The sequence below is a fragment of the Balaenoptera physalus genome (genome assembly GCF_965194825.1).
Source record: "Balaenoptera physalus genome assembly, chromosome: 16".
Taxonomy (NCBI): Eukaryota; Metazoa; Chordata; class Mammalia; order Artiodactyla; family Balaenopteridae; genus Balaenoptera; species Balaenoptera physalus.
In genome coordinates this window covers 22,168,311-22,239,549 of record NC_138898.1, presented here as the reverse complement: position 1 = coordinate 22,239,549, position 71,239 = coordinate 22,168,311, and the positions used below count along the sequence as shown (strand labels likewise).

Here is a 71,239-nt window from a genome sequence, read left to right as displayed (position 1 = left end):
AAACTCAATTTGTATGGATTCTTAAACACCAAGGATATTAACCCTCGGCGTGACATCTTTAAAAGTTGCTTTCAGTGTTCGTATACTTAAGTCTAAAATTTCAAACCTGTTTTCTCTTTCTTTTCTTTGTGAATGCTTCCCTTGCTTTTAAACCTAGAAGGTAGCACTTATCCAGAGTTTTGGATGAATATTCACTTCTACTTTATTCAAGTGTGATTTTTAATTTAAATCTTTAATCCATCTGAACTTGATATTGATGTATGACATGAAGTGGAGAATAAGGTGGATTTGCTTTTCCAAACAGCTTAGTGATCATTCCAGCACCTTTTATTGACTAAGCCTTTCTTTGTTTACTGCTTCAGGGTGCCCGTTTTTAACTGTGTGGTGTATGGTAATACTTTTCTCTTGTACTGTGTGTGCGTAGAATTCCCTCTACCTCACCACCCACCCCACTGTCCAAGCTTCCTGGGTGCATTGCTTGTGGGGGTCCTGGGTGACATTATATAGAGTCTCTGACTTGGCTTTTAGCTTCTGTGCTGTGGGTTTTTGTAAGCCCACAGCACAGAAAATGGTTGTGCAGACTTTTGTCTACAAGGGAGCCTACAGAACCAGAGCCATAGCTTTTCAGGGTGAGAGCTGAGGCTTGAGAAAGGAAAGACTCTGGATTCCACACAGCATAGAGGATTTGGAGTCAAAGCTAATGCAAGAGGCATCCTGGGATAAATCATAATGGAAAAGAATATAAAAAAGAATGTATATATAGGTATAACTGAGTCACTTTGCTGTACAGCAGAAATTAACACATTGTAAATCAGCTATACTTCAATAAAAAAAGAAAACGGCTAATGGAAGAGGCAAAAGTTTATGCATAGATGGTAGATTGAAAAGACAATTCACAAGGTTGTGCTTGGGCCCCATGAGGGGGGCGAAGGGTTCAACCTGTGGGCAGGAGAGAAATCCAAGGGGATTGACCAGAACTTTGGCCCCAGGAGAGGCTCAGCCCCTAAGCTGAGTCCCAAGGAGGAAGAAGATGGGGTCCCAGACAAGTCTGGGGGATCCCAGAGCAGAAGTCTTAAGCCCAACATGGTGCTTACGTCACAGAGAACACTGGCAGAGCGCCTGGTGCAGCCTCGTGGGGGGCATCTGAGAGTGTCTGGGGTGCCCACAAAGGAACTAGAGGGGCCGAGTGAGCTGGTGGGCCGGGGAAGTTAGGGAAAGCTGGGGAAGATGCAGAACTCGTGGAGACAATGGCCTGTGGCTGCCAGCATGTGAGGACGGGCCCAGGAGAGGTGAGGTCCTGCCGCGTAAAGCTGCGCTGCCTATTTGGCTGGCCTGCGATCACGTGACATTCCCTGAGTCTAGGGCCTGGACCCACACTTGGCCACCGCAGCCTCACTGATGTGGTTTTGAGTTATGTTTTGATGTCCAAGAGGGCTGGTCAAACCTCAAGCTTCAGGAAGCCTTCTGCTAAATGTCTTCTCTTGATGATCCACAAACTCTCTGTTCATCTTTCGTAACTTTTCCTTCTGATTCTGGACTTGATTTCTGCTAGCAGTCAGCTTTTGAACAGCAGCTCCTGTCGGAGCTCATCCTGGGATGGAGAGAGGCTGGGATGCTGGAATCAGAGGCAGGGACAGCCGGCCAACAACACATTCTGAGGTTTTCCACAGCAAATGTCCCATGCTGGTCTCAGCTTCCTTCTCTGTAATATGTGCGGCGACCCATCCCTATCTGCCTCACAGCGTCTGTAGCAACCACATGGGATGATGGCTACGACCCCACTGTGTAAACTGTAAAGACCTGTGCCAGCCATCTCATCCATTCCTCCCCCGCCCCCTGCCAAAATCCCTCTCCTAACCTCTCATTCACTCTCCCATGTGGAACTCAGCACACACACACAAATGTTTTTCTGATTGTTCCATTGATCACCAACTCTTTTTGGCTAAAAGGTTTTGATCCTCCATTTCAGATGTTTTATTTCAAGTCAGAAAATAATTTATTCAGCAGCCCCCAGCCCCCAGGCTGGGGGTGATTCCAAAATGAATGAGACAGAGTCTCGGCCATGGGCAGGATGAAAAATTCCTGCTAATGTGAGACACTGTTAAGTCACAAAGGTCACATACAAATTCCCTGAAAGAAAGTGGGATGCAGGTAAAAGGCTGAGTATTGAATTCTCTCCCGGGGGTTGGATGCACATTATTGCTCAGGATGGATCCCTCTTGTCCACGTGGCCTCATTTCCTCGGAGGCCTCATTTAGCTAATTGCCCTGTTCTGCAATGGCTCACATCCCACAGGTGCCTTCCTCTGGGAAAATTAATAGGCGGATATTGCTCTTCTATTAAAACCAAAGCCAAATGAAAAATCCTACGCACTTTATCTACCCTTCCTCCTTCACAGGTAGACCCTGGATCACCCTCACCCCTGACGCCCCCAAAGGAAACTGGCCAAGGGCCCCAAAGGCCAAGTCCAGAGTAGCCAATCAGCCTTTACCTCCCCTGACCCTCTGTCCGTGGCCCACGAGCAGCCACTCTGTCCTTCCGGAAACTCTTCTCCCTGGGCTTCTGGGGACTCCCCCCATCTTGCTTTTCCCCCTCAGTCCCTCCTTCTCAGCCTCTTTTTTCTATATCCAACCCCCTAAATGCTGATTCCCCCCCGGGGCTCAGCCTCTGTCCTCTGCTCATTCCCTCCATACTCTATAGTCTTTAATTTCACCCATTGCCCGAGCTGCTTCAGTACCCCTGCATCCCCCATGCCGGAAGCCCCCTGCCAGTCCTCATCTCCAGCCCAATCTCCAGAATCCAGAAGTTCAAAGGCACCTCATACTCCACATACTCAACAGACAACTCTGTTTGTCCAAAATCTGGTCCTTCACTAGAGTCCCACGTCTCATGGAAAGACACCAACCAGACACCTGGGCTCTTCCTCCCCCGCTTACTTGCACTTGTCCCCCATCTACAGGCTGGCCTTGTGCCTTGGAGACTTGACCTCCCAATGGCTCCTGAATCCTTCCTGCTCTCTTCAAGTCTACTGCCAACGTGTTAGTCCAAGCCACAGCCCTGGTCTGGATCATGGACGGGAAGTTGCCCTCTACCAGGTTTCCCTTCACCCCTGCAATCCTTTCCTCACTAGAAGCCAGAGTGATATCTTCAACATGCAAGTGGGAACATGTCACCACTATTTTAAAGCTCCTCCATCCAGTGGTTAGGACACCACGCTCTCACTGCTAAGGGCCGAGTTCTATCCCTGGTCGGGGAACTAAAATCCTACAAGCTGCATGGCGTTGCCAAAAAAAAAAAAAAGAAAAGAACCCCTCCAAAACCCCCTCCATCACTCTTGGGATCAAGCCTCAAACCTTCCCAGCCTGCTGAATTCTCCAGCTGATTTCTCACCGTCTTCACCATCACTCACCCGCCTTCTTTCCCTTCCCTTCGCCCGAGTCCTGCCCCTCCCACTGCAGAGCCTTCACCTGGAACACTCATTCTGATTCCCCTTAGTGGTCGATACCTGTTCATCTTTCAGATCTCTCTAGGAAGCATCAGCAGACCCTCCCATCCCTGACTTGGGGCCCCCGGGCTGCTCTCGGCACCAGGCACCTCCCCTTTGTAATTATCAATTTTGTTATTATCCACTTACTCCTAGGACTGCTTGATTCATGTCTGTTTCCTCGTTTAGACGATCAGCTCCACGTGGGCAGGCATGTGTCTGCCCTGTTCACACTGTCTCCCCAACAGCCAGCCAGCACATAGGAAGGAGATACTCAGAAAATATTTGTTGACCTGAGTTGAAAACCTTCCCCTGAGTCCACACTTCACTTTCTAGCTCCCAAACAATCCTTGAAACTTTTCTAATTATCTAAACTTAATTATCTAAACTTCGGCAAGAGGGGCGTCTTCGCCAACTATCTATTATCCTCAGGCGCTGCAGTCAGGGCTCTGCTCCATCTCACCCCTGAAACCACTCTTGCTGAGGGCTCCGATAACCTCCTAATTACCAACTTCAGTGGGTGTTTTTCCATCCTTGTCTTATTGGAATTCTCTGCAGGGTCTGATATTGTTGATCACCCTCGCCTTCTTGAAACGCTCGGCTCTCTTGGTTTCCATGACAACACCCTCTCCTTGTTTTTAACCCGTCTCTATGACGCCTTTTCCTTCCCAGTCTCATTAATCAGAGCCTCTGACTCAACCACCCTTGAAATGTTAGGGTCCTGAAGACTCGATATTGTGAAGATGTCAATTTTCTCCAAATTAATGTACAAATTCAATGCCTTCCTAATCAAAATCCCACCAGGGTTTTCTAATGGGAACTTAATAAGCTGATTCTAAAGGTCATAAGGGAGAGGAGATGGGCAAGAATAGCCAAGATAATTTTGAGAAAGAAAAACAAGTGGTGGGAACACAGTAGGAGGAAAAGGATTGAGTTTGCCCTACTAGGTAGCATAGGATAAAGCAGCAGTGATTAAACAATGTGGCCAGGAACAGACACATTGATCTATAGAACTGAAGAGTTCTTACCATATTCTAGGACGGGCATTTCAAATGATGGGCATTGGTTGTCAGGAGCACGAAGCCCCTATTCCTCGACTCTTTGACAGGGGCCCTCCCAAGCAGCCTCCCTCACGCTGGACCATTTTCTTTCCTTTTCTGATCATCCCTCCTCCCTACCTTCAAAACTTGTCTGATGCAGGTACCATTCCCTTAAGACTTGTTTTTTTTCTTGGTTTTTGTTTTCTTTTTTCTTGGTTTTCCTGTTATAAAAGTAATATATGATCTTGGAGGGTGAGTATATTGTATACTGTGTTCATTACGCTATTCTTATTCTCGTCTGTATTTTTGAAATCTGTTATCATAAGAACAGTGATACCTGATCATTGCAGAAAATGTGTGCAGTGACTAAAGCATGAAGAACAGAAACATCTCGAATCCCAGCACCCACAGTCATGTTCTGTGAAAATGCATCTGAAAAACACATCTTTTCTTAGCCTTTTTACGCGTTTGTTTACAATAAATACTTTTATTATATATATAATTTTGCGCCATCCTCTTATACTGATTATATGCTAAGCACTTCTCTGTTAGTCAACATTCTTTGTAATTATTATGTTTAATGGCTGCCTAATAATCTATTTAATGAATGAAACATAATTTGGTTAACCATTCCCCTGGGGTTGGAGATTTTGATAGCTTCTTTTTTTTTTTCCTTTTTATTTTTTTCCCTCTCATAAATAAAGCCACAGTGCAAATCTTTCTGCACTAATCTTTCTTTCCTTTAGATCATTTTCTTGGGATGAGCTTCCTGTAAATGGAATTCCTGAACCAAACAGTATGAACCTTTTTGAGGCTCTTCACACGTCTTAAGCAAATTGCCTTCTAGAAAGGTTTTGCCACTTCACAGTCCTGCCAGCTGTGCATAAGAGGTCCCATGCCACTAGGACCGAGCCAGCACTGCCAGCCTCTTGTTTTGTAGTGCCTCCTTCAATGGGCCCAAAGTGGTATCTCTCCATCCTAATTTACATTTATTTTATTATGACTAAGTTCAACATTTTCAACTGAATTTGCCTTTTGAACTTCATCTTTCATAAATGGACTCTTGCTGCCTTTCATTGCCCCAACATTTCATTATGAAAATTCTTACTGCTCTGTGAATGTTTTATTTATGAGAATTTTCAACACACAGAACCTAACATTTCCTATAGTCAATTATATTTGTATTTTCCTTTATAATTCTCTCTATGGCTGTGAAGGCTACAATGGCCTCCCTCAATCACAGTTTAGATAATGAATCATTTCTACTTTTTTTTCTAGTTAGTAGTATAATTTTTCCTTTTTTTTTTTTTTTTTGCATTGAACTCTTTAAATCACCTGACATTGATTTTGATCGTTAGGACAGAGGGAGGGTAAAAATTGCTCTGGGTTTCCTAAATAGAATAAAGATCATTTTGCTGCCCCACTTAGTGACAAATCCTTCCATTCTCCATTAATTTGTGATGCCTCTGCTCTTCTCAGAAGGCACAGTGATATTCTAGGGATCTCCATCTGGGTTTTCTATTCTATTCCACTGAGATGTTTTTCTATTTTTGAAAAAAATATTATTTTGTTTTATACTGCAATATCTGTTAGGGTTAGAACCCTTGAAATCTCTGTTTATTATCAGATCAGTTGCCCAAGCATCCAACCCCCACGTCCAACTTCCTTTTGGGTATCTCATCTTGGGTTTCCCACAACACCACTTGTCTACACATATACACGTTTTTCTAGCTACTTCTTCTCCCTGGAAGTCAAATTGTATCATTGTGCTCCATAGGGGCAGGCCAGTGGCGGGTATGGCCCTGAAATCTGGAGGCGGGGTCAGGAGATCTGGATTTAGCACTGCCCCTGCCAGTTAGGCACTGTGACTCTGTATGCCTCAGTTTCCTTTTCTGTAAAATGGGCTTGCCATAACCAAATGAGGTGGAGAACATCAACATAGCTTCATTCTCCACTCAACAAATGTGTGTGAGGAGCAGGAACACCAGAACGGGCAGGGAAGAAATGGTCTCTGAAGAAATGGCCTTCAGGGAGCTTTTAGGAGAATAAGTAAGAGTAAGGACTGTTTCAGGGGAGAGCCTTTCAAAACAGAGGAAAAAGGCCACTACTGAAGAAATGGTTACCAGGCCCATGAGGGAAATGAATGGAACGTTGAGGGAGGAAGTGGGGCGGGGATCCTGCTCTGGTGGCCAGAGAGGGCCTCCTCTGAGGGGACATTTAAGCCCAAAAGGCTGAGAGGAGGTAGGGGAGAGCTTTCCTGGGGCGAGGGACAAAGTGAGCAAAGCCTGCAAGAGAGGAACTGGAGTAATTCGCTGTAGCCTGAGGATAGTGAGTTGGAGCAGCCAAGGGGATTGAAGAGATGGATGGGCAGATCGGGCCTTGCTGGCCTCGAGAAAGAGCCCGGGTTTTGTTCTAAGGGCGCAGGAAGTCACTGCGGGCTGCTGATGGGGAGGAAAATGACGTGATCTCTTTTACTTTTTAAGCGTCTGCTTTTACTTCTGTGTGATAAGTGGATAGGTGAGGAGCAAGAAACAAGGCTGTTTTCCTCTTTCTGACTTACTTCACTCTGTATGACAGACTCTAACAGAAAAACAAATACCGTATGCTAACACATATATATGGAATCTAAGGGGAAAAAAAAGTGGTTCTGAAGAACCTAGGGGCAGGACAGGAAAAAACACACAGACGTAGAGAATGGACTTGAGGACACGGGGAGGGGGAAGGGTAAGCTGGGACGAAGTGAGAGAGTGGCATGGACATATATAAACTACCAAACGTAAAATAGCTAGCTAGTGGGAAGCAGCCGCATAGCACAGAGAGATCAGCTCGGTGCTTTGTGACCACCTAGACGGGTGGGATAGGGAGGGTGGGAGGGAGGGAGATGCAAGAGGGAAGAGATATGGGAACATATGTATATGTATAACTGATCCACTTTGTTATAAAGCAGAAACTAACAGACCACTGTAAAGCAACTATACTCCAATAAAGATGTTAAAAAAAAAAAAAAAGAAACAAGGCTGTGAGGCCCTTGCGGCAAGGAGATGGCAGGCGGGGGGAGGCGGGAAGCAGGTGGGGGGCACGGGCGGAGGTAAGGGTCAGACTGGGGATGATTCTGGAGACGGAACGGCCAGGATTTCCTGGGACTCCATGGGAGGCGTGAGGGCAGGGGAGACTCAAGGCTGACTCGAAGGGCCGGGTTTGGGGAACTGAGTCGAAGCCCGGGCCTTTGGCAGAGAAGGGGAAGGCAAGCGGGGAGAGAAAGTTTTGGGGAGAAGAAGTTAGCATCCTGATTGGCTGTGGCAAGTTTGGGGTGTTGGTGAAGGACATCTGAGTAGAGATGTCAGCCAGGTAGTTGGGCAGGCCAGTCTTAAAAGGGCAGCGCTGAGGTCATTAGTGCCCACCCAGGGTGAGAAGATAGAGGAAGATGGAAAGGGCCTAGATGTGAGTCTTGAGGGAACCCAAAACTTAGGTGGTGGGTGGACGAAGCCAAAGAATAGACAGTGAGGGGGTAAGTTAACTGGGAGGTCTTGGTGTCATGAAGGCCAGGGAAAGGTGTTTTCAGGAGGGGTTATCAGCTGGGTCAGTTGCTGCCACGAGGCCGAGTGATGTAAGGAGAGAAAAGCTGGATCGGGCAATGGGAGTTGTTGAAAAGAGCGGGTGGGGACGACACGTGGCCAGTGGGCAATGCCATCACCTGTGAAGAGCTGGGTCCACGTTGGGAGGAGAAGTCCCAGTCCTTCCTCTTGTGCACATCCTCTGAGAGCCCCTCCCAGCGTCCAGCCATGGAACTAACCTGGTGACATTTCCAACCCCCAACCCTTCCACCCCAACCTACACTAACAGCTTCTTTTGCCTCTAATCTCACTTCCTCAGAAGTTCTCCCAATGTCTTTTTGGTAGAAAGAAAAAATTCGGAACCTCCACTTCAGACACTTGATTTCAAGCAGAAAATAATTATCCTGCCTCTACCTAGCTCGCTGCCTGTTGCTATGTACCAAAAGGCACAAAAAAAAAGAATAAAGACGTGGCCCCAGACACGAGGCAGGATGAAACCACTGCTAATTACAGCTGTAGTACTACTCAGAGGGCAGAGACAAAGCCTCCAGAAAAACATGGAGATCAGGTTACTTGGTAATATGTACATTATTTAATTTGCCCCTTTCCACAAACACAACTAATCCCTTCACCTATACACTTAATCCCACTGCTCTGGGACCCCTTTTACCTGTCCCTGCTTTTCAAACTCAGGCTCATACAGCCCTCCGCTCTCCAAATGTCAACTTGAAAGAAACAGCACCTTCTAGAACCTTCTTTCCCCCCCCCAGGTCCCCCTTTTCCCTCCTGCTTTCTCAGCCAGTCTCCAGGTCATCCTCCACCTAGCTGGGCTTTGCCTCCTCCCCCAGAGTTGCAGTGGCAGAGGTCCCCAAAGTCCAGGTCCAGGGCGTGCCCTCACCTCCCCCGATGTCTGTGCACTTGGCCCACCAGTGGCTACTCTGTCCTAGAAACTCTCCTTCATTGGCTTCTGAGGCCCGTCTTTCCTTATCTTCTCTTTCTTACACTCCACTTCCATGTCCAGACCAGCCCCGTCCAATGTCAGTGTTGGCCAGGGCTTAGTCTTCTCTTTCACTGAGTACCTTTCCCCTCAATCTTATGCATCCCTAATGCTTTGCAGACCTCCTGGGAGCTGATTCTCCGAACTGACTGTCCAGTCCAAGCCTCCTTTGAGCTCTAGACCAACGCATCCATCCTTCTCTTTAATGACCACCCTCCCATGTGCAGTGCAGAGCTCTACCTTGAGCTCCAGAACCCGAGAGCCAAACATCTACCAACATCTCAGACATCTCAACCCTGTGACCGAAACGAAACTCCTGGTCTGTTTTGAATCACTTGATTACCCTTTTTGAGTTCAAATTCCTAATCCTTCTTCCCCCCAGTGATCCTCATTTGCTGTTTCCTACTTTTTAAAAAATTAATTAATTAATTATTAATTTAAAAAAGATTTTTTTTGGGCTTCCCTGGTGGCGCAGTGGTTGAGAATCTGCCTGCCAATGCAGGGGACATGGGGTCGAGCCCTGGTCTGGGAAGATCCCACATGCCGCGGAGCAACTAGGCCCGTGACCCACAACTACTGAGCCTGCGCGTCTGGAGCCTGTGCTCCGCAACAAGAGAGGCCGCGATAGTGAGAGGCCCGCGCACCACGATGAAGAGTGGCCCCCGCTTGCAGCAACTGGAGAAAGCCCTCGCACAGAAACGAAGACCCAACACAGCCATAAATAAATAAATAAATAAACCCAAAGTTTAAAAAAAAAAAAGAACTTACCTGATAAAAGTAGAGCAATAATTTAAAGCAAATCTGATTATTTGTGAATGTATTTTAAAAAATAAATAAATAAATAAATAAAAATAAAATAAAAAAGATTTTTTTGGTGGTGTTGGGTCTTTGTTGCTGCGTGCGGGCTTTCTCTAGTTGCGGCGAGCGGGGGTCACTCTTCGTTGTGGCGCAGGGGCTTCTCACTGCAGTGGCCTCTCTTGTTGTGGAGCACAGGCTCCAGGCATGCAGGCTTCAGTAGTTGCGGCTCCCGGGCTTTAGAGCACAGGCTCGGTAGTTGCCGCACACGGGCTTAGTTGCTCCGCGGCATGTGGGATCTTCCCGGAGCAGGGATCGAACCGGTGTGCCCTGCATTGGCAGGCGGATTCCCAACCCCTGTGCCACCAGGGAAGTCCACCTATTTTGGAGAATGACAATGCCACTATGGTAGGAGACACTTGGCAGTCACCTAGAATCTCCTCCTACTTCACCTGAGACATCCCATTGTGAGGCTGGTGTATCTTACCTCCTAACTGTTTCCATCATCATCACCAGTAGCTTAGTCCAAGCCATCATCTCTCATTTGGTCCACTGCAGTTGCCTGCTAATTGGTCTCCTCAAATCCACCCTTCCTTCCAATGATCCAATCTTCACAGAGCAGCCAGAGTGGTCTTTTAAGAATACACACCTTTTTCATGCCCACCTCCTACTTGAAATCATTCAATGGCTCTTAGAGAAAGATCGACTTTGATTTCTCCAGCTTCACCATACACCACGGTCCCTCGCTCTCTGACATTGTTCCTACCTGAGAGTCATTTCTCTTTGGTTCTTGCTAACAGAAACCACTCCAGGTGATATGGACTGATCTATGAGAGTCATGAAGGGCAGGCCTATTTCTCTCGTCAGTGACTGCCTTCTGAGTGGGCATGTGGTGCAAATCTAATCAATATGAGTTGGTGGTGGTAGAGTCTTCTGGGAAGGGTTTCTTAGTCCTCAAAAAGAAGTATCAATTTAAGGAAGAACCACTTTCTTTCATCCATCTCTGGATGTTGGTATCGTGGATACAATGCCTGGAGTGGCTGCAGCCATCTTGTGACCATGGGGACAGGAGCCCATAAGCAGAGGATGGGAGAACTGAAAGATGGACAGAAACTGGGTCCTTGATGACATTAGAGCTGCCTCCCTTGGGATTCCTCATTATGTGTGATAATAAATCTCTTACTGTTTAACCATTTTTGAGTTGGGTTTTCTGTCACTTGTGTCAAAATCGTTCTTCCTGATAAGTGCTGCAGCCATGATGGCCTCTGGTTTCTGGAACGTACCACCCTCCTAGCACAGGGCTTCACACATGCTGTATCCTTATATGCAAAGCTCTTCTCATTTCTAGTTAACGTCCACTCCTCTGATCAAATATTACTTCTCTGATCTAGGAAGATTTCTCCATGGCATCTATCAGAGTTTAAAATTAGGGATTTCTTTATTGTCTTGATTAATATCTGGCTTCCTCGCTGGACTGGCAGTTCTATGTGGGGAGAGACAAGGTCTGTCTTTGCTCAGCATTGTGTACCTTCCCACGCATCTGTCCCAGTGCTTAGATGAACCACTGATTCAGTCAAGATTCTGGTAGGGTGGTGCACCCAAAGGATTTAACTGAAATTATTTTAATGAAAGGACTATTCACAAAGTGTGGCAGGGTTAAGGGTTCCAAGAGATGACCAAGGACCCAGAGATGAGCAACAGTTGGAAGCCATCAGTACCTCTAGGCCTAAAGAGATGAGAGGAGGGTGTGGGATTTCAGAACCTGGAGAGAAAGCTGTGGCTTTAAGAAAGGGACCCCACCTGTGGCCATGAGTAAAGGATGGTAGTCACTGCCAACCCACAGACCGTAGGAAGGCAGCCAGGAGAACCTCACTCTCCTTCCCCCTCAACTCTCCCACTGGTTCCTCCATTGGTCAAACTCAACTAGAAACCAGAGGGCAGAAAGCATGGGTGATATAAAGGTTGGCCATCCAGGGCACGGAACAGGATGCGAAAAGAGAATGGCTCTGGAGGGGCCAGTGAAGAATATCCAGAACAGTCACCAAATGACCCTCTAGCTACTCAGTTCAATGCACCTTTCCCCTTTCTTATCAGTCTTAACCACCCTGCAGAATTTGACAGTGTAGACAACCCTGCCATCAAGTTTTTCAGGATCGGAAAGGGCATCAGAGGGAGTCTTCTCCATGGCTTGCTCTCCTCCCTCGAGACATCTCCAATCATACCCACTTGTTCCCTTTCAGCTGGGTTCAGAAGATGGATCCCAGCTCACAAATCATTCCTCTTTTCATCCTCTCCCTCTCTGCTGATGCCCTTTTTCAAGAAGAGAAAATTCTAGGGTCTCTCATTTTCAAAACTCCTCCATTGATCACTCGCATTTTTCTTGCTGCCACCCAACTCCTCCCCTAGTCATCCAGCCTCAGGAGAGGTCTGCATCTCCTCCACCCATTCACTCCATTGCCCCTGTAAACTAGCTTTTACCCCTTCACCCCCCAAAACAGTACTTGCTGAGGTTCATAATAGCCCCCTGATTGCTAAATTCAAAGGGCTTTGCTTCTTATTTTTCTGAGATTTGGGCCATATCAGAGTGTGGATTACTTTCTCCTTGAAACTCTTCACTACCTTGGTTGCCTTGGCAACCCCCTCTCCTAGTTGTTTATCTCATCCCTCAGGTCCTTCCTTCTCTCTCTCCTTTGTCGACCACCCACACCTCAGTCAGCCCCTCAGATGTCACCATAACTCACGATTCTGCCCTGGGTCCTCTCCCATTCTCTCCCTGGCGATCTTACTCACTCCTAGAGTCCCTGTTATCCTCTGTCCCTGGGTCAGCCCCTCCAGTCAAATCTCTTCCTGGACTGGGATCCAGCTGCCTGCTGGGCCCCACCTGGCTGTGCCCCCAGCCCAGCTCTACCCGAGACTGAGCCCATTGTTGCCCCCTTCAAACTACCCCCCATGCTGTGCTTCCCCTCCCAAGCACCTCCCCACCATCCACTGAGGGCCCCACCCAAGAAACATGGGAATCACCCTTGGTCCTTTCATCCCAACAGCCAACCATCACCATGCATTTCTGACTTTATTTTCTAAAGTTTTTGGGTTCTGTCCATCCCTCTTGCCATTGCTCCAGGTCAGGTCTCATCCTATCTTATGCGGACCATAACCAGAGTCTCTTAATTGATCTCCCTACCCAGAGACTGTCACTTTCCAAATCTAGCCTTCACACTGGCTCCCACAGTGATTTTCCCACACCACAAATCCGAACACATCGCTGGTGTAAAAATAGCACCCACTGGCTGCAGGATGGTGTCCAAACTCCTTGATGCGGAGGGCATCCAAGGCTCTGAAGGGTCTGATCTCTATCCACTTCTGCAATCCACTCTTCTCATTCCATCTTTCTTCTCTAGTATTCCAGGAACACCAAATGCCCTGAAACTTACTCTTGCTACTCCTCACTTCTGGGGCTTTGCTTGTGCTGCTTCCTTTGCTTGGAATGTCCTTCCAGTCCCTTCTACCTTGCTTATTCCTACTCATCTTTAAGAAATCAGACCAGTGGTCACCTGCTCTGGAAAGTTCTGTACATATCTATGTTTCATTATTGCACTTACCATACTGTATTATATTGGTCCACTTACATGCTGTGTAGTAGGACACTATTCTGTACGTTTCTCAATGTGTTTCCCACCCCCCACACACTTCCTTGCCTGTCACTGTTTTAATGCATAACAAACAGGTCCAAACTTTAGTGACTTAAAAACACAATTTATTATTTCTCATGGTTCTGGGTGTTGACAGGGCTCAGCTGGGTGGTTCTTGCTTAAAGTTACTGATGCAGTTGCGGTCAGAAGGCAGCTGGGGCTTGAGTCATTGAAGGCTCAACTGGGCGTACTGTGCAAGATGGCTCATTCACACAGCTGGCAGCCGGGGCTGTTGATCGGAGCGCTTACATGTGGATTCACCATAGGGGTTGGACTTCTCACAACATGGCAGCTGGATGGCAAGAGGGAATGTCCCAAGACCAAGTGTTTCAAGAGGGCTGTGCAGAAGCTACAAAGCTCCCAATGATCTAGTCTCCCAAGTCCCAGAATGTCTTTTTTGTTATTGGCTCTATGTTCTAATGGCCAAGTAAACACTAAGGGCAGCCCAGATCCACAGGGAGGGAAAGTATATAGACTCTACCTCTTGATGTGAGTAGTAGTATGTGCATACAGGGAGGGCAGGAATTGATGGTGGCCATCTTTGGAGACTAGCTACCATGGTCACTCTCTCCCCATTCAGTCAGAGCTTTGGGGGAGGATTTGGGTTGTTAACAGCATGAAGGCAATAAGAAAGACAGTCAGTGGTTTCAGATAGTCTCTTGAAACCTACAACAGAGACACGGTGTTTGGTTGTGGTCACTGGTCTTTTGTAAAAAGAACCCAAGAGACTCAGAACTTGAAACTGATGCCATGAACAGGAAATAGGGAAGAATGCAGAAGCTGTCTTTCTGCCTGTAAGGGATAAAAGTTTGACCACCTAGAGGGAGGAGGGGAATCACATGGAGACAGAACTAACAGTAGATGCTAGATCTCCCAAAAGAAATTTGGGGGTATCCCAGAGTAGAAGGGGATATTGCCTGGTTCCTCATGGGGTTTCCCAGGAGACCAACACCTCCCAGCAAGGGCTGGAGAGGTTCAGAGCCCTGATGGGAGCAGGTGTTTGACAGATGGGCCTGGGGGTGTCCTCCACAGTCCTCTGTGTCCCTGTAGCAAGGTGATCATGATGAGGGTATAGGGTAGCACGTGAGTGTAGCTGGTGGACTTGGAAATGCTTTGTGGTCAGGGCAAGGATTCGGTGGGGACGTCTTGGTTCAGTGGATGGCAGTAGATAGAGCCTGGTGATCCAGAATCAGACGTACACCATGGGACCAGGGCAAAATAGGAGAGCCCAGAACATGGACCACCCTCAAGGAGAAGGGAAGCAGCGGTGGAAAGCGGAGAAGCTGGAAGTGGACCAAGAATCTACTTAAGAGAGACTCAGGGAACGTTCAGATGCGACTGCATTTACCTCAAACCGACTAAGTTTGTGCTACTGAACAGAAAAGGAGGGGGTGGGGTAAGAGTGACCTTGAGTCATGGAGAAATAAAGAACTGTATTTTGGCAATACAGCTGTATCTGTTTGTGGCAGTTTCTGGGCCAGCAAACTGGGGCTATCTTCAACTTTTCATCTTCTCTCATCTCTTGTGCTTGGTTGGCCCCGGGGCTCCTATTTCTACTTCTAATCGTCTCTTCAATCCACCTCCTCGCCACCTGCCGCGTTGTTTAGCTCAGCACTGCATCCCTTCTCACCTGGACAGCTGTGGCGGCCTCTTAGATATTCTCCCTGCCTCCAGGCTTGTGGGGGGCCCCTTCAAACCCTTTTCTGCAGGCAGCCAGAGGAGTGACAGGACATATTTATTGTTTTCTTTACCTAGACCAGTGCAAACTCTCCTGGAAAATCATTTTGCTGTCCCGTTTTGAATGAAGTTCACCTTCTTATTACATTACCCACCTTATTGACCATCACTGATTGATTGACTCTTAACCAAATTCCTGCACTCTCACCTCGGGATCTTTTGGTCACGAACTTGAGGGATGCAAAACATCGGTAGCCATGAATGCCAGCATGTGGAGAAGCAGGTCTGGGTGGGTGGGGCTGGCATGCGGCGAGACATGGAGACATGGAGATGGGAGAGGAAGGGTCTGACAGTCAAGTCTCTGGCTTCAGAGGACCTGGATGCCCAACTAGCCTGCCTATGGTTTGGCTACAGAAGCCAATCAAGTTCTGTTTCTGTCTGAGCTGGTGTGAGTTTTTTTTCACTGGCAAAGAAACATGACTAAATGAAAACGTGATCACATCGGTCTCTCTGCTTAAGCACGTTCACTGGTTCCTCACTACCCTTGGGATAAAAGCCCAAATTCCTCAGCATGATGCACAGGTCACTGCTCTCCCTCCTGTTGCATCCAGGCCCCAAACCTGTGTGCCCCACACATGCTGGACTCATTTCTGTCCTTGGTGTATCCCATGGAGGTTGCTGGCCTCATGGGGACCAGGTGAGAGATGAGATCCACGCCTATTCTGCCTGCTCCCCTCACCGCCCCCCAATCACGCAGCTCTCAAGTCTTTTGAATCCAAGTCTTTACCTAGGATTTCACCTTGGCAGTCTCTTCTAAACTCTGGGCCCTTCCTTTTCCTATATCAAAACTTACCTCTCTCGGGCTTCCCTGGTGGCGCAGTGGTTGAGAGCCCGCCTGCCAATGCAGGGGATGTGGGATCGAGCCCTGGTCCAGGAAGATCCCACGTGCTGCGGAGCAGCTGGGCCCGTGCGCCACAGCTGCTGAGCCTGTGCTCTGGAGCCCCTGAGCCGCAACTACCGAGCCTGCGTGCTACAATTACTGAAGCTCTCGTGCCTAGAGCCCGTGCTCCGCAACAAGAGAAGCCACCTCAATGAGAGGCTCGCCCACTGCAACGAAAAGTAGCCCCCGCTCGCTGTAACTAGAGAAAGGCCGTGAGCAGCAACGAAGACCAAATGCAGCCAAAAATAAATAAAATAAATAAATTTATTTAAAAAAAACACAAAAAAACCCCAAAAAACTTACCTCTCTCATGTTTTATCTCCTAAGAACTTGGGTCTTTGCATTTTTTTAATTGCAAAAATAATTTGTGGACATCTTAGAAAATTGCTAAGTACCAAAAGTACCCAGAGGCAACCACTGTTCACATCTTGATACACTTCTTATCAGAACTGTTTTAAAACAAGTCTTCTGTTTCTTTCCATGTAATACATACACATTGTTAAAAAAAAAAACAAAAAACCAAGAGGATAGAAGAGCAGCCTTCTCTGCCTTCTCCCCATCCCCAAACTCTCACCCCAGAGTATGTGATCTGTTCCTTGAGGTCACCTCTCAGCTCTAAGAAACAATTAGATCCCTTGCATTAGGAAGGATGCTTTCACCAGCATCTAACAAAACACCCGAGAGTGGCTTAAACAGTAAGACCATTTTATTTATTTCAAAGAAAGTCCAGAAGTCAGTGGTGCCAGGTGTCCGAACTGAGTCAGCACAGAGTTGCGTCTCCTGGCCTTCCCCTCCTGGTCACAAGATGGCTGTCAGAGCTCCAAGTATCACGTTTTCACCCAACAGCACCTAGGCAGAAAGGAAGGGGCAGGACCAATAAAGCTCTCCAGATGCATCTCTTTAACCAGGGAGGAAAGTGCTTCCTTGAAGCTGCCTGACAACGTCCACAAGATCCTAGTCAAAATCGGGTCATGAGAGTTTTCTGACCAGCATCTAGGATACCCTATTTCTAAATAGTTCATAAGACCCACTGATATCCCATGTGGCAGATTAGGCTTTGGGTCACTTGGAAACTACTCCCCTCCATCCCTGCTTCTCCCACCACAGTTGTCAAGTACCTCTGTTGGTTATCTTTTTAATTTTAAGAAACCTATTTGCCCCTTCACTCCTGACTCCACTGTGTGTCCACAGACGCTCCTGTGCCTCCCATTACCGTCCCTGTCAGTCCTCCGACCCCTTCCCTCCACTGCTATCTCCCAGCTTCTACATCTTTACTTTCACATCTGCCTATGGTTTGGCTACAGAAGGCCACTGGTCATCACATCGTGATGGATGATAATACTGACATTCCGTTCTGTAACCATAATAAAATCCAGGTCAATACAAAAATTGAGTATCAATGAAAAGTGAAAAGGAAAAGATAAAATTCTCGTTACTTGAGACAACTATACCATGTAACTTCCTGTGGGTACCTACCTATGCATTTACAAATTTTTTGAAAGTCTAGAAAAGTGTACATTGGGCCCATTACAGTAGCAGCCTCTGGGTAAGAAGGAAATGGGATGGCAGTGGGTGGCCAAAAGGGACTTTAGATTCATCTGCAATGTTCTATTTCTTAAAAAGGAGAATATATTCATGTTGCGCTTGTGTCATTAAACTTTAATTTGAAAAAATTCCCATTCATTTTCAGCCAATTATGCCAGCTCTGTGTGTTTGGCAGTGCTGGCACGTCTGTGTCCAGGAAGGAAGAACGTTTACTTTGTGTGTGTCTATGAATGAAGTACAGTGATTAGTGGATTAAAAAAAAAAATGTAGCAAGCAAAAGAAAAACAAAACAGGGGGTGCAGAGAGAACTCATTCACAACAACAATAAAAACTATAGGAATAAACCCATCAGGAAATTGGTAGGTTCGTTACGGAGAAGACCATAAAATGGGACTAAAGGGTAGACAAGATGATCAGAATGAGTGTAGGGCTATACTGTGTTCATGGATTGAAAGACTCAGGATTGTATTGATGTTGATTTTCCCCAAATTAATCTTTAAATTCACAGAACTTGACAAGCGGGTTTTAAAATTCATGTGGAGGAGTTAACGTGCAGTAATAGTTAGCTGAGTTAACTGAACAGGAAGCACAATGAAATGGAGCATTTTACTTAACAGATATCAAAAGGTGGTCTCAAGCTAGAGCGGATAAAACAGTCTGATGAAGACAGAAATATATAGACCGGTGAAAGAGAACCAGCGCCTCAGACCTACCTAGACATGGCAATTCAGTATATGAGGGAGTTTCACTTCAGATCAGTGGAGAGAGAAGGAACTAGACAGTCCGTCATGTTGCAATAATCAGCTGTATGTTTGCAGAAAGGTTAGATCATATCTCATTTCAATCATAAACATACATTCCAGCTGCATTCAAGACCCAAATAAAAACAAAATTACTAGAAAGGAATACAGAGTATACTTAAACCTTAGGAGTAAGAAAGGCCTAAACATGATATATAAATACAAGGAATAAAGGAAAAGATGGATAAATTGGATTACGTCAAAATTGATAACTTCTGTCTAACAAAAGCCCCTACAAAATTTGAAGGCAACAGACAAGCTGGAAGAAAACATTTGCCATATATATATATATATATATATATATATATATATATATATACACACACACACACACACACACGCACACACACAAAAGATTAATATCCAGATTATATTAGGAAACTCAAAAATCAATAAGATAAAGACAAACAACCTAATTTTTTCAATGAGCAAAAATAAACAGATCATTCAGAAAAGAGAAAATACAAATGCCTAAAACACATATGAAAATCTCACTAGCAAACAGGTATGTATAAACTTTAAAAAATGATTCAATTTTTCACCCAGCAAATTGGCAAACATTTAAAACAATCGCTTATGGTGTGGGGAGTCCTCCCATACCCTCTGGCTAGAAGTTTAAATGGTACAGAAGTTATGGAGGACACTTTGGTAACGTCTAAAACTAAAAATGTGGAAACGCTGAGAACACACATTCCACTTCTCAATCACTACCCTAGAGAAACATTACAGAAGAGGCACGTGTAAGGCTGTTTTCTGTGGCGCTGCTTATGATGGAGGAAAGAAAAGGATGCAACTAGATGTCCATGGATCTTAGGAAGGAAAAATGTAGCACATTCATGGGAATGAATATAACACAGCTACTAAAAGGAACTGGCAAGAGCTATTTGTATCAGTATATCTTAGAAATATAAGATGGAATGAAAAAACACAGCTTACAGTAAAATCTTTTATAGAGTGGGATGATTCATTCAAAATACCTCCATCGATACTTACCTTTCTATGGAAGGAGACACATAAAACTGTGAGGGAGGGAGGGAAACTAGGATTTCAGAGGGTGGCGAAAGGAAACTTTAGTTACGTTCATATTGTCCTACTTTCAAAAGGAAAATGTATTCATGCTTTACTTCATTAATTAAAGTATAATCTGAAAAGATTCTAATTTGTTTCCAGGCAATTATGCCGGCTCTGTGTGTTTGGTGGTGCTTGCATATTTGTGCCCCCGGAGGAAGAATGTTCACTTTGCGTGTGTGTCTGCAAGTCAAACCCACTGATGGGTAAACAGGTTGAAATGAAATATGGAAAAACAAGGGCCAAACAAATAAAGGGAGAGGAGACCCTATTCACAGTTGACAACAAAGCCTGTAATAAACCTAGGAATAAATTTATCAAGAAATATGCAAGACTTTAGAGAAAACCATAAAACTTCCCTGAAAGACATGAGAGTGACCGGAACTGAGAGATAATAGCAACGAGCATTGGCAGAAGACTCAAATATGATAAAGGTGCCAATTTTCTTCAAACTTACCTAAAACTCAATGTGATCCCAATTAAAATCCCAGCAGAATTTTTCCTGAAACTTGACAGGCTATTTTAAAATTCATGTGGTGGGACAAATATGCAAGGATGATCAAGGCAATTTTACAAAAACAACAAAGAGGGTGGGATTTGTCCTGCCAGTTAGCAAAGCATATTATCAAGCTCAGGAGTAGACAAATAGATCAGTGGACCAGAAAGAGCTCTGACATAGACCCGCATTGGAATTTAGTGTCAGGCAGAGGCAGCAGTTTTAAATCAGTGGAGAAATGATATATTATTCCATAAATGGTGTTGGGACAATTACCTATCCATTTGGGGGGAATGAGGAGGAATTAAAGTTAGATCCTAAGATTCGTGCATATGGAATTTATTGTTTGTATATAGTATAAGGGCTTAAATATTATGTATACAGAAACTATAAATTTTAGAGAAGGAAATACAGAAAATACTTATGACCTTGATACAGGGAACACTTTCTTAAATAAGACTGTAAAAATGGCCTAAAAGTAAGATTAGCAAATTTGATCGTATCAAAGTTAAAATTTCTCTAAGACAAAAAGATACTACACAATTAAATGACACAAATCACAATGTAGAAAACATCTGCAATATACATGACAAAGTATTAATATTCAAATAAAGAACTCTTAAAAATCAATAGCAAAAAGACAAGAAAAACCTTAAAAAAAAAAAAAAAAAGAAACAGGCAAAGGATATACACAAGCAATCCAGAGGAGGAAATGAAAACGGACAGCAAACACATGAAGACTTCAGTCTTGCAGGTAATTCAGAAAAATGCCAACTAAAGCAAGATACTATTTCTCACTCATCAGACTGGTTAAAAATGGAAAACTTGGACATGGTCTGGGGAAATGGACACACACGCTGCTAGCAGGAGATTACATTAGAAGGCAATTTGGAGAACACTTTAGAAATTTCTATTAGAATTTAAGATATGAATACCCTATGACCCATCAGTTCCATTTCTAAGTATCTATCCCGGAGAAATACTTGTATATGTGCAAAATGAACAATTATAAGATGCTCTTACAGGTTTGTCTTAATGGAACGACACTGGAAACATTTTAATAGTCAATCAATAGGAAACAAGAAAATCAAACATGGTGTAATCGTAAGGCCGCCAGTCGCCAGCTGCAAGGAACACTGCGGCAGAGCACGTCGGCTACACCAGGAGTCCCACAGGGCGCACTAAGCTGAGAGCAACACCTCCAGCTTGTACACATCATGTCTGTGCAAACAAACACACGAAAAGAGAACAGAAGATGTGTTTCAATGGGCATTGGAAAACATTTTGGATGAACAGCAAAAGCCTAAGAGCAGCTACCTCGGGAGGGGGAGAGGGATCTAAGGGTGGGGGGGTGTTCAGTAGAGACTTCTTTATCTGTAATACTCTAATTTTATTGAAAGGAAAATGTATTCATGTATTACTTGCATAATTAAATTTTAATTCAAAAATTCTAATTCATTTCCAGCCAATTAGTTCTACTTTATATGTGTGCTGTGCTCTCATTTGTGTGCCCAGGGACAAAGCACATTTACTCTGAGTGTGTGTCTGTGAATGAAGCATCGTGATTAGTAAATTGATTAAAATTTGGAAAGAAAAAAGAAAAAAGAAAAAAGAAAAACCTTTTACACTCACAAAAGGAGCAAAACTGATAAGGTGCTCAGGAATAAACCTAATAAGAAATGTGAAAAACCTTCATGACAAAAGCGACCAACCTTTATTAAAAGGCATTAAAAATCAAACCAAACAAATAAGACTTTGATTAAATGGAGGCAGATACCATGTTCACGGATGGGAAGAACTGATATCCTAAAGATGTTATTTCTCCCTTCAATGAAATCCCACACAAAATTCCCACAGGATTTTTTTCATGGAACTTTGACAAGCTGATTCTAAAGCGTATATGAAAAAGTAAATGTGCAATACGACCAAGGTAATTTTAAAAAAGAATAAAGGACAAGGAAGGGAGGGGTGCTTAACTTACTGGGTAGTAAGATAAAGCTTTTGCTCATTAAAATCTGGTATTGGCCCAGAAGTAGACAAACAGATCAACAAACCTGAACAGAGTGTAGACATAGGGAACTGGGAGAAAAGATAGTGTTGGGACAATAAATGGTGCTTAGCCAACTGGTTATCCATTTGGAAAAAGATCAAATTAGATCTCTGTGCCACACCATACATGGAAATCCGTTTCAGATGGGTTAAAGAAAAACATTAAAAAAAAATACAGAGGGCTTCAATGTAAATACAGAATGTATGTATCATTCACGTGGGGGGGAGGTTTCTTAGACAAGAGTGCTACCTGCTCTAGTGCTAGCACTGCAGATGTTATCACCACAGTTTGATATGATGCTTTAATATCCTGTTTCCAGTCGGACCGTACCTCCAACCTCCCGCATGTGCCTGTGGAGCGTCTCCACCTGGACCTCACAGACCCCTCTTCCTCTTCCTCTCAGCTCAGCCTGGTCCTGGGAAGAAGGACTGTGATCCTGGATGGGCTGAGGTTGAATCCAGCTCCTGCTACTTGGGCTCTATGTCAGAAAGGCACTTGCTTCTCCAGTTTCTGTTCCCTCCTCTATGATGTAGGGTGACGCTCTGTTGCTTGTGGGGGAAGGTGAAGTTCACATGAGATGATGAATGTGAACATGCATAAATGGCACAGAGCTTATAAGGATGAGGAGAGCCGACTTCTCTACTTTTTCTCCACTTACCCACCCGCGCAAACCCCTGCCACCATGACTTAATACCCCAATTCTTTCCTGCATCATAATTCCGGAGAATCGTCACAGATTCTTTCTGGTCAAAAAGTGTGAATGTTGACTTCAGATTTTTTCATTCCAAGGCAGATAATATTGATTCAGCACCCAAAGAGCTTACTGCCTGTTGCTAGGTGCTGAGAAACACAAAAAATAAGAAGACAGGATCCCAGCCATGAGACAGGATAAAAATGGTGCTAATTAGAGCTGTAGTTGGTACATAGGTCAGATAAAAGCTCCCAAAAGAACATGGAGATCAAGTTACTCTCTAAAAGGTAAATAATTAAATTTTGCCCCATTCAGTCAAATACACATTATTGCCCCAAACTAATTTATCCATCACCACACTTGAACCCAACCCCTGTGGGAACTCATTTCACTAATTGTCTCCATCCTTAATCACTCCATTACTCAGGCTCCCTTCCCTCAGAATATTCATATGCCAGCACTGCTCTTTCCTTGAAGACTGAAATTTAATTTAAAGGGCCTAGACTTTGCTGCCTCTCTCCTTCCTCTCCTTAATCACCCCCCCAGCACAAGCTGCCTCCGTTAAGGTCCCCAGAGGTCTCCCATGGGCCCTGGGGGTGGCAATCAGCAGGGACACCAGGCTGCCCAATTCCAGGGGCACTATGGTGATTGTGCAGTTGCACATCGGAGGGGCTTGTGGATGTGCCCTTGACCCCTGACCTTTCTGCACATACCCACTGATGACCACTCCATCTTTCTGCTGAAAGACCTCTCTGGCCCTTTCTTTTATGTACCTTAGGAGGATCGTTCTTTCCTTTTACAGGCCCCACTTGTTGGTGCCTGGCCTCTTCTTCCTCAGCCTCCCTCATCCCCTCAGAATGCTCCAGAAACCTGATACCACTTCAATTCACATTTCCACTCAGGATCCCTCAGGAACTCTGAACCGGTCTCATTCAGTGTTCCAGGTCCATGCATTTCATTCAACCACCTCCTCCCCATCTCCCAGCTTGGATGCCTCAGCTGTCTACCACCAGACTTGGGGGCTGCCTCACAGGCCTAGCTTCTTTGTAGAAAAGCACTGCCACGCCACCAGTAAGGCAAGCCAGAAACTCAGGGGACTTCTGGAATACCTCCTCCTCTCCCTCCCCCTCTTCAATCCATCCAGCACCAAGACTGACCAGAATGTGTTGTGTACAAACAGACAGAAGCTTCCTAACCGGTCTCCCTAAGTCTACCCGTGATTCCTCTAATGACTTCTCCATGGACCAGCCAGAGTCTCAGATGACAGGAAATACTAGGGCAGGCCTCAGGCACGCGTCCCTCACTCTCAGGATGGACACAGGAGCTCAGCCCTGGCCTCTAAAGCTCTGCCCAGCCAGCACTGCCTGCCTCTCTGGTCTCACAGCACCTCGCTTTGCACACACTGTTCCCTCTGCCCCGAATGCTCTTCTCCAATTTATTCTGTCCAGTTAACTCTGTCTCCTTAGCTTGGTTCAAGTGTCACCTCCTCAGGGAAGCCTCCTGGAGTTGGCCTAGGGCAGGTCCCCTTGTTGTGCACCCTCCAGCACTTGGTACCTTTCTTTTGGAGTGCCTGTCAAAAGTTATACATTTATGTGTGTGATTATCTGATTCACGTCTTTCTCCCCTACTACCATACAAGCTCCATGAGAACAGGAAATCTGCCTATTTTAACTCATTCACCACAGAATCCACAGTGCTAGGCACAATGCCAGGCACAAAATAGGTGGTAAACTAGACTATGCAGAATGAATAAACTTTTGTCGTCACTAAACAACACGTCACATTTGAGCGTTGACATCTGCCTATGAACTTGCTCCTGTCTTTCCTACGCTCAACTTTCCCACCCCTGTCCTTCACATCTCCAAGTCTTCTTTCCAGATTCCTCAAAGGACTCTTGGCGACAGATTCACCTCTTCCTCACATCTCAACATTATTTAAGCTTATGCCCCATCACTCCTCCAAAATGCTCTTATTAAGGTCATCAAAAGCTTACTCATCATCAAATCTAAAGAAAAAAATCCTGTCTTTATCTTATTGGAATTCTCTGCTGCATTTGACAGTGTTGATTACTTTCTCCTTGAAACTCTTCACTACCTTGGTTTCCATGGCAACCCACTCTTCTGGTTGGTTGTCGCATGTCTCAGGCCTTTCCTTTTCTTTCTCCTTTGTCGCCTACCCACACCTTGATTGGTTCTTCAAATGTCACTGTAACTCATGATTCTGCCCTGGGCCCTGCCCCATTCTCTGGTGATCTCACTCATTCTCCGGGTTCCCATTACTCAAGTGGTCATGGCCCTGGGCCAGTACTTCCAGTAGAATCTCTTCCTGAGCCCCAGACCCTTGATCCAAGTGCCTGCTGCGCTCCACTTGGCTATGACCCTGACCCCTTGGCTGTATCTGAGACCACTGTCTTGCTCCTCAAACTGGCTCCCCATGCTGCGGTCCCCTTCCCAGAGGTCTCTCCACCGTCCACCCAAGACACATGGGAGTCTTTGTCTTCAGGCTCTCTCTCCCCCTAACAGCTGATGATCCATCATTTCTGGTTTTTATCTTCTACAAGTTTTGGATCTATTGCCATCTCCACTGGTCTAGTTCAGGCCTCTCCCTCTCTTATCTGGACCCTGGCCTCCTAACAGGCCTCTGCCTGGTTACTTCCTATAATGGATGCCTGGGGGGGTTGGGCTTTCTAGCATCCCTTATTCCACCCTAACAACGCTTGTTACATTTAGGGAGATTTCCTGTTCCCTATTTTACGTGGCTGTGGTGGGACATGGGATGCTCTCTCACACAGAAGCCACAGAGGCCTCTCCTTCAGGTCTTGCCTCTCACCACCCCAGTCCTGTCAGAGGATGGCATGAGGCCCGAGCTCAGCCAGTTAGACCAAGGCTCCCTCTTGACTTTGGAAGAAATAGAATTACTCGATGTCCAGGAGACACCACCAGGTAGTGGTGGTGAAGACCCTGAATGAAGCATTCAAGACTGTGCCCTATCCCCACCGACTTCAATGCCCATCATTCCTTCCCTCTATCCTGCCTCTCTGGGTCTCAGCTTCCTAACCTGCGAAATGGGACTAACGGTAGCTGTCTGCCTCACTAGGGGAAGGAGAGTGGGTTTGCCATGACCAGATGAGACAATGGTCACACCTCACCATAAAAACTATAAAGAGCTGTGCCCACACCAGAGTGCAGAGCGCATTTCCTGAGACCCAGACAGCCTCACATACAGACAGCTTGACTTTTATTTCCCTGTTTGTTAATTCCTTGGTATTTGTCACAAAATCTTTGCGGTTAAAAAATTCTGAACCTCCATTTCAGACATTTGATTTCAAGCAGAAAATAATTATTCTGTCTCTACCTAGCTCGCTGCCTGTTGCTAGGTACCGAAAGGTACAAAAATGAATAAGACACAGCCCCAGACATCAGGCAGGATGAAACTACTGCTAATTAGAGCTGTAGTCAGTACTCGGAGGGCAGAAAAACAACCTCCAGAAAAACACAGAGATCAGGTTACTTGGTAAAATGTACATGATTTAATTTTTCCCCTTTCCGTGAACACAACTAATCCCTTCACCTATACACTTAATCCCACTGCTCCGGGGGCCCCTTTCATTACCTGTCCCTGCTCTTCTGTCCTCGCATAGCCCTCCTCCCTCCAAATGTCAGTGTGTAAGAAACAGCACCTTCTAGAAACTTCTGTCCTCTCAGGTCCCCCTTTTCCCTCCTGCTTTCTCAGCCAGTCTCCAGATCACCCCCACCCAGTTGGGCTTTGCCCCCTCCCCCAAAGCTGCTATGGCAGGGGTCCCCAAAGACCAGGTCCACGGGATGCTCTCACCTCCCCCGACTTCTGTGCATCTGGCACATGAATGGCTGCCCTGACCCCTGGAAACGCTCTCCTCCCTGGGCTTCTAGGGCCCCCACGTCTTCGGTCCTCTCCTCCGGCCACTCCTGCTCAGTCTCCTCGGCAGCATCCTCTTCCTGCATCCGTCCCTGAAGTGTCAGTCACAGCTCAGAGTCTGGCCCCGCCCCATGAACTCTGCACCTTCCCCTAGTTCTCCATCTACCCCCTAGGCAGATGTCCACACTTCCTCTGTGAGCTCCAAACTGGCATGTAGACTTTCTTGACAACAGCTCTAGTCAAGGTCACCAATAGCCATTTTTCCTCCTTACCACCCATGCCCTTTGATCTTGCCTCTGATTTATACAGACAAGAGGACTTTAGGTGACAGCCCTTTCAACCTCTTTTCCATCACGTCTATCCTTGTTTCCTCTCAGCCCAGCCCAGAATTTCGTCCTGACCCAAATCATAACCCTAGCAGCTTCTCCCCCATATTCCAAACTCCCCAGGACAGGTGCCATGCTGCCTGCTTTCCCTCCTTCACTTTCCTCTGCCCACCTTGTGGGGGCTTCTGACCCACCTCTCACAGGAACTGCTCCTGTGAGGATCTAGGGGGCCCCTAATTGCTCCATCCAGGGGGCCCTCAGTCCCTACCCAACTGGCTTTTCTCTTTTGTTGGCTGATTATTCTCTCTTGGAAATGCTCCACATCCCTGGGTTTCCATGCCAACACAGGCTCCAGGTGCTTTTTCCATCTCTTTCTGCTTTCTCTTTTGCCTTTGTGGGCTTTTCTTTCTCTCTGCCCACCCTTAAATGGGGGAGAGGTTCTCTGTCTTAGACCCCCTTTCTCTTCTCAGCTGCCACATTCTCCTAGGGCAGCTCACAAAAGTCCATGGCTACAACTGCCATCAGTCACAACCCAAATCTTTCATTCAAATCTCTGCTGGGATCCAAGCTCTCTCCTAGTTCCTCACAGGCCATCTCCACCTGGATGCCCACCTTTCATTCAACTTGTCCAAAATTGAGCTCAACGATCCTCTTCTAGCCCCCAAGCCTGCTCTTTCTCCTGGGTATTCTCCTATCCGCCCAAGACACAAACAGGGAAGGCATCCTTGACTCTCTTTGTTTGACCCCAGCAACAGTCAGTCAGCAGCTTCTCCTAACTTTACCTTCTCTTCATCCTCTTGGCCCCCACCCTAATTCAGGCCTTGCCCTCTCTACCTGGACCAAAGCAATCATCTCCTCACTGGTTCTCACACCTCCAAATGTCTCCAAGTAACCAGAGTCATCATCTTAAAACAGAAATCTAACCATGGCGCCTGCCCACTCAAAATGCTTCAGTGACTCCCTGTTGTCAAGAGGAAAAAGACCAAACTCTTCAATTAGACAGTCATGGCACTAGGTGATCTGGTCCCGCCTTCTCCATCCCCTGCCTCTTATTTCACACTTTGGCAACCCTGTCTATGAGTTTATCCGTGATGCCTCTCACTTCTGTCTCTGCCCTCTACCTGAATAACTCCTACTCATCCAGGCACCTCGTCTAGGAACCTCCCTGGATACTCCCATAAAGCTTCACACTTGTACCACCCACCCCAGCTGCTCCATGCTTTGCATGTGTCCCAAGCATATCTCTGGCCTTCTTACTACATATCATTTTAGAATCTGTGTATTTTTCTACCTCTTTGACTGTGTGCCCAAGAGCAGACAATATATCTTATTTATCTTCACATTTTAACACCCAGCACCATGCCTGACACAAAGTAGACACTCAATAAATGTTGTATAAATATATAGGCCATTTGCCCTTTCTTGAAACTTTCATCTCTCTCCTCTCTTTGACTATCATATTACTTTCCAAAAAGTTACACCAATTCACATTCCCCTTCGCACTTAGTGCCTCTTCCACTGTATCCTCACCAGCATTGAGTATTCTTAAATTTTTTTCCCCTAATTTGTTGGTGAAAACTAGTGCTTCTTTTTCGTTTTTTATCATTGATCTTCTGATATTAGTGAAATTGAATATTTTTTCAAAAACTTTTGTCAGTTCTATTTCCTCTTCTGTAAACTGTTTACATGAATTACATACCTGTCTGTTGCATTTTTACTGTTAAGGTTTTGTGTGTGATCTTTTACACAGTATGGATCTGCAAATAGTTTACCCATTCTGCCTTTTGGTTCTGTTTGTGACATTGTTTGACTTTGGAAATACTTAGTTTTGATGTATTCAAATTGGTTGGTCTTTGCCTTCTTGCATTTTGTTGCTTTTTAGCTTAGAGGGGCTCCCCCTTTCAGACACGTTAAATATCCAATTCCTTTTCTCTCTGGTTTTTAATGGGTTTATGTCTCCTTTCTGATCAAAAGTTTTTGAATTTGGGGGTGTGCTCTGAGGTGAGGTTGAAAATGGATTATTATTTTTCAATAGTCAGAGTTCCAACTTTGGACAAGTCTTCCCCTTGTGGCTCTGACACTGAGCTAAGTTATTCCTGGCTGATTATGGCATCAGGACCACAACATCCTCAGAGAATATGCCACCTGGACAGGGAACCAAAAGGCTATGGGAAGGTATGATTCTAGACACAATAACAATGAAATGCAGGGAAGCATTTAAGGGGTGGCAGCAGAAAGCCTTTCTGCAAGCCCTGCCAGGACAGTGTGTGGAAAGATAGTTCACCCACTTTGCCTATATGAGTGGCTGAATCTAGCTGGCACCCAACAAACAGTCCTGGAAGCTTCTGACTCTGCAAGGAAATGTTACTCGGGGACCACAAGGGAGGGAGAGCCCAACCCCTCCCCTCACCTGCATCAACCTACCTGCATAGACTCTGCCAGGACATTTCACCATCAGCAAAAAAATCTCTCAGCCAGTTCCTGCCACGTTCAGCTTCCAGGGGGCTGCAGCCATCACCACGATTCCGCCATGCTCCAAGATGTGGACTGACCCAGATCCTGGGGTCACCATGCCCCTTGTCCAATTACTGTTCTGGGTACCAGGGCATCTGAGGGTGATGCTAGAGCTAGAAAGGAACTCAAGGATTATCTAGTCCAACTGCTTCATTTTACACATGGGGAAAAACTGAGGCCCAGTGAGGGGAGGTGACTCACAGCCACCTGTTGCCACAGGAAGGGTACCAGGCTATAGAGCCTTTTGCAAGGTTCTTCTCACATATCTTTTGTGACATATTAGTGCCTGCGATATCTGTGTGTAAAATATTAGTCTAGAGGCTGGAAAATACTGCCACTTCAGAGTCGCCAAGAGGAGACTTGGGAGGCAAACTGAATTCCCTCACTTCTAGGAGAGTGAGGGCCACTTAATTCCTTAGGGAGTCTAGAGATTGACTGACTGAGCCTTCCACCCATCCACCCCCTTGGCCAGCCAACCAGCAGGTTCTATGCCAGGCCTGGCCAGGCAGGTACCGTGCCTGGTCAAGGGACAGAGATCAAGCCCCCACCCTCAAGGGTGGTGCAGGGCTCTGACAGCCAAGCAGGACCACAAGCAACAGGGAACCACGGAAGGGCTGTGTTTGTCTTCCCCCCTCAGAGACCCTCCCAAGTCTGCTTTGACTCTAAGATTCTTGACACTTCTGCACCCCAGAGATGTAAAGTTTATTCTTTAATGCAAAAAACCCTTTGATTAAATGCTTGCTTAACATACTTTCAACCAATACCTTTAAGACTGAAGTAACAAGGATAAAGTTCACTGATATTTCAGAGAAGATGGCTTTGGAAACGTTAAAGACTTCCTGGGCCAGCCCCTCCTAGGTGAACAGATGTGGAAACGGGGCGGGCGTGGGGGGCGGTGCCTGGAGAAGAATGAGCAGAGGAGAGCAAGGTCACATGGAAAGGGGGTGGGGATCAGGCCCAGGGCCTCAGCTCCCCGCCCTGCCCTAGAGGGCGGCCACTAGCAGTGTGGGGCGGGGATTGGAAGAATTTAGCTTTGGAAGAAGCAGTGAGGCGTACCCCTGTAGACTCTCCACAAGTTGTCCAGGAAAAGAGGTGAGAGGCCAGAACCGCTCAAAGGGTTAGTCTGTGGAGAAGGTTCGTGCTTCCCCCGTACCTGACGGGGCACTCTCAAACATCCCCGCACCAGTTCCTCATGAGGAGGAGGCCCAATAGGCAGTGATTTCTTTCCAAGAGGGAAAAATCCATGGACGGTCCTAGGCGAGCTGGTGGCCAAGCAGGGGTGCAAAGCCAGGGTTCTGGCCTCTCAGGAAAGAGCACCATCTAGGTGTTCCTCTCCCTTTTAGGATCTTGTCATTTCGGGGCTTGTAAAAAATAATTAAGGGAACTCATGTTGAGGTGCTGACATACGGCCTCGCAAATGAGGTCTCTCCCTAACTCCACACAGCCCCGATGACACAGCACGGTCATCATGCGCCTGCAGGACTGCCTCGATGCTCTCCGCCCTGCCGCAGGAGCTCCTCACGGAGGGCATGGTCTTATCAGGTTCTGGGCTGGGCACAGGGCCTGGCAATGCTCCCTGCAGGAATGAATGAGTGGGAGAGCTGGATGATCAGACCGCATCCCTATGAAGCCTGAGCCCAATAAGGCTCGGTGGAGGGTGGTAGGGCACAGAAGAGAGGCAGTAACATTTGTGAAGACCTGGCCTTGAGCCAGGCTACAGGGGGTGTTACCATCTCTGTTTTGCCAGTGAGGAAACTGAGGCTCAGGGATGTGTGGTCAAAGAGGCAGGGGCGTAGGGCCCGGGCTCCCCGAAACCTCGTCTCTCAAGGTTTGCCGGTCCTAAACTATTCCCCAAGCCCACACCCACTGAGTCCCGAGAGGGAGACCCAGGGCTTCTGTCTAAAGCCTCCAGCTGCTGCTCAGCCAGCTCCTCCCCTTCATCTTGAGCCCGCTCTATAATCAAAGTTTTTCTCGCGATATGGAATTCTCTCCCTGAAGCCTGGCAGACCAAACTCTGCCCTTCTTCTGGCTTTTAGTCAGGATCACCTTCCCTGGCTTGCTGAGAGCACTGCTTAGTTCCTCCCTCTTTTCAGAGCAGTGACCCTTTCTCCCTTTAGGGGGCTGGGGGATGAGGGGTGAGCTTTGCAACAGACGCCAGGAGACTGGGTTCTGGCTCCGGCAGTCAACTGAACACAAGGGACGACCCCTCCCTGACCTCACTTCCTGCAGCTATTCAACGGGAGTCTCTCATCTTTCTCTGTCCTCCCTCCCCAGCCTGCTCTTGCTCCTGCCTTCCCCTCCTCACCCACCATGGCTCCTTGGATCTACTTCTCCCCATTCCCAATGATCTAGACAGGCCAGTGGCCTTCTTGACAGTCCTGCTGCTGTTACTGCTCAAATGCTATCCCGTTCCCTACTGAAAAAAATCCCACCTTAAATTAAGTGCTGCTCTGATTGGGCCACCCCTACTCCCATCAGATCCTTGTCTATGATGGTTCCAGTCAGTTGGAAACTGAAGACTGCTCACTCAGGACTGAGTTTGGGGGCCCGCCACCAACACGTCAACCTTAAACCCCCTGACTATCTCCCAGTACAGCCCTCCAGGGCAGCCAGATACTGGTGGTCCTTCATTTTACTTTCAGCCCAGTCTCTTTCGCTGTAAGCAGAGATGCTTGATTAGATGGTGAGAAATAACATCTCATTTATTATTTCACTGCTCCAGCATTTACACTTGTCCTCAGGTCTCAGCCTGAACATCAATCCTCCCCAGCCCACACCAGGTCCCCCTAGACTCCCCTAGACTCCTCTTAGGGCACCTGCCACAGTCCATATTCTGTCTATCTGTGGGATTACCTGCCCAAGGTCACCCCCTTTCCCATTAGCTTGGATGACTCCCTGAAGGCAGAGACGCTCCACCCTGTCCACTGTGTGACCCCAAGGCCTGGTCCTGTACAGGATTCTGACAAGCACCTCAGGTTAAACAACAATGCAAACCCCCTAGGGAGGTGGGGGGAGCCCAATCACTGCGGAAGAGAAAGTCTGCATGACCACTAGCACTAGCACTCAACAGAGGGCTGAGTGAAGTCATCTAGGCAACTGGATCTCTAGGGAGAGGGAAGAGTCCAGGAAGGCTTCCTGACAGAGGCATATCCAGGCTAATGTGGTACAATCATTAAAGCATAAAGCATACGCAGGCTGCCCTGCAAGGGCAGTGCCACCTTCCCAGAGCTCAATCACCCTCCTCAAATGTATCCAGGAGGACCCGAAGATCCTCGGAGAAAGGATTCCCAGTATATTAGGGGTAGGAAGACTGTGTTTGCTCCAAAGCGCACATCTTACCTACAAGGAAACTGAGGCGCAGAGCAGGGCACAGACCAGTTCCTAAAGAAGCCCAGACCTAGGCCTCATGGGATCTTGTGGTTACCAGGTGCCACATGAGCAACATTTCACACTAGGAGCCACGGCGACTGGCAGAATTGCAGGGTGTGGTTTTCTAAGACCTGGTACCCTGCTCTTTTCCAGAAGAGGTATCATCCACTTCTCATTTTCCTGAAAGGCATTTCAGGAAGAGGGGGCAGGGTGCTGCTGGTGCTGCCTTGGCAGGTGGAAAGCAGTGCTGGGCAGACAGAATGCTGATGTGGCATCACCTTGGGAAAGGGTGGGCTGCAGGCTCCCTGCTGGAAAGGGCCACAAATCTTTCAGAGGGAGGCCTGTTTGTGACTCTTTAGTGAGCTTGACCTATGACAGAAAGCTGCTTTCGGAGGGAGAGCAAAGTAAGCAATAATCTTGGCTTCATTTATCATCCAGGTGCCTCCACGGGAGAGCGTGGCCACAAAAGCCTTGTTTGTTTGTTTTGTTTTTGGAATTTGCAGTTGTCTATTTTCTTAAGTCTTCCCACTAGGCTAGAGTCATGCGCTCCTGGAGAGTCAGGCCTGGGTCTTGCCCCTGAAATCCCCAGCAAGCCCAGTACAGGGGCTCAATGTTTGCTGAACAAACCATCCTTTCCACGTGTAACACTCCTCAACTTGTCAAGACTTTGCTGAACCACAAAATACATCCAGAAACACACACAAAAAAAAGAATGCAGAGGTAAAAACACAAAAGCATCAGAAAGGAAAAATACCCAGCAGATATAATCAATAAGTTTGGTTCTCTGAAAATACCTTTAAAATGAACAAACCTTTGGCAAGTTTTGACCAAGAAAAGGAAAAGCACTGATAGGCGATGGTAGGAACGAAAAAAGGGATACACTGACAATGGGGAGATTGCAAAGGGCAGGAGAAAACTACACAAAACTTCATAGCAATAAATTACCAATCTAGGTATAACAGATGACCTTTTATGAAACAACCCAAGCCCTTTTACAACAATAAACTCTCTCAACAGCCCTGTGCCTTGGACAGGCAGTGCTCCTGTTGTTTTCTAGAAGGAGAAGAGATGGAGAGGTGGACACCCAGCACAGGGCCCTGGCAAGCCACCCAGCTTTGTCTCAAAGGTCACGGCCATGGGAGCACGTGCACATTGACGGCACAGAACCACGCCACTCCCGCACTTCCAGCCATCACCCGGAGCCCCCTGCGTGGACGGCCAACCTTATTTATTTTTCCACTTGAAATGCCATAAGGGGTTTCACTTTATTTTTACTTCAAAAGCAGCACCATAAAAATTCTTGATGATTAGAGCTCCAGCTGTCTTAAGTTGTTTGTCAAGGGATCGGTTACTCAAATCTCCTACGGAGGGAAACAGTTTCAGGCGAGAAGCCATGGGAGCTGAGAAACGCAAATGTCTCATCTCTGAAAACTTTCAGACTCCCTCCTGTTCACCGCCTGGCCTGCCCCCTGCTCCCCCTCCCCCAATCCCACCATCTGCTCTCCAGAGAGCAGATCAAATTTTCAGCCTAAGGTACTGTGGCGCCAAGGACTCAGCCCCTCCATGCTACCCCCTGCCCCCCACCAACTTAGAAATCCAACACCACGACCCAAATGGACTGCAGCCACATAAAACCACAGAGTAAAGTTTATAAAGCTTTATTAAACATTTCAAACAGCTGTGCAACGAACACACCAGAAATAAAAGCTCCAGAATAGCAGTCCAAATGTTCCACAAGTGTGGCCTCGCAGTCCCATTCCCTAGATGGACTGCCTCCAGTTCTGTCCTCTGCCTGGCCCACCTCCCTCCCCCTTCAGGCAAGAGAAAGATGGATGGTTTAGACTGGAAGGACAACCATGCTGATCCCCAGCGGGCAGGGGCCAGGAGACAGTCTCATTTGCCAACACTTTTACTGAAGCGCAGAAAAAGAAAAAAGCAAGTGACAGTCACAAAGTCTTCCCGTGTATTCTTCATAACGTATACAGTCTATACGCGCAGGACCGGAGAAGCTCCTGGCACGAGGACGATGGCCACTGCTCCCCTCTGTCTCGTCTGAACCACCTCGGAGTCCAGTGTGCTGGTCACTCTGCAATCCCCATACTAAATACCAACTGTAGCGGCCCCTACAAGCTAGCTATTGCTACACCTCAAAATCAGAACACGTTCGATAAAGCTTCTTTAAAAAGGATTTACACATGTACTTGTACACGTACGTATGTATACACACACGCGCACGCATGGCACACCACACCAAAAAATATCCAAACACCTATCAGGGGATCGTGGCTGTTATGAAACACACAATACTCTCCCATTCACTCGGCTGGGGACCACTAGATCTACGTAAACACACCACACGTCAATCCTGCAGAGCATGCATGGGAGACAAAATGAGGCCCCCTCCTTGCGACAGTTGAGAAAGGCAGGAGGAAGGGCAAAGGAAGCGAAGCTGGGCTGCTGAGCAGGAGCCCAGACCCCCAGGTGAAAGAGCAACATGTATCTGTTACTTCTTCCTTCAAAATGAAGTGGGGAAAATACTGAAGATTTGTGGACAGCAGTCAAGACACAATTCTGTCTAGCCTGCTGGCCAGGGAAGAAGGATGAAAAAGCGAGGCTCTCGGGCATCAGCAATCTCTTTATATTCGAGATAAGTGCAAAACTGAGCCCTGTCTTGGACAGGTGCTCCCCAAAAAAGGAAAGGGCTAAAGAGAACTAACAGGAAGCCAAGAGAGGGACGGAGGAGTCAGTAACACTCTGAGAAGGGAGGAACCCCTGACAAGGAAGGGTCACAGAGGTGACAATGAGACTGGCATTTTATCTGCCCGGATCATGCTGGGGCAGTTGACCAGGATGGGTGCAGGCTCCTCGTGGGAATGAGGCGAGGGGGGTGGCCATCCTGCCAGTCGGGGGCCAAGATGGGGACAGAACACATACAACCACAAGACCACCCACGACTACAGGACTCTACGATAAAAGCACCGGTCAGTGCTATTATTCACATTATAAGGATAAAACGTCACAGGCCAAAAAGGCGCCATTAGGAATGTGGCACCCGCAGGGCCGCGGGATTTGAAACTCCAATGCTTTATGACCTATGTCAGTGCCTCCCCTCCCGTCTTCTGCTTCCTTGGAAAGCTAAATGGGCTGGCTGTTAGGTGCCCACAACGCCGGGGTCGTGTGCCGATTCCGGAAGCGGGGAATCGGAGCAGTGGTACAGGAAACAGTTTCCCCAGCAGCTATAGCAGATGAGGAACAGGGCTGCCAGGAAAACCAAGGCACAAATTGTGCAAGGCTTCCGTTCCAGGAGGAAGCTGAGCAGGTAGAAGCCCATGAACATGGAGTGGCTGAACCACAGGGCGGGGTTGAGGGGCTTGGGGATGAGGAGGACGGGCAGCAGCCACTGGAGGCAATACATGATCTCTGCTGGACAGGGCCTTCGCCAAGGCCACCGGGCACCGCTGCAGGAACCGACCTAATGGGAGCCAGCGGGCGCGGGCGGCTGCCCTCTGCTTTCTTCAACCCTCGCTCTCCAGGAGCTGAGCCGCTGTGGTCTCTGGCTGTCAGCCCGGGATCACCAAGGCAGCAGGGATCCTGAAGAGAAAAGTCAACACAACAGACAAACAGACACAAAACAGACAGACAGACAAAAAAAAAAAAAAAAAAAAAAAACAGGAACAGAATGTATACTTATTTGGAAAAATGGATCATGGTTAACAACAGCAAATGTGAATGCCCTTTCCTCCCTGCCCACCCATGGAAGTCTACTCCTCTCCAAGTCACCCTTTCCAGAAGCATCCTGGGTGTCTCCCCTTCTTGGGGGCTAGGCCAGAGGGCTCTAGGCAGGTCCGGCACAGTGGCCTGGCTTTGCCTGGGCCCTGCCCAGCAGAGATCATGTATCGCCTCCTGGGGCTGCGGCCCGTCCTCAAGGGACCCAGACCTCACAATACCGCCCTGTGGTTGCCACTGGACGGCCATGGGCTCCATGCTGTGACCCCTGAGGAATAAGAAAAGGATTCTGTGTCTAGTATCTCTCACAGCAGGTGCTCGGTGGAGAGTTAAAGTAGTTAGCGGCGCACTGCCAGCGGGAGATTGCCGGCAACGGATCCTTGCAAGCTCTGGGAAGCCGCCGCGGCAGCATCACCGAATATTTTGTTTTAAGATGGCAGCCTAGAATGAGCTTGCCTTTTTCAAATAATCCGGCGTCATTTTGCCAAAATCAGCCAACTTCTTCGAAAGTCAATGTAGGGGAAAAAAAAAAAAATCACCCTGCTACTTCGTCCAAACTGACCTCTCTGGGTTCACTTGCGCTCTCCAGCTGCTGCCGGCACTGTATAGAACTTGACCTCTATGAGCTTTTAATCAAAATTAATTTTCTATCCACATAGGGGCAAATGCCAGTTGGCCCCCGTGCCAGGCAGTTTGCTGGAGAGAAGAAGTGCTCTCGAGCAGCGGGCCACCGGTGCGCCAGGGCCGCGCTCGCAGACCGCATTCCGGTCTTCGTGCCGCGCCAGGAATCGGAGCGGCGGCAGCCACGACCCTCTGGCAGCGGTAGCAAAACCCTCCTCCAAGCTCCAGACGCCCAGCGCAACGGGTACAAAGAACCTCGCTGGTTGAGGAAGACCTACCAGCGCCTGGGGGGTAGGGGAGCAGAGGTTGAATTACCCGCCTAGCAGAAAACTATCCCAGAGCGCATTCAGACCACTTCTTTGGAGAGCTCATCCCATCCCTTCCGCGCATACAAAGGCGCCATCCCTCCTACAGGGTAGACACCCGGTGACTATCGCTTCTGCACCTAGGGCTCAGTGCCCTGGCTCGGCTCCCTACAGCCGCCACCGCTGTAGATCTAGCAACCGTTAAGAAGCGGGATGCGGGCATCAGGGAAAGGTTCCGCGCTCAGAGGCTCTCGCAAAGCAGAGGACATGGTCTTCTAATACATCGAATATTAGAAAATGAGTGCTGAGCGGGGAGCCTGTGAAGCCAAGGCTTCTGGAAGGGGCACCTGTTTTTGCTCCGTGGGGCAGATGATCCCTCTCTAAATTAGGTCCCCCTTCTTTTCCATCCTTGCCCAGGTGTGATCTGGCGCGGCACCGGACACTGGGCTCGAATTTGCAGGCCCGGGCTCGGAGAGATGGGCTCCGCTACCAAGGGGTGCGCACCCCTACTCTTACCCTATGCGCTAACTCAGAGTTGCATTTCCCCTCCATTTTACATTAAAATTCAAACGCGGGCACAGCGGAATCTTCTGGAAAGGGGCTAAGATGAACTCAAGAGGCGGGGGTCGGTGTGGAAAGAGCAGATGGATTATTTTTTTTCCTCTCCTGACGAATGAGGAGCGCCCCCGGCCACCCCTCCTCACGGACCCCCCCCCCCAAGAGCGCGCATGCGCACTTGGGCGGTGGGCGGATACTTAAGGCGCGGCCACCGCGGCTGCGGCAGTGCGCCCAACAGCGGACTCCGAGAGGCCAACGGACCTCGGAACCGGCAGCACTCGCTCCCAACCACCCACCCACCACTCTCGGAACCATGGCGGCAGTGGCAGCAGCCTCGGCTGAACTGCTCATCATCGGCTGGTACATTTTCCGCGTGCTGCTGCAGGTAAGTGTGCCCGGGTTCTGAGTGGGAGAGGGTCGCGATGTGCGCCCCCTGAACCGGCAAGTCCGCGTCAAAATTGCCGCATCCCGACCCGTCCTGTCCTGATTGCCGCGATCCCTGCCCACCCAAGTGCCGCGGCCGGCACCGCACGCCCCCGCCCGTCCCCTGCGTCCTCCTCCTTGCGTAGACCCTTCCCAGTGCGCCCGCCCGGGAACAAAGAGTTGGGGCGCGGCGGGCGCCAGCCGCGGACGATCGCCGAGGCGCTTAGCGACCAACGTGGTAAGAAAATACCGCTACGTGAGACTCGACCCCAGGAGGGAGGCGGGGCACTTCTGTTTTGCGAAAAGAGACTTTACCGCTCACACAGCGGAATTTTTCCGCCTTAAAAAAATTGCGCATTGCGGGGAAATTTTCCTTCAGAAAATATAGTACTTGCGGGGGTGGGACAAAAAATAAGTTAGAAAAAGGCACTTCTCAGGGGGAAAAAAAAAACCCAGCACTCCGCCATCAAGATTATAACAAATCAGAAAAATTCGCGGGAAAAAATGAATTAGAGAAAATGCGCATTGCAGGAAGAATAAATCAGACAAAAGCACTTGGCAGAAAAAAATGCATTAGATAAAAAGCGCCTTGCAGAAAAAATATTAGACAAAGGAGCTAACAAACTATGAATCGATAAGAGCGCTTTGAAGAAAACAATTAGAGGAAAAGGTTCTTTGCAGGAAAAATAGAACAGAAAAAAAGCCCTTCCGAAAAAGGACAGTTCGCTTTATTAAAAAAAAAAAAAATCAAATACAGGCAAAGCGCTTTGTGTAAAAAGCAATAAATCAGAAGAAATTGCTTTGCCCATAAAATCATCTACCCTAAAAGCACCCCTTGCAGGAAGAATTCCCTGCTAAAGGAATCCTTTGCCAAAGGAATCGCATATTTCCTTCAAGGTGTTCCTGGAATGCTGCATTTACTGGGTAGGATTCGCTTTTCGAAATCCTCCAGGGACACAGCCCATTGCGAGAAGTGAGGTATACCTAAGTTGTGGGTCCAATCAGCTTGCGGCCATGCAGCCTTCAGCACAGTTGGAAAAGCTCCAGCTGCCCTGACTCGTGGACAAGCTGCGCCCGCACCCGCCTCTCCTCATTGGACAGGCGGGCGGGGCAGGGGGCGGGGCGGGGGCGGGCACGGCAGCACTACAGACACGCTGCGGGTGCTCGCCTCTAAGGGCAGGTCCTGGGTCTCTCTCGCCACAGGTGTTCAGGTACTCCCTGCAGAAGCTGGCATACACCGTGTCGAGAACCGGACGGCACGTGTTGGGAGAGCGCCGCCAGCGGGCCCCCAACTGAGGCTCCAGCCCCCTCCCCTGGGCGGCCGTGTCACCAGGTGCTCCTGTGCAGTTCCACCAGCATGGGAGCCAGTGCCGCGCAGGAATGGGGCGTCCCCTGTGCCCTCTCGCCAGAGGAGCACTTGCCAAGGTCAGTGAGGGGCTGGTAGGCCCCCGGAGAAGCAGCACCGACAATGACGACAACACCAGATCCCTTCCCCGCCCCTTTGCACCCGTCCTACTGCGGGTGGCGTAGAGGGAGGAGGGGGGAATGGGGGAGCAGACCCCTGAGATGTGGGCACAGGCAACGCATTCAGATCTGGACCAAGTCGGGACAGCGCCATCCCAGCCCCACAGCCACGGCCATGCCAGCAGGCCGCACCACAGAGATCCAGACAACCACACCAGCCAGCAGAATGGACATTCCAACTTCACCAGCCGAAGCCCTGAATCTCCGTGCAGCAGACAAGTGACAACTGCGTGCCTGTGTGGCGGGACTGGAGGGCAGAGGGTGAGGGAGGAGGGTTAAGAAACAGAGCAGGGCCCTCTCACTGTCCCTTGCCTACGGCATGTGCATTCCAGCCTTGCTGCCTTTGCTCCCTCAGTTCCTCTTTCCCCCCACTCCCACCCAAAAGAAATGTCACTCAATTTGGACCTACTGAACAAGAAAACGAATCCCATCGTTACCAAAACACCTCCTCCAAGCCCCCAGCCCCTCACTGATCTTGTATCCCCCAGGTCTCACGCAATTGTGGTCAATATTGTGGTAATCGCTAATTGTAATGATTGTATAAGTGTGCATTAGTTGTGTCTCCCCGGCTAGATTGTAAGCTCCTGGAGGACAGGGACCGCCTCTACAAAAAAATTAAAAAAGTACCCCCCCTGTCTCGCACAGTGTCCCAGGACCCTGCGGGGCGGTGGAGGCGCACCAAAAAGTTTTGTCTCCTGTGACTTCTTTTCCGGCTTCAACACATACTTCTAAGACTGGGCTGATGTGCCCATTGTGGAGTGGGCACTCTACTTGGGAGAGGGACGGAGGGGAAGCAACAAAATGGGAATAAACCTTCACACACCTGGTTCCATCTCAACACTGTCCTGAGATAAAGGACCACATCCCCGCACCACCACCCAAAGAAGAAGGTGGACATCTTCACTTGTGGTCTCGGAATAAGGGACCACTTATACCTCCCCAAAGGTGTGGGTGCCTTCAGTTTTCCTGGGATAAGGGGCCTTGGCAAGTAATCAGTGGGAAAGATGGAAGGAGGGAAAAGATAGGAGGGGGAAAAGTGGGAAGAGCCCTCAAAATGGAGGTACTAGGGGCCAAGAGGGTGATCAGGAATTCAGAACACAGTCTTATCTCCATCCAGGATCCCCAAGGAAATGAGCACGGGGGGTGGGGGTGGGGCACTGGTTTGGACAATGACTATGGGGTAAAAGGTGTGGTGTGGCGCCTCCCCTGTCCAGTTCATCCCTCCAGGCCCTATAACCTCTACCAGGACCACTACAAGGGCATCCTGCCAGGCCCGCCTACTTTCCCAGGGTCTCCTCCCCCACCCTCAGGAACCTCTCTCCAGCTCACTCTCCCCACTACTGGGTCCTGTGCTTCTCCCAGCACTAGCCTCCATGTCCTTAAGGGTGCTTACCGGGTCCCTGGCCCTGGGCTCTCCCCTGCCATCATGCCAGGGTGGTGGGGTGGGCTGGCTGCTCGGCTCCCAAGGTCTCTCTCCCACTCCTCAGTGAGTCAAGGCTTCTTTTACGTGGGGTCAGCTGACTGCCTCACCAAATGGCACTGCCGCCTGTTCAGCCTCGTCTCTGGCTTTATGTGTCCCTGTCACCACACACCTGTTCCTGGGTCAACATCCAGGGAGTGAGTTGGAGGGCTATAAATCTTTCTGCCACTTCCTCAAATCCCTTAGTCACAGCTGTCACAAACAATTTTGGAGCACAAAGGACCTCAATCCCTTGAGCCTGATGTTACCCGCCCCTGCGCCAGACCCTAGCGTTTCTCAGCCCAACCACTAGCACCTTTAGAGGCACCTATAACTTCAGTTAAAGATAAGAGAATTATGGGGGTGGGGGGTGTAGACCTCAATTCCACTATTGGCTTTGCCATCAGTCAGCCCAGGGAACCTGGTCAGGTCACTCCTAGCCACCTTCGGTTCCCCTCTGTAAAAGGACTGCTAAGATCCCAGTGAACCCCAACACACTAGAAACATTCTGCCATCAAAGTGGCAATCAGGACTCAATGGGACTAGGGTGCGGATGTGCGATCGGAGCCTCATCCTCCTTAGGCTGGGCGGTTCCAGCCCCTACCGTAGCCTGTAGGTGGGGTAGGTCTCCTCTTGCCCCAGGGTGACTCAGCAGCAGGCAATGCCCACACCTCCCTTCTGAAGCCTGTATCTTGGCAAGCCTCAAGACTGGGAGTTTCTGTGGTTTTCCACACTAAATGCAGAGAACCATGAACATATTTCAACATGTGTTCTCAATAAAGGGTGCCCCTCCCCTCAGAGCCCTCAAGGGGCGTGCCCACGGCCCCACTGCCCCAGATGCTCTAATCTCAGCCCAGTTATAAGGTAGCTGGGTTCAGGGGGACAGGCTGCAGCAGCGTGGAATGTCTGGCTGCTCTCGACACTGTAGGCCCCCTTTTAAAAGGCAGGAGGCTGCTGGCAGCCCCAGGGCTTTCCAGATGATCTTGGCAAAGCCCAACTGCAGGGCTTTCTCCATCCCTCCATCAACAGGGCTCTGAGTGTGGCATGATGAGATGACAGACTTCCAGGCAAGGGCCGCCCTGATGGGCTGCACCCGCATGGGTGGCTTGAATGTGCAATGTCCACTCCCCCCTTTTGTGCCCCATCCAAACCCTCATGTTATGGCAGGAAACACAGTCCACCAGAGAAGATGGAAGGAATGTGTTCACTTTCTATTCCTGTGCAATGCTTAGAAGTCTAGTCCAAACACATCTTGTTTATAAAATTTTTTCCAGAAGCAATACCATTAAAACATTTTATTCTGACAGAGAGCAACAAAAAGAGTTGAAAATGACTACAGTTTTGTTGCAAAGCCCTTAGTCCACAGGCCCCCCTTTGCTTAAATTTTCTCTACCACATCCTCAAGACTTTGCCCCCACGAGGCCAAGGATAGAGCAGTTGAGTTATGAGGGAACTGGAATGGCTTTGTGAGACTCCAGCAACAGGCAAGACTCTTGGGACTAACGCCCCCAAAGGATGTTAGTTTCTTAGCCTAACCAGTTGAGGTTAAACCGCAGAGGGGTTTAGGTACCATGACTGTTGGAAGTGTGTGGTGCTATGTGACACTGTTACCTCTACCTGTGGAATATTTGGATTGCGACTGAAGGACAAGTTTCTTGAGCTTCAGCTGCAGGACAGCAACAGCTTATTACATGTGGGTTGGATTGGATGAGGGAGCAGGTGTGCTGTGAGTCATTTGCTAGACATTTATTTTCAAACTTCTATCTACTCAGAAGCCAGTACCCTACAGTGAGATTCTGAATTTGCAGTGAGTTTTACCCCCAGAGATTTAAACGTGCACACATATACAAAACATTAGTCTAACAAGAGTCTCTTTTTCCCTGGAGACCTCTGATTTCCTCTATATGCCCCAGAGACATGTCACCATCTTCTCTGGTTATGATCCTGCTCCCCCTCCCCCTCCCTTTCTCCCTCCCACGGGGCCCATTCCCCAGCAGGATCCAGATTCCAGAGCATTCCCAGAACAGGAAGTCAGAGAGGCAGGCAACACATGGTCCTTGGTATATCACACAGCGACAGGCTTGAAATGGGATGCATATGTTTCAAAGATAAGAGAACAACAACAGAAAAAGACAGCCAAACCCAGACTTCCAGATTCCTCTTTGAAACAACATGTTACAGATAAAAGGTTAAACTGTTTTTGGCAGCAATTCTAACAAGACCAATTTCAGATACGGAAGCGATCTGGTCACTGGAAACCGACCAGGGCTCGGCAATCTTTCAACAGATTTGCTGACATTAATTAGTCTCTGATTTAAAACAAACAAACAAATAAACAAGATCTAACACTTGGCATTAGCACTTAAGCTGGAACTTTGTGTGTGTGTGTGTGTGTGTGTGTGTGTGTGTGTGTGTGTGTGTCCTGGCTTTGGTGTTGCCGTCCAGAAGGCTGAGGGGATGGTTGTACCATGTCAGGCAGGGCAAACAGAAGCTGTCCCCAAAACACCAGTTCCCTGAAAGGGATAAAACATGATCCGAACCTATAAACAGAAAGGCCGTTTCTTTCCCAGGACAGACCCCAGTCTGCCCCAACATTTAGCGTTGAAAAGGGACACGGAGGCCTGGAAGGAAATTAAATAAGGCGTGGAAGAGGGAAGGAAAGAGCAACTGTCCCCCATCCCCCATTCTTCTCTCCAGGCCATTAGTGTTCCAGGCAATCCATTCCGTCAGCTGCCCTTGAGGGCCACTCCCCACATATATTGTAGGAAAGGGAACGGGTGTCCAGACTTGGTGTAAAATTAGAGGGAGTAAGAAGCACCCGCGACCCAAAGCAGAGGGTCAACCTATCACCCCAGACACCAAGGCGGGGACCCGGGGAGGGAGACCCTTTTCTCCCCTCTCCCCCACGCCCCTTCTGGTTTTAAAAAAAAAAAAAAGGCAACTTAAGTGGCGGGGACAGAGTGATAGGCATCTCAGAAGCTGGGCCCCCTGCCACGGGTACCGGGGCCGGAGAGAAGGTTGTCGCACCCCCAGCCCCGAGCTCCCCAGCTCTGCCTGCCCCATCCCAGAAGCAGACAGGCGAGTGCTGACCTTGGAGGCCTGAACGAGAACCCAGGAGTCCAGTGACCTGCCCTCGGGCCAGGAAGAGACCCCCAAGGCCCAGGCTGGGGGCCAAACAGGGCAATCACGTGACACCGGACAGGGGCGGCCCCCAGGGTGCGCGGAAGGAAAACCCCAGAGAGGGACCGGACGACGCCTAAGGTGACCCCGAAGGGACAACATGGCGGCGCGGCCGCATTGAGGGCCTCTCATCCCGCCCCCAGGAGGCCGACGCCACGGTACCTGCAAGCCCCGCCATGGCGCCGCCGCCACCGCTGACGCCTTCGCAGCTGCAGCCTGCCTCCGCCTCAACTCGCCTCCGACGCCGCAGGAAGCAGGGGAGACGCCCCCTCCGTCTTCTAGTCGAGCCGACCGAGGACCCCTTCTGGGATCGGGCTGCCTACGGCAGATGCCTGATAATACGACCTAAATTGTGGGCGTTTTCTATGCCCGATATCCTCCTAACATGTGCCACAGATGACCATTTGGAGACTTTTTGCTAACGTGTTCAGAAATCTGGGGGTTCTGAAGTCTTCAAATCCGAAGAATTTTTGATCAGGCGCATCCAGGACAGCCCCCAATCACACCCCCCCCCACCTTGGTCCCCTCATACATATGCAGTAGATTGTGATCTTTACACATTTAGAGCGGAGGGGGCGTACCCTAGTCTCTGTAAGTGAACGTTTGCTCGCTTTGATTCTCGTGGATGACCCGTGTAATCTGTGAAAACGTTCCCGTGGCTCAAAGTCCGCCTCCTCCCTGGCCCCTTTACCAAGGCCAAAGGTCAGGAGCGGAAATATTCCGGCTCAGAATTTAGGATTTGACTTGGGTCAGGACCTGACTCTTCTTCTTGCCCTGTACTTTGGGCGAGCCACTTGCCCACCCCGGCTGTTAGCTTCCCCGAATCTGATGAAATGCCTACTTCACAGGGTTGTTATAGGGATTAAATGAGTCAATGTATCGATTTATTAGCTAAGTAAGCACATTCCTTGAGCGCTTACTATGTGTAAATGCAGTGCTGAAGACAAGAGGATAGAATGGAGCGTGAAATAGGCACTGTTCTAATTCAAGGCGATGCTCGGCTACTGGGGGAGAGTGGGGGAGGGGTGGAAAAACAATCATCAGATTACTTATATGTGGAATCTAAAATATGACACAAATGAACATATGTACGAAACAGACTCATAGATATAGAGAACAGACTTGTGGTTGCCAAGGCGGAGGGGGTGGGGGAGGGATGGATTGGGAGTTGGGGATTAGCAGATGCAAACTATTATACTGTATATAGAATGGATAAACAAGGTCCCACTGTATAGCACAGGGAACTGTGTTCAATATCCTGTGATAAACCGTAATGGAAAAGAATATGAAAAAGAAATGTATATATAGGTATAACTGAATCACTTTGCTGTACAGCAGAAATTAATACAACATTGTAAATCAACTATACGTCAATAAAATAAAAAATTTTTTAATCATCAAATGATCACTATCTGTTAATAATTTTAATCAAATCAATATATAATTATGCATGATGGGAAGTGCTGTGGGGGAAGATGAAGAGTGCTATGAAAAATTAATGGAGGGGAATTCCCTGGCAGTTTGGTGGTTAGGACTCCATGTTCTCACTGCCGAGCGCGCGGGTTCGATCCCTAGTTGGGAAATTAAGATCTTGAAGGCCGCGCCGTCTGGCCAAAAAAAAAAAATTAATGGAGCCCTCATGTAGTGCGAAGGGTAAGGGTGGAAATTCCTTGGGAAGCTGGCATTTAGGCTTAAAAAACAAAGATAGTTTTGTAGGGCAAGAGTGAGAGGGGAAATGTTGTAGGCAGAAAGAACCACTTGTCCCATATGTGGAGGTGGGAAGGAGCAGCTGAGGGTGAGGAAGGAGCTGGTAGGGCAGTTAGTGCTACCTAATGAATTTGGATTTTATCTTTATCTTTATATCATTTTCATCAGGGGAATGATACCAGGTTTGGGTTCCTGAAAAACCACCCTACATGGCTTGGAAAGCACTTTCGAGTGGGTGTGGGGAGACCAGCTAGAAGGCTGTTGCAGGTTTCCAAGTGCAAAGGAATGGTGACCCTGGCAGGGCGGTGGCTTGGGAAGGTGGAGAAGTAGAGAATGTAAGATGGAATGTGGGTGGGTGCTGAGGCATTGGCAACAACACCTAGATCTTTGCCTTGAGTATGAAGGACTGAAAGAGCCCTTGACTAAGGTGGTAAAGCCTGCAGAAGGCTCAAATTGAGGGGGAAGATCAAAGTTTGGCTAAGAAGGTAAGTTTGAAAAGCCTGGGCAATGATTGGGTGGAGAGGGTCAATAGGCAGCTTTATATGAGACTGGTGCTCAGAAGAGAGATCTGGGCTGGAGATACATATTTCAGTAACATCAGCACACAATACACACATCATGGTGCTGGATGAGGTCCCAAGAAAGTGAAGGTAGATTAATAAGTAGGCAGAGGAGGAGGAGCCAAGAAAGGAGGCCGAGAAGCAGTGACCCGTGGGGTAGGAGGAGGACCAGGTGAGCATGGGATCCCAGAGAGGAGGTTTCAGGAAGGAAAGAATGTTCAGTGGAGCTGACTGCTATGGAGGACAGAAATGGCACCATTCGGTTTGGTTACAAGGGGGGGCTTATGGACTGTGTCCTTTATGATTCAAGTTCCAAAAACAAGACCCTAAATCACTTGGCTTAAAAAAATAAGTACCCTGCCACTCAGTGGCAGGTTAGTTGAGTGGCTTGACCATGTCATCACAAACATTCCGTCTCTTAGGTTCATTCCATCTCTGCTGTGCTGTCCTCATGTTGGTTTCATGCTCATGGTCATAAGATTGCCACCCCAGTTCCTGGGGTCTCACCCACATCAAGGAGATGACCATTCCTCCTGTAGCTGAGACTCAAACAAACTAGATGTGACCTCTGTCTTGCTGCTTCTGGGCTGAGGGATCTATGCACTCATGCCAGGCACACCCAATATCCAACACTGGAGGAGAAGAGGCGTCTCATAGTGGAAACTCTTGTTTAGAAAAGAGAAAGGCTAAGCGTTGGCAAGGATGTGGAAATTCTTGCACACCGCCTGTGAGAGGAAATTGGTACAACCACTTCAGAAAACTGGCAGTTTCTACTAAATGTAAACAGACACTTACGCTATGACCTAGAATTTCCACTCCTAGCTTTTCATTCCAGGAGAAATAAGTGGCTATTACAAACAGACTTGTGCAAGGATTTTCATAGCAGATTTATTCATAGCTCAACGTGGATACAGCCCAATGTTCATCAACAGGAGAATGGATAAACAAATTATGGCATGTCCATCCAATGGACTACTATGTTTTACATATAAAAGTACAAATTGCTGGGAGTTCCCTGGTGGACCAGTGTTTCAGATTCCGGGCTTTCACTGCCGTGGCCCGGGTTCAATCCCTGGTCGGGGAACTGAGAACCCGCAAGTGGTCCAGTGTGGCATAAGAAAAAAAAGTACAAATTGCTGACACACGTGACACTATAGATTATACTCACATATGGTATGTGGACTAAAAGAGTCCAGACACAAAAACAGTACATATTGTATGATTCCATTCACAGAAAGTTCAAGGGCAGGCAAAACTAGTCTATGGTTCTAGAAATCAGAAGTCACCTGGGTCGGAGGGGGCATAGATATAGGGGAGGAGCAAGAGGGACTTTTCTGGGGTGCTGGAAAAGGTCTATATCTTAGTCTGGTTGGTGATTACATGGGCAAAAATTCAAGTTGTACCTTAAGATTAGAGGACTTTACGTACTTTATATATGTTATACCCCGAGAAAAATAAAATATAATAAGAGAGGAGGAGGTCCTGCCATCAATGGCGTGTGATGTGTGCTGCTGAGCAAGAATCAGAAGGTCTGTTTTTGGAGGGACTTCACCCTCCAGTAAACTTCATGCCAGGTCTGGGCATTGACAAAGTCGTGGTAGCCAACCCTCTCCCCCTCAGGGCCCCAGAAAACAGGAGAAGGTGAGGCAGGGCCTCTTATTCACATGGAGCTGACTTCTCTTCCCTTCCCCTGGACCCACAAGACTGCTCCACCACCGCCCCCAGTTCCGTTCCAGGTGGGAGAAATGACACCAGAGCTGAGCTCTGACTTGAGGGATCTGGAAGTTCCTTCTGCCCTACAGTTTTGTTCAGCAGACCTTAACTTCCTGTCAAGGCGTCTCCAGCCTGCCCCCTCCCCCAGACAGCTGGACGCACCTGTGACTCCTGCCCTCTCGTGCTCTGCGCTCCCCATGTCTTGTCCATCCCTTCAGAATCCCCCTTCGGGCCTTTTCTGTCCCCACTCCCAAAACCTTGGTCCAGGCCGCAACCCTCTCTCTCCTCGGCCCTGTACCAACCTCCTTGTTGGTCTCCCTGCCCCCCGCATCTCCCCCAGAACCATTGTCCTCCACACAGCAGCCAGGATGATCTTCCTAAAATGGTCCTGTCACTCTTCCTCTTGAGGGAGTGTCCCCTCTCCCCTGTCTTCCCCTGTCAATAGCCTCTCCAGTGTCCAAGCCCCAGGTCAGTGCCACCTCCTCCATGAAGGCTTTGCATTCATTCAGCAAACATTGACTGAGCACCTAAAATGTGGCCAGGCACTGTGCTAGGCATGGAGGACAGAGAAGTGAGTAAGACAAACGCGGTCTGTAGACAGTCTGGGGAGACGGGCAATCAAGCAACGCCTCTGTGTGTGCACTCCCTGTGTCTGTTAACTCTGACTTGGCTATGAGCTCCTTGAGGGCAGGGCTCATTCTGAGGTCACTGCTTGGCCTCAGAGCCCAGTAGAGGGCCTGGCAGGGAGGAAGGGGCAGTAACTGTTGAATGAATGAGTATGTGAATGAATGAATGAAAAGCTAGGCCAACCTCCTCCCTGTTTCACTTTCCTCCAAGCCTCCGATTTAGCTGGTAACCAGGTCCATGGAATTCAGTTGGAAGTGGATGGCAAATTTGGAGCTAAATGATGAAGAATCAACAAAAGGTTGGTATTTATAGAACAAGGTTTTGTGAAGCCATAATACCTACTTTCCTACATCATCACTCCATTTGACAGTATTTTTTTTTTTTTTTTGACCACACTGCACGGCATGTGGGATCTTAGTTCCCCAACAAGGGATCAAACCCACGCCCCTTGCATTGGAAGCCTGGAGTCTTAACCACTGGACCTCCAGGGAAGTCCCTAACAATTATGTTTTTTGAAGATCAACATTATTTCCTTACCAAGACTTAGGTTCAGGAAATTTAACTGTAATAGAACAATAGTTATTTGTTAAATCAGCAAAGAAGCTACGCGATATCAAAAGATTTAAAATATAATAAGAAACAAATGAACAAATATAACAAAACAGAAACAGGCTGACAGATATTGAGAACAAGCTAGTGGTTATCAGTAGGGAGAGGGAAGAGGGAGGGACAAGATAGGGATAGGGAATTACGAGATACAAAGTACTATGTATAAGATAAATAAGCAACAAGCCTGCGCGAAGCCATGAAGACCCAACGCAGACAAAAATAAATAAATAAATTAATTAATTAATTTTTTAAAAGTGTATATTGTACCACACAGAGAAATACAGCCATTATTTTGTAATAACTTTAAATGGAATATAATCTATAAAAATGTTGGCTCATTATGTTGCACACCTGAAACTAATACTGTAAATCAACTATACTCTAATTTAAAAAATGTAATAAGAAATATTGTTACCAAGGTGACCAGAGGTGAGCTCTAGGGTAGTACATACTGCAGCCAGAATGACATTTTTTTTTTTTTGGTTTAATAGTTAGCCATTCTTTTTTAAAAAATACTTATTTATTTGGTTGTGTGGGATCTTAGTTGTGGGAGGCAGGCTCCTTAGTTGCGGCATGCAAACTCTTTGTTGAGGCATGCATGTGGCATCTAGTTCCCTGACCAGAGATCAAACCCGGGGCCCCCTTCATTGGGAGCATGGAGTCTTACCCACTGCACCACCAGGGAAGTCCCCAGAATGCCAGGGTTTTAATCCCATTCTGCATTTACTAACTGTGTGTCCTCAAGCAAGTTACTTAACCTCTCTGTGCCTCACTTTTCCCATGTGTATAATGAGGAAAACTTGAGACTCTACCCCAAATGTTTATTTCTGGGAATTCAGTAAGTTCATGTTTTAAAGAGCTTAGAATAGCACCTGTCACAAAGTTAGCACTCAGCGGGCTACCTATTAGTACAAATGGATAAAACAGGCTTTCCCAAGGGCTGGATGAGCTGTGGGAACCCAGAAGGGGAAGGCCCCTCCCAACCATGGCCCTTAAGTTTGCCATCCTTAAGGAGGCAGGACAAGTAGGTTCAAATCCGGGCCCTGCTTTCACGACCTCGAGAGGTCCCTGTGTCGCTGTCTTCAGTTTCTCCAAGGTCCTTTTGTCCCAGACTTAGGGCTTTTACATTTGGGGACTTAGTGCTGTTGTTTTAGCCTAGTCCGTGGCGACATCTAGTGGTAATATGGGGAAATGCCTAACATTCTTATTAAAGTGTCTTCAACCTATTAATGATATGAACAATAACAGTACAGTATATTAAGTTCTTCCTATGCTAGACACTGAGTGTTACGTGAGCTGTATTAGTTAATTTTAAATGTAATTCTATAAATAATAGACTGTTATTAACCTTATTTTACAGAAGTCAGTTGCCTAAGACTACACAGCTATAGGTGACAGAACTGGATTTGAATTCAGGCCATGTGGACCTGAAGTTTGCATTATTAATCCCTCTATGTCAGGCCCCTGCATGAGTACTGGGAAAACACGAAAAATTATATTCCTGCCTCATGCAGAACATAACTATAATCTATAGTTATTTTAGGGAGAATAAATGAAACTTAGACTTCCATGTTTGAATAAGCTGTAAAATGCCTCCCTAATATTCCTTGGAGAATTTAGGACCTAGGGAGCTCTTCCTTCCCAAATGGCCAAGTCAATCCCAGAAGATTATGGGATCCTGGCAAGGACTATCTATGAAGCCTAGATTCCAGAGTCCCAGTTGTCATTCATTCATTCAAGCCTACAACAAACACTTATCGAGTACCTAGTGTAAGCCAGGCGTCGTGCTAAGCTCTAGGGATACAGGGGTGAACAAGAAAGAGAGAGAGCCCCTGACTTCACTGAGCTCACAGTCTGACGGCGGAGGAGCCAGACATGGAACATGAGATTATAAACATGTCACTGTATCATGGTGAAAACTCGTAAACAGGGGAACCTAAGTTAGTGTGGGGATGGCCAAGGAAGACTTCCTGAAGGTGATAATATCTAACCTGAACCCTGAGGATGAGTAGGGAGTTTTCTGGATCATGAAGGTGGGTGACAGCATTACAGGGAAAGAGAATAGAATTTGAGACAGCCTAGAAGTGAGAGATTAGGGCTGGCCCAGAGAACACAAACAGGTCAACGTGGCTGGATCTCTGAGGGTGAGAGGGGATTGACCTGGTCATGGTCATATCACACAGGGTCTTACAGGCCAAGGAGAGGGTTTGGATTTTATCCTAAGACAATGGAGAGCCAATGGAGGGCTTTAAGCAGAATATTTGTATATTTAAAAGATCACTCTAGGTGAAGTAAATGGATTGAGAGCCAGAGAGATTGTGTGGAGATGGAGGGGAGGCTGAGGCCGATGTCTGGGTGGTGGTGGTGGCTTCGTGGAGGGTAGAGGCAATGGTGATACAGGGAGGTGGACTAGTTTGTTTCTTTGGAGGCAGGGCTGTCAGAATTGACTGATTGCTTAAATATGAGGGGGTAAGGAAAGGAATTGAGGATGATTCTTGGGATTTGGGCTTGAAAAATGGATGGATTTACTGAAATGGGTAAGACTGAGGGAATAGCAGACTTGAGGAGACTATCTTGAGTTCAGATCTACACCAGCAGGTAGAGATTCCTTTTGTCGTTGTTGTTTTGACTCAGGTTATGCTGTGACATTGCCCCAGACACAGGGATGGGAGGAGGTAATGGGTGCCAGAAGTGTTGCTGAGAGAGACCGCTGGGCTCAGATGCCCTGGTGTGTATAGGATCGTGCCAATGACTTCTTCTGAAGAATCGACGCAAGGAGAAAAGGAAATCAGAATGCTTTCCATACTTAGTTGCACAAAAGAATACTTTTTTGACTTTTCCTTGGAGAAGGTAGATGGGCCCACATGTCCATTAGCACAGGAACTTCTTTCTGACCAATGAGTCCATTGAGGTGAGGATTTATTTGAAACTCAAGTTGATGTGACTCTGAGGAAAGGGTGCAGACTGTGGCCCAAAATTCCCACCTACAATTTGAAGTGTATACTCCTTTGGTGGAAAGCAGTGCAATTTCAGCTACTTTAAGTAAAAAAGGAAATGTATCAGCAGAATCTTGGGGCTCACGGAATTGAGAGGCAATTGAAGAAGCAAGCGTCAAAACCTCCCTTACTGCCCCAGGGCCTTTGCACATGCCATGCCCTCTACCATTCTACTGGAATACCTCCCCTCCCCTTCTTCATCTGGCTGACTCAAACTCATTCTTTTTTTTTTTTTAATTTTTAAAAAAATTATTTATTTAAATTTTTTGGGCTGCCTTGGGTCTTCGTTACTGTGAGCGGGCTTTCTCTAGTTGCGGTGAATGGGGCTACTCTTTGTTTCAGTGCACAGGCTTCTCACTGTGGTGGCTTCTCTTGTTGCACAGCACAGGCTCTAGGCACGCGGGCTTCAGTAATTGTGGTGCATGGGCTCAGTAGTTGTGGCTCACAGGCTCTAGGGCACAGGTTCAGTAGTTGTGGTACATGGGCTTACTTGCTCCGCAGCATGTGGGATCTTCCCAGACCAGCGCTCGAACCCGTGTCCCCTGCATTGGCAGGTGGATTCTTAACCACTGTGCCACCAGGGAAGCCCTCAAACTCATTCTTAAGGTCTTGGTTTTACTGTTGCTTCGTCAGATGTCTCCCTGGTTTTCCAGATGAATTCAGGTACCCTTATAGATGCTGTTCCCAGTAGCAAGTACTTTTCCATTGTAGCCCTTAACATAATATTGACTAAATAATTATTCATTTGGTTAGCGTCTGCTTTCCCCAGTAGAGTGTGAGCTCCGTGAGGGAAGAGACTAAGTGTGTCTTGGTCCCTGTTGTACTTCCAGAACCTAAGACAGGGGGTGATATATGAGATTATGCTGCAAGGACAGACCAAGCCAAGACCTCGGTAGCTGATGACCACAAATGTTTATTTCTCATTCATACTTCATGTCCACTGTGGCTCAGCTGTGGCTCTGCTCTAGATTGTTTCACGCTGGGACCCAGTTAGATGGAGCACTCTCATACTGGTAGGGACTGGATCTGACTCATCTGTGTGTGCTAAGGCCCTAGCACAGGCCCAGGCAAAAGGGCGGTACCACTTGAAGTTGGTTGAGTAGAATTGTGCTGAGGTCCTGGCAGGGAATGGGGGTTAGTCCTAGGAGTCAGCTGAGTGGGAAGACCACAGACTCTCCCTTTGGGATCTTTGTCAGTCATCACACATGCCTCGTATATCCTTCCAATAGTAAAACTGAGTCTTAGGTTAAGCAATTTGCTCAAGGTAACAGCTAAGGAGCAGCCTGGAGTAGAGAAGAGTGGTTAAGACATAGGCTTTGGAATCAGAAAGATCTGGGTTCAAACTCTGCCTCTTGTGACAGTAAAACATCAGCTTAAATAATGACAGTAATACATTATTTCCCATGGAATAAAATAAGAATCCATGAGTCCATACTGTTAATAAAGAAATAAATGGGAGAGAAGGGAAAGCTCTTTCTTACAGCAGAATGCCAACTAATATGTATAGAAGGGATGATGGGGTTAGAAAAATTTTGCAACCATAATAGCAAAATACGAATCCTCTATGAATAAGAATAAGAATCATCAATGGATGCTAGAACGTCTGGGTGAAAGTTTGATGAGGAATAGTATATTCACAGTCTCAAAATGTCTCCTTCCAAATGGCTTATTAGTTACAAAGGAAAAAATGATGATAGTGGAGAAATCTGGCAGACCCCCACCTTAGCCCAGGGATCAAGGTTAACGTCACAGTGACAGGACAAACCGACATGTGTACCCCTCAATGAGATGCACCCAGAAGGGTACCACTTATGTGGTCTTCCTGCCAAAAGGGCAGAACCTGAATCTGATCATGAGAAAACAATTAGACAAACTGAAATTTGGGACGGTCAACAACGTAACAGACTCTCCAAAAATGTCAATGTCAAGAAAGAGAAAGAAAAGAACTTAAAGGAGGAGAGGGAGATGTAACAACTAAATGCAACATGAAATTCTGTATTGAATTCTTCCCTGGAAAAAAATGGCTATAAGGGACACTATTGCGGAAGTTGGCAAAATTTGAATGCGGACTATGAATTAGATAATGGTCTATTTTTCCATGTTAAATTTTCTGATTTTCATAGTTATACTATGATTATGTAAGAAAATATCTTTGTTCTTGGGAAATTCAGGGGGAAAAAAGGCATGATGTCTGTAATTTACTTTCAAATGATTCAAGTATACATGTGTATATAGAGAGAGACAGCGAGAGAGAGAGACAGAGAGACAGAGACATAGAGAGAGAGACAGAGAGAGAGGGAGACATAGAGAGAGAACGGGAAAGAGAGAGAATTTTAAAGTAAATGTGGCAAAATGTTAATAATATGTGATTCTGGGTCAAGGGCATATGGTAGTTCATTCCACTATTCTTGTGACTTTTTTTTTATAAATTTATTTTAAAATTTATTTTGGCGCATTGGGTCTTCTTTGTTGTGCACGGGCTTTCTCTAGTTGCGGCGAGGGGAGGCTACTCTTCGTTGCGGAGCGGGGGCTTCTCATTGCGGTGGCTTCTCTTGTTGTGGAGCACGGGCACGTGGGCTTCAGTAGTTGCGGCACACGGGTTCAGTAGTTGTGGCTCGTGGGCTCTAGAGTGCAGGCTCAGTAGTTGTGGAGCACGGGCTCAGTTGCTCCGTGGTGTGTGGGCTTTTTCCAGACCAGGGCTCAAACCCGTGTCCCCTGCATTGGCAGGTGGATTCTTAACCACTGTGGCACCAGGGAAGCCCTTGTGACTTTTTCTTTAAGTTTGAAGTTATTTCAGAAAAAAAGTTAAAAATGAAAAAAAAAACCTTTAAAAATCATGGTTTCCTCATTTTTTTTCTATATTTCATCAAAATCCTAATTTTAGCAATGTGAAAAAAACTGTATATTAGAACTGAATAAACATAGAAGTTGTGTGATCAGAAAGAAGACAAACAGGAAGCAGTCGCTGCCCTGATGATCTCTGGGACCCCACACAACCCCCTGTGCCACAGGAGGGAGATCACCAATCCCACACAGTCTGTCAGCCATAAGACAAATGCCGAAAACCTTTTTGTGGCCTCAGTGACGTGGTTATAAACTCAGCTCAAGGACTCGCTGAAAGTATTTTGCACAAGATAAAGAGACACTTAAAAATTGAATTAAAAGATCGTGAGTGGACTTCCCTGGTGGCGCAGTGGCTAAGAATCCACCTGCCAATGCAGGGGACACGGGTTTGAGTCCTGGTCCGGGAAGATCCCACATGCCGGGGAGCAACTAAGCCCATGCGCCACAATTACTGAGCCTGCGCGTCTGGAGCCTGTGCTCCGCAACAAGAGAAGCCGTGATGGTGTGAGGCCCGCGCACCGTGATGAAGAGTGGGCCCCGCTTGCCGCAACTGGAGAAAGCCCTCGCACAGAAATGAGGACCCAACACAACCAAAAATAAAAATAAATTTAAAAAACAAACAAAAATTAAAAAAAAAAAACTTACAGATGAATGAAAATGAATGCTTATACTAAAAAAAAAAAAACAAGAAAGATCTCAAATCCATAACCTAACTTTACAACTGAAGGAACTAGAAAAGGAAGAACAAATTAAACCCAAAGCCAGCAGAGGGAAGGAAATAATAAAGATCAGATCAGAGATAAATGAAATAGAGAATAGAAAACAAGAGAGAAAATCAATAAAACCAAAAGTTGGTTCTTTGAAAAGTTTAACAAAATTGACAAACCTTTAACTACATGGACTAAGAGAGAAAGAGAAGACTCAGATACTAGCATCAGAAATGAAAGTGTGGGCATTATTACCAACTCTAGAGAGAAAAAAAGAATTATAAGATCATACTAAAATAATCTTACACCAACAAATTGGATAACCTAGAGGAAATGGGCAAGTCCCTAGAACACAAAGCCTTCCAAAACTAAATAATAAAGAAATAGAAAATCCGAATAGATCTATAACTGATAAGGAGATTGAATCAGTAATCAAAAATCTCCCAACAAATAAAAGCCCTGAACCTGATGGCTGTACTGGTGAGTTCTACCAAACATTTAAAGAAGAACTAATACCACTCCTTCTCAAACTTTTCCAGAAAATTGAAGAGGAGGGAACATTTTCTAACTTATTTTATAAGGCCAGCATTATTGTCTTGATACCAAAGCCAGATGAAGATACTACCAAAAACAAAACAAAACAAAACAAAACAAAACAAAACAAAACTACAGACCAACCTCCTTATGAACTATGACACAAAAATCTCAAAAAAATACTAGCAAACCAAATTCAGCAGCCTATTTTTTTATTTTTCTATAACTGCTTCTATTTATTTTTTAATTAATTTTTAATTTTATATTGGAGTATAGTTGATTTGCAATGTTGTGTTAATTTCAAGTGCACAGCAAAATGATTCAGCCACACACATACATATATCCATTCTTTTTCAGATTCCTCTCTCATATAGGCCATTACAGAATACTGAGTAGAGCTCCCTTTGCCACACAATAGGTCCCCGCTGATCATCCATTCTACATACAGCAGTGTGCATATGTTAATCCCAATTTATCCCTCCTCCCCACCCCTCCCCTTTGGCAACCACAAGCCTGCCCCTGAAGTCTGTGAGTCTGTTTCTGTTTTGCAAATAAGCCCATCTGTATCATTTTTTAGATTCCACATATAAGTGATAATCATATGACATTTGTCTTTCTCTGTCTGACCTACTTCACTTAGTATGATAATCTCTGTGTCCATCCATGTTGCTGCAAATGACAAAACAAAACAAAAAAAAACAAAACTACAGACCAACCTCCTTATGAACTATGACACAAAAATCTCAACAAAATACTAGCAAACCAAATTCAGCAGCCTATTTTCGTTCTTTTTAAATGGCTGAACAATATTCCATTGTATATACATACCACATCTTCTTTATCCATTCCTCTGTTGATGGGCATTTAGGTTGCTTCCATGTCTTGGCTATTGTAAATAGTGCTGCAGTGAACATTGGGGTGCATGTATCTTTTTGAATTATGCTTTTCTCGGGATATACGTCCAGGATTGGGTTTGCTGAATCATATGGTAACTCTTTGTTTTTTTAAGAAACCTCCGTTCTGTTTTCCATAGTGGTTGTACCAATTTACATTCCCACCAACAGTGTAGGAGGGTTCCCTTTTTTCCACACCTTCTCCAGCATTTATTATTTGTAGACCTTTTGATGATGGCCATCCTGACCATATGAGGTGTGAGGTGATACCTCACTGTAGTTTTGATTTGTATTTCTCATATAATTAGTGATGTTGAGCATCCTTTTGTGTGCGTTTTGGCCATCTGGATGTCTTCTTTGGAGAAATATCTTTTTAGATCTTCTGCCCATTTTTTGATTGGGTTGTTTGTTTTTTTGGTATTGAGCTGCATGAACTGTTTGTATATTTTGGAGATTAATCCCTTGTCAGTTGTTCGGTTTGCAAATATTTTCTTCCATTCTGTGGGTTGTCTTTTTGTTCTGTTTATGGTTTCCTTTATTGTGCAAAAGATTTTAAGTTTCATTAGGTCCCATTTGTTTACTTTTGTTTTATTTTCATTACCCTAGGAGTTAGATCCATAAAGGTATTGCTTCAGCAGCATATTAGAAAGATTATACACCATCACCAAATGGAATTTATTGCTGCAATACAAGGATGGTTCAACATACAAAAATAGATCAGTGAGATGCACCACATTAACACAATGAAGGGGAAAAGAAACCCACATGATCATCTCAATTGATGCAGAAAAGCCCTTGACAAAATGCAACACCCTTTCATTAGACAAACACTCAACAAGCTAGGAATAAGGAAGCTACTTCAACATAATAAAAGCCATACATGAAGATCCACACGCACATCATACTTTATGGTGAAAGACTGAAAGTTCTTCCTCTAATATCAGGAAAAAATGCAAGGATGTCTGCTTTCACCACTTCTATTCAACACAATACTGAAAGTTCTAGCCCGAGTAATTAGACAATAAAAAGAAATAAAAGGAATCCAAATTGAAAAGCAAAATGTAAAGTGATCTCTGTTCATAGATGATATGATCTTATATGTAAAACCCTAAAGATTCCACCAAAAGAACTGTTAGAACTAATAAATGAATTCAGCAAATTAGCAGGATACAAAGCCAACACACAAAAGTCAGTTGCATCTCTGTACACAAGCGATGAACAATCTAAAAAGGAAACTAAGAAAACAATTTCCTTTACAATAGCACCAAAAAGAATAAAATACTTATGTGTATTTTACCACAATAAAAAAAATTTTAGTAAGTTGTATAATAACTAAAGTGAATAGGAAGATTGGCCAAGATGGTATAGTAGAAAGACCCTGAACTCCACCGCCTCTCACAGGCACACCAAAATTACAGCTAGTTATACAACAGCATTGACCAAAATTACAACTAGTTATACAACAGCATTGACCAAAATCACAACTAGTTATACAACAAGCATTGACCAAAATCACAACTAGTTATACAACAGCATTGACCAAAATCACAACTAGTTATACAACAAGCATTGACCAAAATCACAACTAGTAATACAACAAGCATTGACCAAAATCACAACTAGTAATACAACAGCATTGACCAAAATTACAACTAGTTGTACAACAAGCATTGACGAAAAAGACTGGAACCTACCAGAAAAGGTCTTCTATGACAGACGTTACAAAGAAGGAACCACAACAAGACAGGCAGATTCTTTCCAAGGAGCGAGGGGCCTGAGCCCCACATCTGACTCCCCAGTCTGGGGGTCCTGCACCAGGAAGATGAGTCCCCAGAATGTTTGGCTTTGAAGGCCAGCAGGGCTGACTTTCAGGAGTCTTAAAGGGTGCACACAAAGCCGCACACACTCCAGGACCCAGGGCAGAAACAGTAATTTGAAAGGAGCTTGGGTCAGACCTACCTGCTGATCTTGGAGAGTCTCCCAGAGAGGCAGGAGGCAACTGGAGCTCCCCCTGGGGACACAGACACTGCCTCCCGTTTTTGGGAGCTCCTTCTACCACGTAGACACTCATGCTGGCAAGTGCCATTTTGGAATCCTCCCTCGAGCTTACTAGCCTCAGGAGCCAGCCCGGCCCCTGCCCAACAGCCTGTAGTCACCAGTACTGGGACACCTCAGGCCAAGCAACTAACTGGGCGAGGACACAGTCCCACCCACCAGCAGACAGGCTGCCTTAAGACCCTCTTAACCCACAGCTAGCCCTAGACTTGGCCTTGCCCACCAGAGGGCCCAGGACTTGGTTCAACATACCAGTACACAGGCATTAGACCCAGGACCCCCAGGGCCCTGCTGCCTTAGTCTCCGGGTCCCAGCTCTACCCACCAGTGGGAAGGCACCAGTCCCAGAACAATAACACCCCCCCAGCCTGTGGACCCAGCCCACCCACGGCAAGCCAGCATCTGCCCTGGGATCAGCTGGGCACCGGCCCCCGCCCCAGCAGCAAGCTAACACAAGCTTTGGGACACACGGGACCCCAGAGTTAGCTGTGTCAGGGCCTGGCCCCATCCACCAGCCACCTGACACCAGATCTGGGCCCCCTAGGACCCGGCTCTGCCCACCAGTGGGCTGGCACTAGCTCCAGGACCTGGCTTCACCCACAGTGGGTGGGCACCACCCTGTGATCTCCTGGACCTTGACTCCACCCACCAGTGAGCCAGCACAAGCCTTGGGGCCCCCTGGGGTTCTGCAGCAGCCACCTTGTGACGTGGCCACACCAACCAGGGCCAGCCGCCTCTGCACAAGGACCTGGCAACCAACCAGACTGGGGGCCAACCAAGCCTACCAGACCACCCTCAGTAGTCAGCCCACCACAACAGAAGGACCCATGCAGCCCACACAGGGGACACCCCTAGAACATATAGCTCTGGTGATAAGAGGGGAGTGCACTGCTGGGATGCCTAGGACATTTCTTACAAAAGGCCACTTCTCTAAATTCTGGAAACATAACCAACCTATCAGATACATAGAAATAAAAACAGAACGTTAGATGAAATGAGATGATAGAGGAACATGTGCCAAATGGAGGAACAATATAAAACCCCAGAAAAAGAAGTAAATGAACTGGAGATAGGTCATCTACCTGAGAAAGAGCTCAAGGTAATGATTGTAAAGATGTTCAAAGAAATCAGGAGAAGAATGGATGCACAGAGTGAGATGTTAGCACTTTAAAAAAAAGAATTAGAAAATATAAAGAACAGGCTTCCGTGGTGGCGCAGTGGTTAAGAATCCACCTGCCAATGCAGGGGACATGAGTTCGAGCCCTGGTCTGGGAAGATCCCACATGCCACGGAGCAACGAAGTCCCTGCGCCACAACTACTGAGCTTGCGCTCTAGAGCCCGCGAGCCACAACTACTGAAGCCCGCGTACCTGGAGCCCGTGCTCCGCAACAAGAGAAGCCACCACAATGCACTGCAGAGAAGAGTAGCCCCTGCTCACCGCAACTAGAGAAAGCCCACACGCAGCAACGAAGACCCAAAGCAGCCAAAAATAATAAATTAAATAAATAAATTTTAAAAATAATAAAAATAAAAATAAAAAACATTTAAAAAAAAGAAGATATAAAGAACAACTAAACAGAGAAAAAGAATACAATAACTGAGGTGGAAAATGCACTGGAAGGAATCAACAATAAACTAAATGATACAGAGGAACGGATCAGCGAGCTGGAAGACAGAGTAGTGGATATCACTGATGCTGAACAGAAAACACTTTTAGAAAAAAAACATAGGAGAACATCTTCAGGATCTAGAGCCAGGCAAAGAGCTCTTATACATGACCGCAAAAATATGATCCATAAAAGGAAAAACTGACCTCATCAATTTTGACCTCATTATGAATTTTGCTCCATGAAAGACCAGGTGAAAAGGATAAAAAGACAAGCCCTTCCCACCTCCAACCCTACCCTGACCCTGACCCTCCCTTGCTCTGAGCCCTCAAATGCACACTCTTGCCACAGTCTCATTTTCCATTATTTAAGGTCTGTCTGGCATTTTGCAGCTTCTAAGAAGCTTCCAAGAAGCAGGGACACCCTCTCACAGCCATTTCACGTAGTCTCTCCCTGCTCCTCCCAGGCACTCTGGGCTCTGGGCAAACCCACTTCCTTTCTGTTCTTTTAGAATCCTGCCTCTTGGCCTTTGTTCACACTTTGCCCTCCACCGGGATGCCACACACACAGCCCCATCTCTTGAAATCTCACAATGCCCCCAAATCCCATCCCAGACACCACTGTGACCTAGAGGTTTTCTTGTCCCTTCCCAGTTCCATTTAATTCCACAAGCAGCTACCGAGCACCAAGTTCTTGTCAGGCACCCTGCTGGACCACTTGCTCCTCGTGGTCCTGTTAAGTCCATCTCGGATGACGGCAACTGGGCCTCCCTGGTCTTTCCTGCCCACTCGGGACGCCCCACACTCTGTTCCCCTCAGGGAAGTCAGTGTGATCTTTTAAAAGAGAGATCAGGATCCGTCACCCATCTGCTTAAAACTTCAGGATCCGCCCATCACTCTTGGAGAGTTTCGATTTTAATTCCTCACTGTGACCCTCCTGGCAATATGTTTTAGCCCAGGTTCCCCTCAAACAGACCTTGAGACAAGGATTTGGGTGCAAGAACTTTCTATGGGAGGTGATCACAGCAAGTACACGTGGGAGATGGGAAGCGAGATGAGAGGGAGGGCCAACAGGGGGCGCTGGGATGGATGTGTACCTACTGTAGGCCACGGGCTCAACCCCGCAGGGGACTCTCAGAGGGACTATGTGGAGATCAAGGTATCTGAATCAGAAGGCCGAGGAATCAGGAGCCGGGACTAAGGTGAGGCAAGCGAGGTACCTAGGGTGCCAGAGCTAAAGAGAAACCACGAGGTACCACGTCACACCCCGTGGATGGCTCCAATCCAAAAGACGGACAAGAACAAGTGTTGGCGAGGATGTGGAGAAATTGGGGCCCTCATACGCTGCTGGTAGGCTTGTAAAATGGTACCGCTGCCGTAGAAAACAGCCAGGCATTTCCTCACACGGTTAAACACAGAGTGACCATATGGCCCGGTAACTCACCCAAGAGAAATGAAAACGCACATCCTCACAAAACTATACATGAATGTTCATAGCAACATTTGTCATAATAGCCAAAAAGTAGAAACAACCCAAACGTCCATGAACTGAGGAATGGATAAACAAAATGTGATTTCTCCAGACAATGGAATGTTATTCAGCCATAAAAAGGAATGAAGTACTGACACACACTACAGCGTGGATGAACCTTGAAAACGTTATGCTAAGTGAAAGAAGCCAGTCACAAAAGGTCACATACTGTATGATTCCATTTCTGTGAAATGTTCACAGTAGGCAAATCCGCAGAGACAGAAAGCAGATGAGCGGCAGCCTGGGGCTGGGGGGTGGGGTGGGATGGGAGGTGAGCTAGGAAGTGACTAATGGGTACAGGGTTCCTTTCAGGATCAGGAAAATGTTCTGGAATTAGAGAGTGGTGATGGTTGCCCGATTTTGCGAATATACTAAAACCACTGAATTGTACACTTTAAGAGGGTGAACTTTATGGTAAGTGAATTACACCTCAATAAAGCTGTTATAAAAACACTTAAGAAGGTGCTTGCTCTTGGGTGCTGACTCAACGCTTGCACAACCCCGAGAGTATCTCACATTTCGTGCCCCAGATGTCTCCCTTCCTGGGGCACAACCTGGCCTCATCCTGGCCCCGAGGGAAGATGGGGTATTTATCTTCTAAACCCTGGTCCTCATTGATCAAGGGTCACCCTTGGGGTTTAACTCTCCAGACTTTTCCTCTGTACCCAGCCAAGCTCAGGGCTGTGGGTAAGTGACTCCCTCAGGCAGAAAGACACTGGACGCCACCAGGGTGTGAGGGTGCTGTTAGCTGCAGCACCGCCAATGTCTCCTACACCCTGTGTCATATAGCCACCACCACCCTTGTAACCTCATCTTGCTCTCCTTCTTACCACACTGCTCCAGCCACCTTGGCCTCCATTCTCATCAGGGAACACATCACTTTCCCACCTCAGGGCCATTGCACGACTGTTTTCTTTGCTTGGAACACTGCGCTCAGCCTTTCTTCTTGCTGGCTCCTTTAGGATTCAGCTCAAATGTCATCTCACAGAGGCCTTCTCTTCCTGCTCTATCCAAATGGGTTCCTCATTATTCTCTCTTCAAACACCCAGAGTGATTCCTTAATAGCACTTACCACAATTTGGAAATTATATACTCATTTGTTTGTCTGTGTATTTAGTCCCCTAAGGCTGCAAGATTCAGGGGAGAGAGACTGAGTCTGTCTTGCTCATGGCTGTATCCACCATATCCTTCACTGTGCCTGTCACACAGAAGTTACTAAAGAAATGCTTGTGAACATTATGTGAATAAGACACACCCCAGACCCTTCTCCTCAAAACAAACACTCCCAGCCACGTAGGAAAAGAAGCATCTGGACTTGCGTCTATGGCACCAGATGGTTCATACTATAACAGGTAGGTGAGCAGAGGGGTATGGGAAGCCAGCTGAGGGAGAAATTGATTATTCTGGGAACTCAGAGAGGGAAGAAAATGTAGAAAGCAAATGTTATTTGAAATGGATTTTGAAGGATGAATAAGAGAGCGTCAGGTATATAAGGATGTGGGAAGAAAATGTCAGGCAGAAGGAACAGCATAGCTAAAAGCCTGGAAGCAGGTAAGTGCTGCTCTAGCTGTGTGTGTGTGTGTGTGTGTGTGTAGGGTGGGAGATGAGGAGGGAGAGGACGTGGAGGGGGTGAGATCAAGGAATCCTCCAATGCTGAGGAGATGAGTTTGGACCCTGTCCCAGGGGTATGGGAGCCACTGAAGGGGGTTGAGCAGGGGTGGAGTGTGGCCAATTCTGGGATTTAAAACGTTTGTCTGAGGTGGCCTGGATGGGGTTAGGGGGACAGGAGGCAGAGAGGGCTGCCAGAAGAGGGCTGGTATTCCAGGTGGGAGATGCTAAAGCTTAGGCAGAATGTCGAGGGAGCAGTTGGGGGCTGGCAGTGGTACCCAGACCCAGTCGCCCTGCTGATGGGCATAGGCCACCTGGGATGCCCACCCTGACACCCACTCCTGATCCTCAAGAGGACACCAGGGAAGGAAAGAGGAAAGAGCCTGGATGATTTGAGATAGGACATCAAGTTAATGATTTCGCAAGAATTTTAAAATAGTATATGATTTTAAGAGTTTCGTTTTGAAGATAAATGTACATAAATCAAACAGGCAACTCAACTTGAAGAAAATATTAAGTAAGTAACAAATGCAGGTGGGTCAGGGATAGATGATTGATAAATGCTGCTGAGGCTGGTGGGAGCCACAGCAAGGATGGAGCGAGGGAGGAGCATGGCAAGGCTGGAAGCTTGAGGTTTACTCTGACACCTCATTGGCCTGGATTGACTGGGGAGTGATAAGGAGGGCATGAGGCCAGGGCCTAGAGGACAGGGAGGAAGGCAGAATCCACAGGCCTGGGGGCCTGATTGGATATGGGAGTAAAGAAGGTGAGGAGTCCGGGGAAGCCCTGGTGTTTGGCTTGAAGGGACCAGGCTGCTTCTAGCAGGAGGTGCCAGAGTCAGCCATGTTAGAACGGCTGCACCTTATAAGATGCAGATCCTTATATAACCTGCAATGAAATAAAAATTGCAGAACTCTCTATAGCTCCTGCCCCGTGTCCCCAGTCAGACGCTGTAGCAGACGTGGTTGGTGCCCTGCCCATACCCCTCCCTCGCCCCATCCTGGAGCTGGCCCGCAGACAGTACTGCCTTCACTGACATCTTTCTGCGTCTCTCTGCCTGAGGGCATTCTCTGGCCAGAAGCAGGTCAGCCCACACACACCGGGCAGCTGGACTCGCCAAGGAGTTCATGCCCCAGGACTGGCCCTCGACCATGTGCTCCAGGCGGTGTCCCGGAGGCCTCCAGCCAGATCAGCCCCAGTTGCACACAGCAGGTACCTCTTCATTAACATCCCTGTACTGGCTTTCTTCCCTTCCCAGGCTCGCTTTCTGCTCTCAAACTGTGTTTCCTGGGACCACCTCCCACAGAAATCACCTGCATCCTGATCTTTGTCTCAGAGTCTGCTTTCATGGGAACCCAAAGGGAGACAGAGAGGCAAGAAATGCCAGGGACACCCCTACTTCCCCCTCCTGCCCTGGAGCTGCAGGTTTCATTCACTCAGATGAAACCCAGAGCTGGAGTGGGCCCTATTAGCACACCACTTAACAGCAGTCTGTGGGCACAACCAGAAAACCAAGACCAGTATGAAGGGGGAGCAAGCCCCCTTTTTATTGTTTTATTTAGGCCAGAAATTGGCAGCCCTTGGGTATATGATGGTATAAGCTTTGTTTCAGTTATTTGGGGCATGAAGGGAGGGTCCTTCCTGCCTCAGCGCCTTTGCCCTTGCTGGTCTTGCTCCTGAGATGTTTCCCCTAAGATACAGCCAAGTCCAGCTTGCCTATTTCAGTTCTCAGTTTGAATATCAGCTCTTCAGAGAGGCATCTCTGACCACATTATCCTAAACATACCCTTTCTCCATTCATCCTATTGTCTTTATAGCTGTTGGCACTGCATCTTTTAAAAAATCAACTTTATTGAGGTATAACTTACATACAAGACACTCATTTAAAGTGTGCAGTGTGATGAGTTTTGACAAATATGTATGTCCGTAACCAGCACTGGAATCAACGTTTCTATCACCCCCCCAAAGTTCAGTTAGATGGCTTTCTCCCTGCCCCAGGGACCCACTGGCCCACTTTCTGTCACTGTATCTCAGCTTTTCCTTTTCTAGAATTTCACGTACATGGAATAATTCGGCACGTGCTCTTTTGCGTTTGTTTTCTTTTGCTCAGTGTAATGTTTCTGAGATTCACGCACTTTGTTGTGCGTGTGGGTAGTTCATGCGGTTCTATGGCTGAGTTGTATTCCATCGTATGGTTGTACCTCAGGTGGTTTGTTCACTTTCTTGTTGAAGGACACCTGGGCTGTGTCCAGTTCTCAACGACCAGAATTAAAGCTGCTATGAACATTGACATTCAAGTGTGTGTGTGGACATATGGACATATATTTTCATTTCTCTTGGGTATACCGAGCAGTAGAACTGCTGGATAATCAGCTGGGATTATGTTACCTACTTGCTTGCTTTTTGTATATGGTCCATCTTCCCCACTAAGTGTCATCAGGGCAGGACTTTGCTCACCATCTGATGTGAATAGTGCCCAGCAAACACGTGGCATGTCCACAATGAATGAATAAGAAGCCGGCAGGGCTGATTTCCAAATGTAAGGGCTCTGAGCCAGTGATCTGCTGGATTTTGGGGTCCTCCTCCCAAGAGGCAGGTTCCTGCTGTGGTTCCTGGGGGAGCCTGACACTTTCTGAACCCCGCAGGGGAACAGTGTACACAGGAGAGGAGAAATCATGACATGGTGGCTCCAGGGGTCTCAAACCCCACACCCGGAATTTCCTGAGGGTCTCCTGTAACGCTGAGCTGTGGCAGGGGTCTCTCCTCTCCCTTAGGACTCAACCTGCCCCCTGCATGTGGCATTTTTCCCACCACTGGGTGACTAGGTGCTTTTCTGGGCTCCTGGGACCACGGGAAGGGCCCGGGTGGTAATGGGCCCATGTTTTAGGGTGGGCCTAGAATGTATCTGTGTCTCCATGTGTCCGAATCTCTCGGCAGCCAGCCATGGTTCCAGGCCCGGGGGCGCTGTCCACCCGGGAGGCCACGCGGCCCTCTGCCTGCAGACAGCACCCGCGGCGGCCGGGGCCAGGGCTGCCCTCCCGCCTCTCTCCAGCAGGGGCCGCCAGCGCTCCGCGGAGAAGCGGCGCCCCACCCACGCTCGGCTGCCGCGGGCGGAGGGCGGACTGGGACCTCGAGAGACCGCGCTCGGCCTGGTTGAGAGACTCCCGCAGCCTCAGAATACCTCCCCTAGTCCGGAAAGGGAAACTGAGGCCCAGAAAAGGTGAGGGAGGCTACTCAGATCTCCTAAATCCCAGTCCCAAATCTTCAGACTTAGCGTGGGAAAGGAGAGGGGTCTCTCGGAGATAGGGGGCGAGTACTGCCGTCTAACTGGGCCGCTCAGACTTGCTCTGAGGCCGAGGGATGGACTCGAGCTCTCAATCCCCTCTAAGTCCTTCATTAGCTGCTGGGGAGTCTGTGAGCCCAGGGGTGAGGTCTGGAGGGCAAGGCTGGGGAGGCGCCCCTCTGGAGGTTGCCCAATATAAGGGAGGGGCTGAAGGGGTTGAAGATGAGATGTTTACTCATCTGTAAAATGGGTATGTAGGGAACCAGCACCTCCAGTTCTCTCCTGTCCTTTCTGCTTCATCCTTGCTCAGGCTAGAGCCTTAAGAGGTGGCTGGACCAGTGTCCTGGGGACTCCATCCTTGCCCTGTCCAGACAACCACTTCTAGGCCAGACCACCCTGCTCCTTCCTGGACCCTGCTCACTTGGAAAATGGGATGGTCATATGACCCAAGAGTGTGTGTTTTTATTACCTAAGCAGCCTGACTCAAAATGATGAATTGGGCCAATCAAGTATCTGCTCTTCCAGAAATGTATATGGGGCCCCCAAAGGGCAGCAGGCTTTGTGTGGGTCCAGGGGAGACAGCAGTAAACAGGAAAATGAGGCCCTGCCCCGGGGACCTCGCCATCCTGAGCGGGGAGACAGATTGTCGAACAAGTAAACAACAAACAAATAATTACAAATTGGGATCAGTGCTGTGAAGGAAACCAAGAAAGGGCAGAAGTAAAGAATAACTGAGGGGCTTTCCTGGTGGCACAGTGGTTAAGAATCCGCCTGCCAATACAGGGGACACGCGTTCAATCCCTGGTCCGGGAAGATCCTACATGCCACGGAGCAACTAAGTCCGTGCGCCACAACTACTGAGCCTGTGCTCTAGAGCCCGCGCGCCACAACTACTGAAGCCCGCGCACCTAGAGCCCGTGCTCCTCAACAAGAGAAGCCACCGCAGTGAGAAGCCCACGCACCGCAATGAAGAGTAGCCCCCGCTTGCTGCAACTAGAGAAAGCCCACGCGCAGCAACAAAGACCCAACACAGCCAAAAATAAACAAATAAAATAAATAAATTTAAAAAAAAGAAGAATAACTGAGGAGGGGGAGGCTGCTGTCAGGGGAGGGACTCTACTGAGGCAGCATTTAAACCAGGAGCTGAAAGATGAGATGGAGCCAGTCATGAAAAGGTGAGGCAAGTGGAAAGGGTGAAATAGGGCAAGGAAAATGATCAGATTCATATTTTTAAAAGATCCTTCTGGCTGCTGGATGGAGAATAGGCTGGGGCAGGGCATGAATGGGAGCTGGAAGACCAGAGAGAAAGCTGTTGCAATAGTTCAGGGGAGAAATGCTGGTGCCTCAGGGTGGTAGCCAGGGAGGTTGTGGATTCTGGATATATTTTAAAGCAGGGGTGATGGTTCTTCTGTTAGATGAGAGGTAGGGGACAGGGAAGAATCCAAGATGATGCCTTAAAAAATTAGGTGGTTGGAAGTGCCCTTTGCTGAGATGGGGGAGGCTGTGAGGAAAGCAGGTGGAGAGACTCACAGAATTTAAGAACTGCTGGCAGAAACTTAGAGATCCCAGAACGGAGTCCAGCCCTGCCTCTGTATTCTCCTGCCTTTGGGGGTGGGTTGTGGTTCTGAACTCAAGGAATTAAGGCTCCTAAACTTGGCCTGTCCTCAGCATCACTCTGGAGTGTTGGGAAATATCCCTGGGCCCCAAATCTACTGACTCAGAAGCTTCCAGGTGGTGCTGATTCAGCTGGTCTGGGTCTACGTGTGGGAGGCCCTGCCCCAGAGCTCAGGGTTTCTGTTCCCACTGGGACCCTGGTGACCCCTGTCTTCCTCTGCCAGGTGACTCTACCCAGGTGAGGGAAGAGGCAGTGGCAAGAGAATGAGGAGGGAGCCCTGAGAGAGACAAATGGGCAGAGGCTTCTGGAGATTCTGAGATGCTGAGAAATGCCAGGGAAAAACAAGCCACCTTTTAATTTTGACCTCGTTTCTAAATGATGCCAGCTACCAAGGAAGATATTACTTTGCTTCCTGGGAAGCGACTGGGGGAATCACCAAGAGGAACTGGCAAGCAAAACAGGATATGGAGGTTCAAGTCCTTGCACGATGCACTTGCAGAGGTTAAGGCAGGGGAGGCTGAGACCCTGAGGGCCACTCAGTCCCCAGGCTCATTCCAAGCTAAGCCTGCCAGCTGAGGGCAGCACAGTTCATTCTGTACTCATCCCGCTAGTGGGTCTCAAATGGTCTAAAGATCCCTTGCCTTGCTGGCCTGGGAGGTATGGAATATTGGCTTGGGAGAGAATGGAATATTCTCTCTCCCTGACCCTCTTCATCTGGAGTCATGCCTTAGGTCTCTGGCACTTCTCCAGGGAAGCCCTCTCTCATCGCCCGCCCCCCCCAAAACTGGGTCACATCCCCAGTTGTGAGCACTCTCTTGACAATCTCTTTCCATGTTCACATACACCATCTGATTTCACCCTGCAAGGCAGGCCTGCAATCTCCTTTTACAGACGAAGGCACTAAGGTTCAGAGAGTTTAAGCAGCTTGCCCAAGGTCACACAGCTAGCATATAGCCCTGAACATCTGCGGCTGCAGCAGATCTGGGAAATGTTGCCCCCAAATCCTTTGTTATAGCTGAATACTACTGAACAGTGGAAAGCTATGGATACTCAAAAGGATCACATGAACCATCTCAAAGGACCAAATAAATATCCACGCGGGGCTCAGACACAAGGTAGGGATCTGACTTTAGGCTCCATGCCTTCCCCGCGACAGGACCCCAGAGGCCAACCTCAGCTGAATAGAGCCCTCCCCTTTCCCAAAGTCAGCTGTTTCTCTTCCCTGGAAATGCCTCTAAAATGTCAGTTGTGGGCCAACCTCCCTCCCTCCCCTCTACGAGTCATGTAGCAGCTCAAATATATTACACATATTAAAAGAATATATTCTCCGGCAGCCCCGAAGGGGATAATGAAATATATATATATATATATATATATATATATATATATATATATATATATATATATTTATACACAATGGATTGGCTGAAAATGCTCTAAATATCCCTCCAGCTGTAGCAGCCCTTTGAAATATGACACTCCAACAACACCTCCCCCACTGGTGGGCTGGCGGGAGACATTAAAGATTTAAAAAAAGGGAAGGAAGGAAGGAGAGGAAGGAGAAGAAAAAGGAGGCAGCTGCTTTTGCCTTTGGCTGTGCAGCTGCAAACTGTGTTTAAATATTAA

The 71,239-nt window shown here is 47.5% G+C and overlaps 2 protein-coding genes across 10 annotated transcripts; one reads left to right on the top strand and one right to left on the bottom strand.

Annotated features, from left to right (window-relative positions):
- Window positions 1–16,864: 16,864 nt before the first annotated feature.
- BLCAP (BLCAP apoptosis inducing factor) lies at window positions 16,865–45,043 on the bottom strand. 7 transcript variants are annotated; one of them, XR_014254889.1, is made up of 5 exons: window positions 44,888–45,043; window positions 36,402–36,520; window positions 29,471–29,673; window positions 22,466–22,683; window positions 16,865–17,025 (listed from the first exon to the last, which is right to left on the bottom strand). XR_014254889.1 is itself a non-coding variant. In XM_082430507.1 (2 exons), the coding sequence occupies exon 2, from the start codon at window positions 36,342–36,344 to the stop codon at window positions 36,081–36,083; it is 264 nt and encodes an 87-aa protein (XP_082286633.1). In that variant the 5' UTR covers window positions 36,345–36,520; window positions 44,888–45,041; the 3' UTR covers window positions 34,572–36,080. The 7 variants fall into 7 exon arrangements, 1 of the variants encoding a protein (XP_082286633.1); XR_014254890.1 differs by having other exon boundaries at window positions 32,900–36,520; window positions 44,888–45,041; XR_014254891.1 differs by having other exon boundaries at window positions 22,466–22,677; window positions 32,900–36,520; window positions 44,888–45,041.
- NNAT (neuronatin) lies at window positions 38,334–40,771 on the top strand. 3 transcript variants are annotated; one of them, XM_082430506.1, is made up of 3 exons: window positions 38,334–38,524; window positions 39,460–39,535; window positions 39,766–40,771. In XM_082430506.1, exons 1-3 carry the CDS (start codon window positions 38,453–38,455, stop codon window positions 39,993–39,995), a joined length of 378 nt encoding a protein of 125 aa, XP_082286632.1. In that variant the 5' UTR covers window positions 38,334–38,452; the 3' UTR covers window positions 39,996–40,771. The 3 variants fall into 3 exon arrangements, with proteins under 3 accessions (XP_082286632.1, XP_082286630.1, XP_082286631.1); XM_082430504.1 differs by having other exon boundaries at window positions 39,460–39,540; XM_082430505.1 differs by lacking the exon at window positions 39,460–39,535.
- Window positions 45,044–71,239: the final 26,196 nt, after the last annotated feature.

Bases quoted from the DNA above. Each gene is read 5' to 3' on its own strand.
- BLCAP (XM_082430507.1), bottom strand. From the start codon at position 36,344: ATGTATTGCCTCCAGTGGCTGCTGCCCGTCCTCCTCATCCCCAAGCCC.
- NNAT (XM_082430506.1), top strand. From the start codon at position 38,453: ATGGCGGCAGTGGCAGCAGCCTCGGCTGAACTGCTCATCATCGGCTGG. The intron at 38,525-39,459 runs GTAAGTGTGCCC...ATTTCCTTCAAG, and splicing joins TTTTCCGCGTGCTGCTGCAG to GTGTTCCTGGAATGCTGCAT. The intron at 39,536-39,765 runs GTGAGGTATACC...CTCTCGCCACAG, and splicing joins GACACAGCCCATTGCGAGAA to GTGTTCAGGTACTCCCTGCA.